Raw genomic sequence first — 72,089 nt, 5'->3', positions numbered from 1 at the left:
GACCAGAAGATGAGGGGTCAGAGACTCTGACATAAGGGAGAAAGTCTCTGTATAGAAAACAGCCACAGATGTAAAGGCCACAGATGTAAAGGCCACAGGTGCAAAGACCACAGGGCGAAGGCCAAAGGTGGTTGCATGCCTTGCAAGCTTTGGGATCAGTGCTGTCAAGAACCATCCTGTGAAAGTAGCTCACTAGGCATGTGGGCTGTGTAGGAGGTGACCCGGTATTTGCAAGGTCTGTACTACGAAGCACCCCCAGAACTGTTTCCAGCCTCTGACATGCTGTCAGGAGCCATTGATTTGGGGAAGTTCAGTAGGCATGAGAGACCTCTGGAAGGGATCCCATATTTTGCAAGGTCTGTACCATGATGCACCCCAGAATTGCTTCCAACCTCTGACTACCCTGTCAATTGTGCATTGCTGCATCTCTCTAAAATCTGGCATTAGAGCAGGGCATGGTGGCGCATGTCTTTAATCCCAGCACCTAGGGAGGCAGAGGTAAGTGGATCACTGTGAGTCTAAGGCTAGCTTGGTCTACAAAGCGAGTCCAGGACAGCCAAGACTACATTCAAGGCCAGCCTGGTCTACAAAGCGAGTCCAGGACAGCCAAGGTTACATAGAGAAACCCTGTCTAAAAAAAAAAAAAAAAAAAAAAATCTGGCGTTGGTGTGAATTGCTACTTTCTGGGTACTAACCAGTTCTGATTGAGCAAACTTCCTATAGGATCTTGTTTGAGGATGTTCTTTTTGTTGTTCAGATGAATTAATCCCTGATTATGGAATTCCTGATTTGATTCAAATAGTTTTAAAAGTTAAATGGTTTTAGATATTCTAAAACAATTTTAGAGAGTTTATGGCTGCAATAAATACCTTTGTGGATCTACAGATGCCTCACTAGGGATAGCCTTGTAGCAGATTTGTGGCTTCAGATAAGCCTCCACTCCAGATGGCACCAGGAATCCTGGTATTCACCATAAATATAGGCAAGTTGGTTTAAACTTCCCATGAACACAAGATATAATGAGACTACCTAGAAATGTCAAAGCTAAGTACAAACCTTAATGTCTACATATGCCAACTGTTCTAATTCCTTATACCTTGTCACTTTGTGGCATCATATGTTGTCATTTTAAATTTACTCTGTTTCTTAGAATGAAAGACAGGTAAAATTATTGTCCTGAACTCATAAGGAACTAAGAGATAGCTGGGTAATGTATAGTTAGATCGGCCCTAATTGATTTTTGCTTTTGTTTTTTTGGTTTTTGAGACAAGGTTTCTCCATTTAGTCTTGGTTGTCCTGGACTTGCTGTGTAGACCAGTCTGGCCTTGAACTCACAACGATCCACCTGCCTCTGCCTCCCAAGTGCTGGGACTATAGGCATGCACCACCATGCCCAGCCAGTCCTAATTGAAAAGTCATTTATTGCCTTTGTCACTCTGAACTCACTGTGAACTTATGTATTGGATACCTAGATAAGAAATGTTTAGTTTTGCGGGGCGGTGGTGGCGCACGCCTTTAATCCCAGCACTCAGGAGGCAGAGGCAGGTGGACTGCTATGAGTTCAAGGCCAGCCTGGTCTACACAGCGAGTCGAGGATAGTCAAGGCTACACAGAGAAGCCCTGTCTCAAAGAAAAAGAAAAAAGAAAGAAAGAAAGAAAGAAATGTTTAACTTTAAAACATATAACCTCTCGGGAGGCAGAGGCAGGCGGATCGCTGTGAGTTCGAGGCCAGCCTGGTCTACAAAGTGAGTCCAGGATGGCCAAGGCTACACAGAGAAACCCTGTCTCGAAAAACCAAAAAAAAAAAAAAAAAAAAAAAAAAAAAAATATATATATATATATATAAATATATATATAAAACCTATTGAATTTTAGAATTCATCTGTTTTCATGATTAATTGCCCTTTTTTGACTATGAGGTAACTCCCTTTTCTCAGAAGTGTAAGTTGGTGACCAACAATAAACACTGTTGAAACTGGGAAGCTTAACTTCAGTTGGCGTTAAGATGCCTAACTTCATCCACCTTTTCTCTTGAATGTGTGTGAATGGTTTATTTTCTCTCTCTCTCTCTTATTTCTTATTTCTCTGTAGATTCACAAATAACTTAGCAGACTCAGGGCTTCACCATCAGCCTTTTAGGATTTAACAGGCTGAGGTTTACATTAGCTTACTGGAGACCCTACCCTGGACCTCCTCAGAGCTGCAGCTGGGCATTGACACAGTGTGACTAAATGGCCAGGGTGACTAAATCAAGAAGCGGACGAGCACTGGGAAGATGAGGTCAGAATAATGCAGGTGGGCCAAGTGTGTCCTGGCACATTTCTGTAGTCCCAACTACCCAGGAAAATGAGATGGGAGGGTCACCTCCAACTAGGTTGAGGGCCCGGCTACATAGCTCAACAAGCAAATGAAAACGTAAATGTGTGGGTGGGTGGACAGGAGGACACAGAAGCCTTTGTTTGGAGTTTGATTGTCTCTAAGTAAGACAGGAGGTACTGCATGGTTTAACCTAAGGAGTGACAGGACCTGTGGTTCCATGCCTTTCCCCGAGTGCCTTCCCCGAGTCCTGGATGCCACTGGGCCAGCGTCACAAGATCTTCAACTGAGCCAGGCAGCCACAAGGGCCAGTCTGACTCAGGCGAGTTGGGTGGCTGTGTCAGGAATAGCTGGTGGCTTGCAGATCCGCACTGCTGTACTGCAGCGGAGGTGAACAGCAGAGATTTGCAATGGCCGCACTATCGGGACAGTTCTGCAGAGATTGCCTGGCTGGCAGTTGAGTCCCAGGGTCCAGCGACGAGCTCTTTCCCTGATGCCACAGCTCAGAATGAACAGTCAGTCTCAGACTTCCTTTTGTGGGCGAGATGGTGCTCACTGCTTTATTTCAGGTTAAACAGGGACTTATAAACCGTGTGCTGTGGGGAGGGGCTTTGATAATCCACGTGTTTGATTGGCTGGCTATGTTCTGTTTGCATGGTGAAAAATAACAGGGGACTAGCTCATGTGACTCACCGCTTGGAACCACCTTAGGGTTGTGTCTCGTGCTCTGGATGCCAGGCACGGAAACAAGGAGAGAGCTTTGTTGCACACCCTTCTGTCCTCACGATGAGATTTTAAATCTCAAGTTTGAGATTCCGGGGTCCGAACATGTTCCATCTCACTAGTCCCATGCTAATTCCCCCGGAGGCGCGGTTTATAAGCTCTACAAGAATCTGCCTCGTTGTTTTTTTTTTAACAGGGTCCTGCTACTCTGCTGAAATTAAGCTGTGAGAGTCAAGGATGAGGCCAGTCAGGATGGCGCCCTGAATAGTACAGGCAGGAGGGGAAGGTACTTAGACCAAGGCAGGGAGTAGAGGTGGGAAGACGCTGGACATAGCGTAATAAAAGATTTTTAGTTTTGTTTTTGGCCTTGGCTGTCCTGGACTCACTTTGTAGACCAGACTGGCCTTGAACCCACAGCGATCCACCTGCCTCTGCCTCCTGAGTGCTGGGACTAAAAACATGAGCCACCACGGCCTGGCTAATAGAAGAGTTAAAAGGATTTGATAATGAATTGTTTGCAGGCTATGAGCAAAAGGAAGGCACCAAATTGAGGTGGTTTTCCCCCCTAAGCAAGTCGGAGGATGAGTTTGCATTGAAGTTTCCTGCTAGAGAACGGATTTTGATGAGGAAGGTTTGGATGTAATATTTGTGTGCAACAGTACATATATGCTCGCAGAAGCATCGTTTGTAATTGTTCACTCTGGGAAGAACACGATGCCGACCCACATGACTGATGATATCCTGTTTTGGGAATGCAGGTATACCTCAGTGTTTCATGTGGTCAGCTCCACCAGCCAGGACCAGGAGCTGCTGGCTGCGGTGGTGAGTTGGGGCAGGGCTTCCTTCTGGAGAGAAGGATGCTGTGGCCCATGCTGGGTAGCAGGGATGGCCCTGGCTTTCACACCTCTGAGGGTAGGAAGGCTTCTCTTCTGGGGCAGTGAGCCAGCAGGGACACCAGCTTTCAGGGACTGTGTGGTGTCTGCTGTCCTTCCTTAAGAAGTAATTCCTAGGAGTAGTCCAAACCATGCAAGTTGGACTCTGGGGTTTTTGTTTGTATGTTTGTTTTTCCTTTAAGAAAGAGAAAGAACATAAACTTGGGTGGGTAGGGAGGGGGAGGAGAGTTTGAAAGAAGTTGGGGAAGAGGAAAAATATCAAAATACATTGCACGATGGGCTGGAGAGATGGCTCAGTGGTTAAAAGCACTGCCTGCTCTTCCAAAGGACCTGGGTTCAATTCCCAGCACCCACATGGCAGCTCATAACTATCTGTAAGTCCAAGATCTGACACCCCCACACCAATGCACATAAATAAAATAAAATATTTAAATATATATATTGCATGAAATTCTTCAAGAATAAATGGAAAACACCGTTTAAAAAGTAATCACTGAGCTTAATGTCACGATTACTAATTAAAGCAGTTGTGAAATCCCACAGAGATCTCTCTTCCTCTGCTTCTGAGTGCTGGGACGAAAGGTGTGCACCTCCATGCCCAGCACCTTCAGGTCTCTTGATCATCGGCCTGGTTTCATAAACATACAGCTGACAGGTTAGCCTGGGTAGCTTGATGGAGACACTCACTTCCAGCCTGTCTTTAGACGCTTTTACCAAGTCAACATGCAGGATTGATTCAACCTCAGAAGTATTTTAAGCTTGAATAGTTAAATAGCTGGTGGTCCAGGCCCACTTGGAACTCATTCTTTAGACCACGCTGTTCATTTCTGGCAGTCCAACTGCCACAGCCCTCCCAGTGCCGACATTAAGGTGTTAGCTGCCATACCCAGCCTTTTCTTCTACCCCCACCACACTCAGCCTTAAATTGGCTATTTTTATTATGTGACATCCAAGGCATTATCAGAAAAATAATTTTTTTTTTACAGTTCTAAACTCAAGGCAACATTCATTGCACAGATTTAATAATAAAGGACTTAAAATTTCATGAATAGTTTTCCAGGTAAAAAAATGTTCTTTATTATTGTAGAAATTATAATAGCTATCTTATAATATATAATAGTTACTGTAATTTTTAAATAAAATATCTACTGTTCAGAAAAGGACATTTACTATAGTGGTCTTTGGATTAGGAATGATTTTAATGTTTTCAGTTGTGCTTTTTTTTTTCTTCAGTTAAAGGAAAATGAGAAAAACCGGAAAACAACAACAACAAAATTACAGCAGCCTGCTCTGTGTACAGCTAAGCTTTTGGTAGTGAAGCAAATAACATGAGGGGCCATGAACGGCAGCTAACTGGGTCCTCAAGGCACCCAGCGGTCTGCCTTCCGTGTGACTCAGCGAGTCCTGGCTGGATAGCTCTTAAGAAGAACAGAGAACAAGAGCGTGGTGGCACACACTTTTAATCCCAGCAATCGGGAGGCAGAGGCAGGCAGATCTGAGTTCAAGGCCAGCCTGGTCTACACAACTAGTTCCAGGACAGCCAGGGCTACACAGAGAAACCCTGTCTTGAACAAAAGAAAGAGAGAGAGAAAGAGAGATAGAGGGGGAGGGAGAGAGAGAGGGAGGGAGGGAGGGAGAGCGAAGAGAAGAGAGGAGAGAGAGGGAGGGAGGGAGAGAGAGAGGGAGGGAAGGAGGGAGGGAGGGAGGGAGAGAAAGAATAGCAGGAAACAAACACAAACTAACAAACCTTTAAAGATCTGTTTTGCTAACTTTGGGTTCTGTCTCCCCTCATGCTGCCCCAGATCAAACCGTGACCAGTTGTACTCAGTCTGCCTGGGGACACATTAGAAGTGCCTCTGTCCAGATGTCTCCGCAGATCATGTTCACTTCTTGCTCAGGCTATGTCCCAGGTGTCCAGGGGCTCTGCTGTGCTCCAGCACTGATAAGCTGCCTCATATGCAGGCTCCTCTGGGGTTGTGACAGGTGACGGTTAGTGCATGCCCTCACATTCACTCGGTTGTTTCCTGCAGGTTCTGTGAGGCAAAACTCTGGTCTCTAGTGACTGTGTGTCCAGATATAAGGGTGTTTCCTGCGAGACGGTTTGCCTTGGCATGCATGCAGGTAGCTCTGCCAACCACAGTGGCCTATAGAAGGCCTGGCACCCCCTCTCAGCATACACACAGAGCTGTTTTCTGCACTACACATCAAACACCAACTCAGTTGCCCAGTAAGATGACAAGAAAGATAATGTGCATTAAACCTTAGTGCAGTGTACGGAGCGAATGTCAGAAACCGTTAGCTGTTCTTATCTTCATCATCGAAAGCAATGGATCTTTTTCATTTAAGCTTACAACTTACCTTTGCAGAAGATCTTCATCTTAGACTCTGTGGCTCCCAGCCTTTCTGCCAAACCCAAGAGAACCACTCACTCATGCTCACGAGGGGTGTTCTAAGCCAGTGTCTCTTCAAATGTGGCTGTGGGGTGGTCAGCAGGCAGAGTGTTGCCTGCGATCTGGTTACTAGGACACTTATGTAAACTCCAAGGGCGTGGGCCTGACCCCTGTGCTTTCACGGGGCCTCTGTATGACTCCCGTGTGTGCTTGGGGAATGGGAGCCATGCTCCGAGCCTTAGTTTCTCAAGAGAAGCTGAGAAGCTCAGTACCCACCCCTGACCTGCTGCATTGTGTAGGCAGGTCACTCAGACAACGTCAATGTTTGGAAAGCATCACTTTTAGCTCTGCTACAACCGAGTTAGTGGAGCGTCTGAAAGTATATCCCTAGATCACAGCATCTCCTCCACAGTTCCAGGAACATAGCTTTACAACCATTCTCGCCTAAAGAGAGATTGGCCTGCCCAGTTTTCTTAGCATTTAGACTGAGCACGTCTATTTATTTATTTATTTTTCCTAGAGAAGATGAAGTTATGGAGTCATTTATAGCTAAAATTGCCATGATATTCACACTTTATCTGAACTCTGGATAATATTTTTACTCTAGATTCTCTCATGTAGCCTTCCCTTTTCCTCGGTGTTTTAATTCTTGGTTTGACAATCTATTTGTGGATGCTTTTTAAAAAATTATAAGTAAACTGGGTGTGGTGGCGCATGCCTTTAATCCCAGCACTTGGGAGGCAGAGGCAGGTGGATCGATGTGAGTTCGAGGCCAGCCTGGTCTACAAAGTGAGTCCAGGACAGTCAAGTCTACACAGAGAAACCCTGTGTTGAAAAAAGAAAAAAAAAAAAAAAGAAAGAAAAAGAAAAAAAGTATGTAAGTAATCTAGAACACAATGTGGGAGTCTAAGGGGTCGTAAGAGAGGAGACAGCTTTTTCTGACTTATTCTAGTTTCACGGTGGATCCCTCTATCAGACCAGACAGATTAGTAGGGAGTCGGGGCGGGGACAGATTATGATGCCCCACTTGTAGGTGAGGAGCTCTTGGAAGCTGAGGAAGATAAAGTCATTCTTCGTCAGTGATGTGGGCACTGACAAGTTACCCATGCTCCAGGAAACTAACTCCTCTCACACAACCATGCAAGTAACACTAAGCAAACTCACAGGTCATTCAAAAAGGCTAAAACTAGACGTCAAAATAGGAGGGCGCTTGCCAGCTAAGAAAAGGGGTGCAGAGGGAGCAGGGCGGAGAGTGATACGGGGAGATGAGGGAGGCGTGGTCAAGGGATACATTACAAAAAGTACTTTCAGCCAACACATACAACAGAAAAGCATGGAGATTTATTTAGTGCATCTTATAGGAACGTTCATGAGAAAACCAATAAAACAGTTGAACTTGTTTAAGATAGGAGTGATGGACAATGGACATCTGTGAATAAATGTAATTGGAAAAATAGTGTATGATCTAGTTGTGGTAAGCACCTCCCCCCAAATAAAGATGTCATGCATTGCAGCCCACCTCAGACCGCACGCATAAAGCACTGTGACCCCAAGGGCTCAGTTCAAGTGCTCTCTGCTCATGAAACCTCGGCTGGCATTGCATATGACCTGTGAGTTCATGCCTGTATATGCCATAATAGTATCCATCCTAAGATTATTACCACTGTCATGATTCTTGTCGTTACTTATGTATGTGGGCGTGTCTTCCCTTCCACAGGAAAAGCCTCCTTGGGAGGAAGGGCAGATCTTATCTTGCATATGTTCTGCTCGCAACACAATCTGACATGTTAATGATGAGAGAGGCTCTGAGAGGGAACCTGACTGGTTAAACCATTGAGTCTTACCTGATCTCGTCATAAAAGGGAAGCTGCCATGCCAAGAGTCACATATCCCTTAGCCTCCGTTCAAAGGCATCAGAAAAGAAAAAAAAAAAAAAAAAAAAAAAAAAAAAAAGAAAAAGGAAGTGAGGGATAAATGTCATTTAATGCTCTCAGTGACACCGAGTTCAGAAGAAACTCTGACCAAAACCAAAATGGAATATGTCAGTGGTCATTTTTAGTAAATCACAAGAACGAGAAGAAAGGCTATAATAAGCACAGCAATTTCATTTTCCAAATGGCCTGAGAAATTAAGATGAGATGGTTTCTTTTACATAGTCTCAGGCCAGATTTTACCTCTTTTTTTTTTTTTTTTTTTTAGAAAGCGGTATGGTTTCATCTTCAACAAACTGTGGGGGAAAAGAAACAGAGGAGCTAGCATCTTAAGGGGCTGCTGACAGAAGACAGCCTCACTGGGCTGGGTGTCATTTGGGGATTATCCAGAAGATGTGTTAGATAGCACCCACCGTAGGATTCCCCCCCCCTCAGCCCCAGTAGTTTTGCATTTATAATTTTGCATTAGGGGTAATCAGAATGGCTTCCCCAGTTTTGTAGATTTTAGGCAACACGAACTTGGAGCCACTCTTGGATGAAGTGCCTGTCTGTCTCTGCAGTCCTGTTTTCCGGATTTCATTCCTCGCAGTCCTTTAGTCTGCCTTACCGGACGAAGTGATGGCAACTGTGGGATTTGATAATGAGGAAGCCGGTCCTTGGAGAACGGATGGGAGGCGAGGATGGGCACAGTTGGGTGATGTGGTGATGAGGAGGTGCAGATACCACTTTGTTTCCCATCACGGGTTACAGGTGTCCTTCCAGGTTAGTTAGTGACTCTCACCATTGTCAGGAGCCACAAGTGGCTCAGAGTGACGGGGCTGCTATTGGCATTTAGTACCCAGAGGTCCGAGATGCTGTTAAACACCCCATCATATACAGGACTGGCCCTTACAGCAAACAGTTATCTGGCCTCCGTACCAAAGCTCTGACGCTGAGTACCCCTGCTCTAAGATTTTCCTTTCCGCCCAGGTGCTCAGGTGAAGAGATGAGCAGATAGGCGTTGTGCAGTCAAGAATCCCATATGCATCATCATTTGTCATATACCGGCTCGTCTTCGTGAGCAACATGCCTCTGTGCTCGGCAGGGGTGTTTAACTCTGGGGGTCTTCAATCAGCATCTCTGGAATTCAAGTAGTCAATCATTTCCTTCAGAGATGTGAGTGCTGATGGGCTGCTGATGAAATGGTGGGTCCTCCTCCTCTCAGGTTTCTGGGATCCCACCTCAGGCTGGTGAACCCTAGTGTGGTCCAGAGTGAGCAACACACTGCCCTACATCCCCGATCTCTGGCCCTTGCTACTTTCCTTCATAGTCCTTTGGTAGCCCCCGTCCTCCGAGCCTCTAAACTGTCTTCTCCCTATTTCCTTTCTGTAGATGCCTTGTTTTGTGCTGTAATTCTCATCGCTGTCAGCGAAGCCGCAGTCACAGGCACCGGACGGACATCTGAAGCTCCACAAAGCCTCAGATGTCCTCCAAGCCACAGGGTGGTCATTTGCCCCAGCATGGCCGTCTCCAGTGGGAACTCGTGACACTTCTCCTCCTGAGATCTGTCTATACTCTTAAAGGAAGAACATTGTTTTATACCCAGAGTTTACCCTCCGTCCTGCTTTTGTTTCTTCTTCTGGCTCCTCGCCCTATCCCTTTGCCTCTTTCTGTCCTACAAATGTATTCTCCCTGCCCTCGCTCTCTGCCTCATTTTTCTTGCCTTCACTGTCCCTGAGTGACTCTACCCACCTCTTCTCTTCTCTTGTTAGCTCCTGGCCTACCCAGGAGTGTGCTCCAGCTCTCATCCGTAACTCTATGCCTCTGGTGATTTTGTCTTTGTGTGCCTTGGGTACCCTGGTCCCTCAGGATGGACAGCGTGACTCTCTTCCACCACACCTTGCAGAGAACAGGTCATTGTGAACATCTCAGACACCAGGCATTAAACACTGCCCGAGGGCTGGGAGATGGCTGAGCCTGGACCTCTCGGGAAGTTCCTCGTGCAGGAGCGATGTTCAGCAGGGTGACGACACACTGTTGACATATTTAGAGCAGCCATCACCTCATGGAAATACCCTATTTCACCAGGGACCGAGACCCGAAGTCACTAACTTCATATCTAAATGTCACTTAGCTCTTCGCTGTAACCAAGGTTCTGTGAAGCAGAAGCACATGACCGTGTGCGAGGGGATTCAATTCCTGTTTTCCCTTCCTGTTTGCTCTTGGCTAAAGACAAAAGAAAAAAGATACCTAAAGAAACTTCTCGGTATTATGATCCTGATACAAGTTACTCCTAAGTATATAGAGATGAAGTTAAATTAAACAAGCAGTTTCTAAGCTGTTGGCATTACATGCCATTATTTTAAAAGGGAAGCGTTGTGGCAGCCGCTTTTAAAAGCACAGATCCTTTAGGGGTGCGGTGAGTATGTTCCCACACCCTCCCTCTTTTCTGGGACGTGAGTACGTTCCCACACCCTCCCCACTGATATGCTACCAGTTGGAATCACTAAGCTCGTGCCTGTCATCCATCAATTTATTCCTTAATCTGACCATTTTTTTTTTTTTTTTTAAATCAAGACTGTGCCCTGTGATCAGGCAAGAGACACACACACTCTGCTCCTTGTGATGGGAGCTGGATACAACGTGGAAGGAACATGGATACAAACCTTTATCTTGGGGCACCTGGGCAGAGATGGATTCTAGAAAAAAATATCTCTTAAGGCAAAATCCAAGTGTATCAGAGGAAGGACGAGGGGTCATGTTTCAGGGAGGGGTGGCTCCACCCTGGAGGAGTCTTGGGTAAGGGCTAGGGAGTCAGAGAGGAAGAGAGTGGAGAGGTCTTATTCTCATAATGAATGCTTTAGTTACGTAAAATTAGTGTCGTTTTCTTCCATGCTGGGAATCAAACCTAAGACTTTGTGCATGCTACACAAATGCTCTACAACTAAGCTACACCCTCATTCACAGATAAGGCAACTGAGGTGCGAGAGGTTAAGTAACATGGATAATGAGTAAAGAATTACCGTAATTGCTGGGTGTGATGGCGCATGCTTTTAATCCCAGCACTTGGAAGGCAGAGGCAGGCGGATCTCTGTGAGTTCGAGGCTATCCTGGCCTACAAAGTGATTTAATATTCCATCAGAAGTCTGAGTGGAAGCGCCACATACGGGTACCTCTAACTGCTTAATGCTGTCTTCTCTATGAATTAGATTTTAGGAAAACTACTGCTCTTTTCAGAGAAATCATCATTCAAATGGAGGAACAGTTAGCAACAAGTTTTGGGGACCATTAACTGGCAAGGTGGCATGGAGGGGGACAATCTATGTCCAGTCTATGTCCCATCAAGGAGAACAAATAACATGGAAGGGACCAACCAGTCATATACCTAGGCACTTCTTTTACCCATAAAGGTTTGTGTGAACCACCACAGTCTTTATTTTCCACCAGGAATGACTTAGCTCGCAAAAGCTACACACTAAAAGGCCCCCCCCCTTTCAATCACAAATGACATATGGGAAATTACTCAGGTTGACTCAGGGAGACTCAGTTATTCAGAGAAGCTCAGTCTGATCTAAGGCAGAGGCTTAGGGGATGTGATGCTGTGAAGTGTGTAAGCAAAGTCTTCAAAGTGGTGGTGTATGGACCAAGCACGGGACATGCTGGTGACCTCATTACCTTCTCTCGGGGGTGATTTCCCCCACTTAAGTGAAACCTTGAGTCAATGAGAAGCAATGGATTCTTTCTAGAACAAAATATTCAAATTTGAGAAGGACCATGTGTTGCTCTTCCTGAATCACACACTCACTTTTCCTTTGTCTTTCAAGTTGGGCAGAATACTACCTTGCTGCTGAGACTGGCTAGAGTTAAAATGCCCATCTCCAAAATCATCCTGCGGAAACACGGATGGAGAGGTGCTTTCCATGTTTATGTTGAGTTGATTGCTAAAAGAACACACACACACACACACACACACACACACACACACACACACACACAGAGAGAGAGAGAGAGAGAGAGAGAGAGAGAGAGAGAGAGAGAGAGAGAGAGAGATTGGATAAATTGGCTCTCCATGTCTATGGATTCAACCCATTGTAGGTCAAAGACATTTGAACAGCTATACCAAACCTGTACAGACATTTTATCATTACCGGCTGAACAGTACACAACTATTCACATTGCACTTACATTATATTATATATCACAAGCCGTTTGAAGGTGTACTGAAGTGCAGTCATCTCTGTTTTCAGGAGGATGAGCCTAGGATCCTGCTGGACACTAGAAGCCCAGGGCATGTGTTTCTTATCTCAATTTAGTAACTGGGAAATTCGGCGCTGCCTGGAAATTGGCTACTGTTTATCAGATAGCTCTTCCTACTTAGTTTTCCTATCCTGCAGAAAAGGCTGGCCAATTCTTCCACCAGTGCTTTCCTTAGTACTTAAAACTCTTTCCACTGTGCTGGATGCGATTCCTCCTGGCAGATGGACAGATAGCTGAGCTGTGTTCTGATCATTAGACTCCTCTGTAGATAATCAGTTGACCCATCACCATGATGACTCAGGAATGCCACTGATAAAATGATTAATCCTTTTCCAACTGGACATAAGCTGTCCCTGCCCTTTGGGCACAAATTGTGGTTGGAAACTGAGCAATTAGCATTGAACCTTTACCTTGTCTGTCTCGCTGTTGCCACTGGTCTCCTTATAACGGCAGCTAAAAAGCCTGGGCCCATTGAGAGTCACTGAATGGAGGCTGAGAAGAAAGGAGGTAAACAGTAAGCAAACCCAACCTGGACAGGCAGGTGACGTCATGAGTGCTGCCTGAATGAGCCTGCAATGGTGGCTTCCAATCTCCGGATTCACTCAGACAATGGAGCCTGTTATGAACCATCCAATAGGAAGACACATTTAGGACTCACTCCAAAGTGGACCCATCAGCTTACCGTAAACATTGATCTAAACACTGGACAATCAGGAGGCGATGGACATGATCCAGTCTCTTACATACAATGATGCAATATGCACACTCTGCATTTCCTCCCACATGTGCTACACCATCCTTTTGGCTTATAGGGCCTAATATAAGTGTCATGTGAATGGTTGTATTATTTAGGAAGTGATGACAAGAAAGAAGCCTGCACATATCTAGTATGGGCGGACTTCTTCAAATGCTTTTGGCCTCAGCTCGGTTGATACGTGGTTGTGAATTGTGTAGCTATGAGTGGATGGCTGTATAGTAAAATTTGAAGGGACTGAGTCAAAATGACTTAGACAGAAATGTCCTTTGCTGGAAGGCTAGTGTACTGAGGATCTCTCCCTAGGATGGTGGTACCCAGCCCCACACATCCCCAGTCCTCTCCCTCCCCTTTCCTGTCTCTACAGTAGGCTCAGGCCCTGACCTGCGAGCCCCCATCCTCAGCCACTGCCTCACCTAGAGATCTTATGTGCATTACAGCTTCGCTCACTGCCTGCTTGGAACTTTTTTTCTTTTTCTTTTCTTTTTTGAAGGGTCTCAGGCCACAGCCAAACTGGCCCAGAACTCACTCTATGTCCCAGGCTGACCTCGAACTTGTGGCTGATCCTCTGTGTCAGCGCATGAGAGCTGGGATTACAGGTGAGAGGCAGCACATCAGGCTATGCTTGAGATGTTCTTCTTTCTTGGTAACGGAATTCCCACTCTAGGTGTGGCAGTAGAAGAGACTACGTTTCCCAGCCTCCCTTGCAGCCATGGATGGACAATGAAATGTTGTAAATAGAGTAATTAAGTTGAGCTTCTGGGGGAGAGTCGGTTAGAAAAAGGCTGACACAGAACTTTCCCATCTTTGTCTCTCTGTTCTTCCTTCTGCCTGGAATGTGGACATGATAAACAATACTACAGTGATCATCCTGAGAGTATGGGAAGAGTCCAGAAGAAGGAAGCTAGTGTGAAAGTAGCAGACTACAGCAGACAGAACCTGGGATAAAGGTACCTTTTCCCTATCTCTAGGTAACTTTTAGGTAAGAACTTAAAATTTATATCTTATTTATTCTTTCTTAATGTAATTATTGGCTGGCCGCTCTTTCTAACAGAGAGAATGGCCTCTCCCAAGCCTTCTGACCATATAGACAGCAGTTGCTGCCCTCATCTCAGTCTCTCTAGTCACTGTTTCTTGTCCTTTCCAAAATGTGAACATGCCCTCTCTTGCCACTTTGTCTTCTCACACACCATTACCAATGCCTCGATCCCAGTCAGCTCTCCCCTGGTCTCCTCCCTGAGTCCGCTCCCCCAGTGTGGGCTCTCAGGGCCTCTCCTCCTTATATCTGCCATTATTGCAAGCTCACGGTTATTTGTATCACATTTGGGTTTGATATGTGTCCCTCTCACCAGCTCTTCCTCTTCTTTCTTCTCCTCCTCCTCCTGCTCCTCCTCATCTTCCCCCTCCTCCTCATCCTCCTCATCTTCCCCTTTCCCCTCCCCCTCCTCTTCCTCCTCCTTTTTCTGACAGGATCTTAACTGTAACTCAAGCTACTCTGGAACTCATGTTGTAGTCCAGGCTATACATTAGTCTCCTATTTCTCACAACCCGAACTCAGTTGTGCCTCAGAGGCCTCGCCCTACTGTTCCCTCTACCTAGGACTCTGTACACAAGGGTGGCTGTAAAGGAAGCCAGCAGGGCTGCTACGGACCACAGGCCTTGAAGAAGAGGCACAGGGGAAGCGAGCGGTGGCCCTGGTGGGGAGCCTCCTCCTCAGAGCTGGAAGGTTTTCTTCTCTGCTGGCTGATGACCCCTGTGGCTATCTCTAGGCAAAGATCAATCAATAGTCAGTTACACACAGTTGACTGAGGTAAAAGGAGAGAACATGTCTTAAAAAACTGATTCTGGTCTTTGTCCTGTTCCAGTATTTTTTAGGTTCAGTTACCTCTTGACACCAAGCACTTCATTGTCCCAGAGCTCAGGGAGTTGACAGCCCAGGAGACACAAAGGAAGTGATCACACCAGCATGAAAAGCCACACTAGGATGGGGCCAGGAAGGAGAGGAGATGGGGTGCTAAGAACTCTGAATACAGTAGGAGTGTGTATGGGAGGGGTGGGGGGGTGGATGTGGGTGGCTGGTGAGTGTGATGTGGTGTGTGTGTGTGTGTGTGTGTGTGTGTGTGTGACCTGTGGGGCAATGGGAGAAGTGGTTCTGGGTGAGCATAACAGGAGGGTATGAGATCAGTGGCGAGAGAAAGGGTGAGACTCAGAGGAAGGTGGCCTCGCTCACACGGTCATAGCGCCCTGGTCTCCAAGTAGGACTAATTTATTTCTATGGGTGTTTCAAACAAGGCTGTTATTTGCCACTGGGGTGACTGCTGTAGAACATTATAGGAAGTTGCATTTCAGGGTGCAAGTAGAACTCAACTCGAGGTGTGCTGAAGCAGGAGCCTTCTTGCTCTCAAGGATTCACTGTGCACATTGCTCTCCACTCCAAAACTCAGTGCTGCCACACTGGCATGGTTCTCCTGGGAGAGCTGGCGTTTAACATTTACCAGCACGCCACTGAGTGTGGGCCACCTCTTCCATTTTCAGAGATGTTCTGTATCCCTACTCAGTGCAGGCATCCCTGAAAAGGGCACCATCGTGACATGATGGCTTTGGGATCCCGCCTGAGACAGCCAGAAAAAAAGAGATTTTGCTGGTCTACCTCCACTCTGTATCATGGGAAATATTCCCTGAAAAGGTTTTCCAGAAATAGGACCCCCCTGAAGTGCCAGATGTTGGGGGTCGGGTGGTGTGGGAGACAAGGTGGTTGGACTTAGTCAGTCATTGCTATTGGCTGGTCCCTTTCATGATCACAGACTATTGCCAGGACAGTGCATAAGCACTGGGTACCCAGGGCCTCATCCCTCTCCTCTGAGAAATGGGATGGCAACAGAGGACAGGTACCAAGAACAGGCACAATTCCCACACCTTGCTTTCATCTCTGGTCCTTGGGAGAGCCAGGGCCTGTTTTAGTCATCTCTGTGTCTTGCACTATGAAGTGTGGCACCTAAGTCACAGCCAGCCTCTCGCTTCAGAATAGGCTGACTTCTGAATGAATCAGCCCCGATGAAAGAGGACCTGATAAGACCACACCTGATAAGACCCCCGCGAAGGGCAGCAGATCGCTAATCCCAAATGTGGCACATTGGTGTGAGAGCAATTTGAGCTACAGGAACTAAGAAGGGACAGACATAAGGCAAGTTCTATATGCCCATCTTTTTTGCCTCAACACGGGCCATCAAAATTTAAAGATGCCCCTTTACTTTCCTAGAAAGGAGCACAGTAGTGAGTCACCAGAGGCAAACTGCTTTGAGCCCAAGGGGAGCCCCAAGAGAAGCAGACAGTGCAAACTTGCTCCTGAGCCCTGCCCTACTCAGTGGCTCCTTTGTCTCCCACCCACACCCTCCCTGCGTTTTGTGTTAGTTAAACTTTTAGTGTTGCTGTGACCAAATATCCTGACACCAGCAACTTCAAGGGGGGGGGGCGGGGTATTTTGGCTCACGGTTTGAGGAAGCACACTTCACTGCGTCTCTGTTAAGATGCCGCGGGAGCCAGGCTCCGGCTTCCACCCGGAGGTGCCCGGCAGGGACAGCTCTTGTTGATCTGTCTTCTTCTAGTCTAATCTGCAGGAAAACGTAAGGGAGCAGAGGGGGAAAGATTCCGTCCTCCTCTAGGCGTTATACGGTCTTTATAACTCCTTTCATTTCTGGCTCGCAGACAGCCCTGTGAAGGTAGACACTAGCATTGCACAGAGGAGAAACCAAAGGCCGGCATCACACAGCTGACAACAGGTGTACGGTCCATGTCGGATTCTCTGCCTTCCATCTTCTAGGGACTTAGGGAAGGCTGGAGTTAGAACACAGCTAATCCCTTGATGGTAACAGTACACCCGAGGTTGGGTACTCTATAGTTTACAGTTTGGGAGGCTGAAAGTGCAAATAGCATGACACCAGCTCTGACAACACCCGGCTCCACCCTGGACACCTCCACCACGTGATAGGGAAGGCAGCCTGTCAGGAACACGTGAGAGAAGGAGCTATCATGTGGCAAGATGGAAGGCAGAGAGCACCTCAATGGTGGGGCTCCCTGTCTTGTGGTCGGCACCCACATGAGAGCTACCAAATACTCCAGGCATAGTGCCCTCAGCAGACCAGCTCCTCCCACCAGGCAATGGGCACCTGCCTACACTGAGCACCAAGCTCAGAATAGTCCATCCGGGTTATAATCAGGCCACCTCCAGCATAGCAGGGGTAAGCTGTGAACAGTAAAAGAGAACCACCAAAGAGGTTAGGAAAAATGAGCCAGCTGTGTCCCAGGGTGGCCTGTGGGTGCTGGGACAGATAGAAAGAGTCTAAAGAGCCCAGCACAGGGACCAAACGGCCTAGGAGAGGAGGAGAGTGTCTTATTGTCACCTTTTGCTGAGGGAGGAAGTGATGACTGTCTCCACCAGCCCCGCCACAGCAGATCAGATGTCCCATGGAGGCGACTCAGGAACCACAAGACAGCCACCACGCTGGAGACTTGCGAGGCACCTCGGGTCCCACCCTGTTCTCTAGCTCGAGTGCGATGTTTCCGCCCCGGCAGACATTCCCTTGTGACAAGTGGAAAGAGAATTAAAAAAAAAAAAAAAAACTGGAAAGAATGAATGCACCAAAGAGAGAGCAGGTACCACGAGCCTAGCCAGAGGGGACACACTGTTGCCCTGGACACAGGCTGGAAGAAATTCTACAGTGCTAACCCGCGTTCTCTGTAGCCTGAGCTTCTGATAGGCCCCTCTCCATGCCTGAGAAGTGAGTCATTGGTAAGCTGTGAGGAGGGCCACAGGGCAGGCACTGCCTTCAGCCCTGAATTACATACATGAGCAGAATAGTATTCTGGTCCAACTTACTTATAAACAGAGTGACCCCAGCAAGTCCCATGGCCCTTCTTAGCTTTCTGTGCCACAGTCTCCTTTGATGAAAAGTGGGAGTGTTAATAATGGTACCGACATTAGTGAGTGGATACACCATAGTGAGAACAAAGCATGGTACAAAGTCTCCCTGGCTTCTGTTTCTGCAGCTGACACCTGCCTTTGAGCTGTTCCTACAGGAGGTGGGGGGGGGGCACCCCCTTGTTACTTAATACTTACGTGAAAGGCTGATATGAAAGTAAGAGTAACCTTGCCTGTCCCTCTCCAAACTTGAGGCCAGAAGCCGCAGGGCTGTCATGTCTTGCTTTGCTCATCTCCTGGTCGGTTTTTTTCCCCTCCTTCGAGCCAAGCTCTCGAAGGGATGAGGAAGTAAACAATATCCATGGGGTGGGGTGGGGTGTGGACTAGAGAGGAAAATTTGATGGAGCCCCTGATGACTCACAAGTTGCTCACGCTTAGACGGAGAGCCTAAACTGCAGTCTTTTGGCCACGAAATGAAGCTGTTTCCACCTGGGGCAGGTGTGATCCCCGAAACTCACACTCTTTTCCTTTTTTTGGATTCCATTCTGCTTCCGGGTCATACAAACACAGGTAGCATTGGTTCAGCTGGTTGCAGGCGTGGCCTCTCGGGGACCTGGCTTGTTTGTCCTGCTTCTAGTCACCTGAAGATCCTTCCATTTTTGCAGAAAGCCACAGGCTGTGCTACTCTGTAACCCTAGGTTGGGCTCCAGAGGCCCATGCACAAAGGTAGCCCCTGCCTGTGGCAAGCACCAGGAGGCCTGGGGTCCATGGCCACTTGGAAAGGGAGCAAAGGACGACTTCTTGTCCCTGCATAGACTGCCAGGTGCTGCTGTCCTGGGACCAAGCGGTGACTCTCAAGTCAGGGCAGACTCTACAGAGGTTGTGGTTGCAAGCTACAGCAGGCAAGCTGTCTGGCAGTGAGGTGTTGCGTACCTGTGCCCTGCAGCAGTCACCACACTGAGCTGAGCTTTGGGCCTTTTCTTCCTCTATCTCCTTTGATATATATATATTTCTCAAAGATCCCACAGTGTAGTGACTAATGGAAGGGTTTTAGCAGTCCATCAGGCGAGTGCTTAAATCCCATCTTTGCTGTTCATGTGAGAATGCTAGCAGTGTGTATATTTCAGGTGCAGCTCAAAGATCAGGGGTATGACTGTAGATTAAGAGGGGGGGAAAAGCCTCAAACTTCAGCCTCTGGAGATGATATTTGGTGAGTAGAAAGGACAGTGGCAAATAAAAACAACATACTGCTAAGAGATGCAGCTTAGTGGTAGAATGCTTGACTGGCTTGCAGGGCGTCCGCGTTCAAGCCTCAACAGCAGGAAAGAAAAGAAAACACAAGGCAAGGTGGTCGGTGTTATCTAATACTCTATTATACTTATGTGACTTCTGTCTGACTTTTAAAGCTTCGGTGCAGTGTTGAGGGAGCAGAACAGCAGGTTGGTGTTGTGTGTGGAACTCGGGCCATATGTAAACATAAACACAAAGGCAGAAGGCGTGGCCACACAGAGCTCTGAGAGGGTTTTAGGTGGAGGAGAGAGTCAGGGCTACAAGTTGAGTTGGGGGGGGGTGTGCTGGGAGGGGTCAAGGCCCACAGGACAGCAGGCTCAGGAGGGGAAATAAAGTCAGAGAACTGTATGTAGAAAATCCAAAGCAGGTAGCTCTGCCGGCTTGAAACAGGTTGCGCTGGGATGGGTAAGTGAGCGAGGTTGAAGTTTCTTCTTCCTAAAAATGAAGAAAATGTTCTACAGTTCCCCGAGATGCTGTACAGCCAGCCCTGTGTATACACCCCAGAGCCACACCATTGTTGCACTCTGACAGGGCGAAAGACCTCTTCACGAAGCTGTTCAAAACCAGAACAGTGACGGCTGGGCAACAGGGCTGTGAGGGGCCTGCAGCCCAGGTGAAGAGGTTTGGGTCTACTCTGAGGTGAGGAGCACCTCTCTGCTCGCTCTGCTGAAGGGGCAGGTGTGGAAGCTGGGAGCCTATGGCAGCAGTCCCTAGGGAAAGGTCATGGTAGCTCCCACTAGCCACTGGAAGCAGGAAGGTGTAAGCGGTTGCTTACGAACATTCTTTAATGAGAGTTCAGCAAGGAATGCTGTGTGTGTGTGGGGGGGGGGCGGATGGGTGTACTAAATGGTACAGTCTCCACTTACCAGCATAACTGTGAGAGTCAGTCATTTGGGGTTGAAACCGAGAGCTTGTTTTGGTATGTCAAGCTTGTGAAGTCTGTAGATACATCTCGTAGCCCAGTGGTATTTGTGTCTAGAAAGCAGTCTGGCTAGAGATGAGATCTAGTGTCGCCAGTGCACTCATGCTGTCTAGTCTTGCGGCTGGATGAGACCTTGAGAGTACAGAGCCATGCCAAGGCCAAGAACCTCAGGTCTCCAAGCCATGGAAGGGCAACCTTGCACAACTGGGCATGGCCAGAGGCTCACGGGGCTCCCCATAGACACTTCTCACCCCCTGAATTTTGATCCCAGACTTCTTTACACATTTTGCCTAGCTCCCTTCGGATCTTAGCATCTTGAGCTTTGTTATGTCCTGAACACTCACTACAAATCAGCTATTTTGCCAGGAATGTCAGGTTCCTACTAAAGTTCCTGGCTTGTGTGTCCTGCTCACCAAAGGAGCACCTTTCCTTGCCTTCAGGACCATGAGATCACACTCACATCCTTTTGAAGGTCACACCCGTGATTCTATCTGTGTCTTTCAGCGTGTCAACTGCTGAGTCTGGAAGCCACAGTCTCTTTATAATCTACACAGAAGTGACATGCCATTGCTTGTGTGATCCTGTTAGAAGTGAGTCAGCAAGTGTAACCGTTCCAGGGGATTGTTACAGTGCTTAGACGCCCCAGGGAGCACTGAGCAAGCCTTGGAAACCATCCACACGTTTTCTCTCTCCTTGCCCATATTTCTGCTCCTGCTCCGACCTGGTCCCCCAACACGTGCATGAGCTCCTAAAGCACCTGCTGTCACCTGTAGGGCATGTCAAGAAATCTCCTACTTTAAAAAGAAATCTGCCTTCATCTATGACCTTTGATCTCTCGTCCTCCTTCCTCCCCAGTCTTCTTGAGAACGTGACCTTTATTCCCTGTGCAGCTTCCACCTCCACATCTGCTCCACCACAGTCACCAGTGACCTCCCAAATGCCAGGCCATGTGTACTGCCTCAGCTGGTCTCTACAGTGTTTCCTTCTTCTTTTTGCAGTACTGAGCATCAAGCCCAGAGCCTCACGCTTCCTAGGCAGGTGCTACCCACCCTCTGTAGCCCCAGCCCTCTCGGCACCATTTAAGTGCTCTTAACTCTTTAGTTTCAGTAGTTTTGTTAGCTTCATCTTGTCAACCTCCCTCTGGAGCTCTGGCAGCTCTCACAGGTGAGGCTTGCTCTCCTGCACTCAATTGGGCCACGTAACAAGTGCTAGTGAAAAGCAGAGAGAAAAGACTCAATGCAGCGTGGCCACACTGGGGCGAGAAGCAGATGGCCAGGGCCAGTGACATTTCCACAGCTCACTTTTCTGGGTCCTGGCATGGTCATTTATGCTTACCTGTAGCACGGGAGATGCAGATGCCTCAGCCTGGTGGAAGTGTGTGCTTGCCCATCGCTGACTGGCCTTCAGGCTCTCCTGCAAGGTGGTAAGTTATTGGAACCCAATGAAGTGTCTTCCAGGAACCAAATCCTCCTCTGGCAGGCAGGCGGCAGCTGCCTTCAGCCTTTTTCTTTTCGAAGCATGAGATTCTTGGGGAGTATGGGGTGGGGGGGTTCCAGCCCTCTGAGGGCCATTGCTTCAGGGATCGGTGGCCACAAGAGAGTCTATAGAGCACAAATGGTTTGCTCACGTCTCTTCATTTGTGCCAGGATGGTTATGTTCTTCTATCTTGTACCCAGGTCTGAGATTGCCCAGGATCTACTGGGTCGCAGGAGCTTGAGATGGGTGGCTGAGCTGCCTCAACAGTTAGCAAGCCTAGAGCTGTCTGCTGATGCTCAGGTAGCTTTGTTCCTGCTCCTCCTTGCCCCAGTGTGGCCACCCTGGATGAGCCTTTTTTCTCTGCTTTTCACTATCACGTGCTACGTGGCCCACCAAGCACAGGGGAGCAAGCCTCGCCTATGAGAGCCGCCAGAGCCCCAGACACCGGGAAGGTTGACAAAATGACGCTAACAAAAGTCCTTGGCTTCACTTCTTCTGACTCTCTGCTGCACCACCCGAGCAAGTATGTTTTGTAGATGTTACTGCAGCTGTGAATTTTAGTTTTCCAACTCTGACGTGAGGGAAACAACATTCTTGATTTTAAGTGAGTTTCAGCCTGACACTGAGCCGGCGGGAATTAGTCTCAGCAATTGCTAAGGGTCCTTCCGTGTTAGCGTCTTTTCTTGTTGCTGAGACATTCTTAGGGTCGGGTTTATTTTGACTTCTGGACAGACCCAGTAGCAGGAGTTTGGGGTGGCTGATGGAGCTGCATCAACAGTTAGGAAGCAGGGAGCTGTCAGTTGACTAAGCTAGCTTTCTCCTTATTCAATCTGGGGTAGTGCTACCCGTATTCAGGGAGGGTGGGTTTTCCCTCCTCAGTTAAAGTTCTAGAAAACACGCTCACAGGCACACCAAATCAATCTGACCATGAAGATTAGCCATTACATCTCCTTTGCTCAGAGGCGTGCCAAGGCCAGCTCCCCTCCCCCCAGCACCTGCTAGGCAAATCCATGGAGCTTTGGTTCTCACTGATGGCTGTTGATGTTCCCTGTCCCAGCTGAGTCCAGGCTCACAGGTCAGTAACCTCATCACAGAATGTGTGTTCCTGACCCTTTAACTGCATCTGTTGCTGTTCCCTGTAAGGCTGCAGTCCCAGCCCCTGGGGACCTGCTAATTCTCTCTCAGCTCAGGGGCCAGTCTTTCTGTCCTCATCCCTACCCCACAAATACCTAGCTTATGCACCTAGGAAAAGGGCAGCACAGGCCTGGCCACCTGCTCAGAATGCAGAAGAGGGGGGAAAAATAAGCAAATGAGCACATGCTAATGGTGTGGGGATGGCGATGTGTGTCAGTACTTTAACTTTTTCTTTTCTGCCTCTCAGTTTGTAGGAGGCCAAAATCCAAATTCAATTACTAATAGGCCTGACTGGAGGAGACTAAGACTTGGGTCGGCATCAAGGACCCTTTGGTTTGCAAATTGCGGTGAGGGTTCAACCAGCTAAGAGTTCTTTCAGCAGATCCCCTTTGCACAGGCTGGAACCCCCTTCCCCAACTGTGAAACGTAGAGGTTGGCACTAACATTTCTCCTGATCTGCTACATATCACCACACGGGAGCGCCAGGTGGCGCTAATTAAACGCTACCAATCTGAAGTTAGGAGCCTCTCTTCCCAGCCTCCTCTGGGGGTCTCAGAGTTGCTTAATGACAGTAATACATGCCTAAGAAAGGTGCATCTCCTCATCCACACTTCCCATCGTGCATTTCGATGGCAGAGCCTATCCTTTTCCCCTCCAGAAGCGCTCACAACAGCGACCTCATCTTCATGGCTGCTCCGGTTTCCCTCCAACATCCGTGGAGAGCGGAGCTCTGATTACTCTTCCACACAAACGCGTCCAGCGCTTTCACCTGGACCTTCCAATACTATCTAGTTTCCAGAACATTTCATGCTAAGCATACAGAGGACAAACAGCTTGGCGACTATTGGATCCCGCTGGTCCCAAGGGCAGAGCTTCTCAAACCTGTAGCGCTCTCTTTTGCTTCCTCCCTTTCTCCACCCCCTCACTGGGTGCAACCGAGTGGCTGCTGAGTTTATAGGGAGTTTAATGGTGCTTTCCCTCGGGGTGCTCAGCTGGAGGCAGGCCATGAGTGGGCCACGCTGGGAGAGCCACTGCTCTGTGCAACCTCAGGGCCTCCTGCAAATCAGACTTGATCACCTTCATTTCCTGTGCTCTGGGAGATTAGATACTGCCTAATCAAGGTCAAATTTTTTTTTCCTTTTCTTAAATTTTGAAACTAGTAAATACCAGTTGCCATCCAAGTGGGTGGCACTCAGAAATCCCCACTTTTCTGATGTTTGACTTGCCGGTGAGTTTCAAGAAACTAACCTATTTGGAAAGAACCAGACCTTAGTTCTTTGAACTGCGACGAAGCTCAAGCTCTCGCAGGAAGTGAATTGGAAACAGGCTTAAGACAGTCTTGCCCCACGGCCAGGAGAACCAGGAGAAGCAGAGAAACACAGGTGCATCTGATATGGGCGTAGCTTTCCACTGGGACACCCTCCTCACACGGAACTGCTTATGGATCTAGCTGATGTCAACATACACATGTTTAGTTGCTGGACTGGCAGAGGTATGCCTGCCACGTACTCTAACTCGCTGTGATAGCTATGTGGACTTCGTAATAATGCGATGATGTCTACACTTTTTTTTTTTTTCTACCAACACAGCAGCTGTTTTGAGAAAGGCTTGGCGAGAAGGTGCTGAGGAGCATCCCCTGGGGCTGAATGCCACCATCTTCCCAAGGTCAGCTGTGCCCACTCTGTAGATCATCATCACAGCTGAGTGTGTTGATTGCTGCTCGAACACAAAAGAACGGGGGTGGGGCGGACATGGGATCTTCACTGAGCAGTTGTTAGCAATTCCCCCCCCCCCCCCCCCCCCGCCACCTCCCTGCCAATTGCACCTGGCCTCTGGGGAAGGGCTGGGAAGGACTAGCGGGAGGGGCCACGGTAGAATATTCTGGCATGCTTCCTGCAGGCATTCCAGTATGGCTACCTCAAAGTCACCTGTCTCCTGCTTGTAACTTCTCATCATTCTGTTAGTGAGCCCAATAAACGCATCAGTTCCCCCAGAGTGAATCTTGGCGGAACTCTACCTTGGTGTGTCAGTGTCATTGGAAACTTGTGAGGTGGGGAGGAAGTAAATGTTGGCTACCTCCTCCCCCACACCGCCCCGACTTTCCAGAGAAAATTCTCACAACACAAGGCAAGAGCATTTCGCGGGAGGTGTCGCTGTCTCCAGTCTGGCTGGGGATAGACGTTGGCTTTGTTTCTTGATTCTTGGGATGGATCCAGGACGGGAGCTCTCCACTGTAGATCAAGTGTCTTGTCATTCCGTGTGGCTCCAGAGTGATGTGTTGAATTCCACTAACGCCAGGAAATTTTGGGTTGCTTGTTTTAATCCATTGAGCTACTTTTTGAAGTAGGGTCTTTTACGACAGCCACCATTTTTAGAGGAAAAAAATGGAGACACGAGAAGCTTGTACAATACTTCACAGTAAACAAGCAAGTGGCACAGCTGGATCTGGCCAAGGCAGAGGGGCTACAAGAACCTCCCACACTCCTCATGTTTTTCTCTTCTCAAAATAGGTGCCGCTGCAGCCCTGTACAGCACCACACCTAGAGCCATTCTCAAACGGGCGCACTGGGATTCCAGGCATGCACTGCTGCAGCTGGTGTTATGTGGCTCTTGGGATTTGAACTCAGGCCCTCACACTAGTGCAGCAAGTGCCCTACCCAGTGAGCCTTTGTACCGGCATCAGAACCTAATTCGTTATGTAAGGCATAAGCAAGCACATCTGTCCCATTAGTACGCAGATTTGCTTTCATCTTTAATAAATAGTAAAACTGTATGTATACCAGGAGTTGTTTAAAACACATTTATGATTATTAGTGAATGTTTTATTTGTATACTTATTTTATAAGCCTATATAATGCTGTGACATAGGATTTTGCTATGTAGTCTAGGCTAGTTTTGAACCCATGATCTTCTTGCCTCTGTCTTCTGAGTGTGAGAATTACAGATGAACCCTCTGCCTTCATCCATGTATGTCTAAATGACATGCTTACACTAGTCTACACTGTCCAGGGTTAGGTATTTTCTACTTTCCTACTTATTATCACAGATGAGGCCTCCACCCACATGCTGTGCTCCCTCATTCTCAATATAGTTATGTTGGGGGGTGGGTAGGAGGCGTTCAGTATATTATTTACATCAAGATTGTCAAGATGTCCCAGCTGGTAAACCCCGAAGACCTGGTTTCTATCCCTGGGACCTCCATGGTAACAGAAGAGAGCTAACTCCTTAAAGTTGTCCTTTGACCTACACCTGAGCGTGCACACACATACACACACGCATACACATGCATGTGCACATATACACGCGAATGTGCACACACATATACACCCACTCACATAAACACACACACAGACACCACACATGCATGCATGCACACACATACTCACAGGCACACACATGCAACACACAAACACATGCATACACACGCATATATGTTTATCTCGTAGGATCTGGGGGTCAGGCATCAAAGTCACACAGCTTTTAGTAGCAGAGCAGGCACAGCAACGCCATCACTGCCCCTGACCAGGTACAGAATTCCAGATTCCGTGGAGTAGCGCAGTGCGAGGGGGACTGGACGCACACCTCCAGCTCCTTTCCTGCCTGAGAGATCTGGCTGAGTACCCAGACTTTGACCCACACTTCTGCAGTGTGCTACCGAACAGGTAGGCATGTGGAGGTGGTCAAGCCGTCTCCCCAGGCCTCAGTTGCCTCGTTTGTAAAGTAATAGCACTGCCTATTAGGATCATAAGGATTGCCAGTGTAGGGCCCACTGTAAATGCCCATCAGTGACACACATTTATAATTAAAGCCTAGAACTAACACTTCCCAAGAACCCTAAAACCCAGTGTCTGGACCACACTGGGGTGTGTGTACGAGACATGGGTATAATAGATTTTATGCCTCTCTCATGAGTAAATATTTGCTTTACAATTTATTTATTTTATATGCATTGGTTTTTGTTTTGTTGTTTTTTACCTGCATGTATGTCTGTGAGGGTGTCTTGGAGTTACAGACACCTGTGAGCTGGCATGTGGGTGCTGGGAGTTGAACCTGGGTCTTCTGGAAGAGCAGCCAGTGGTCTGAACTGCTGAGCCGTCTCTCCAGCCCAACTTGAGCATGGCTCCTCAGTTCAACCTTGGCCCATTTGGAGCACTGATGCTCTCTAACCAATATTAAAATGTCCCATTAATACTTTTTGTTGCACACTCGGGAGGCAGAGGCAGAGGCAGAGGCAGGCAGATCATTGTGAGTTTAAGGCCAGCCTGGTCTACAAAGAGAGTTCCAGGACCGCTAGGGCTGTTAAATAGAAAAACCTTGTCTCGAAAAACAAAAACAAACAAACAAACAAAAAAACAGCATCAAAAAATTGCATTTCATGGTTTGTTTTTTTTTCCCCCCCAAGTTTCTCTGTATAGTCCTGGATGTCCTGGTTTCACTTTGTAGACCAGCCTGGTCTGAAACTCAGAGGTCCACCTACCTTTGCCTCCCAAGTGCTGGCATTAAAGATGTGCAATACCATCACCTGTCACAGCTAAGACTTAAAAAATAACTGACGTCCTTCTGAATGAGTATTAAGGAGCCTCCCTAGGGTCTTCCTTGTTACTTAGCCTCTTTAGGTCTGTGGGTTGTAGTGTGGTTACCCTGTATTATGTGGCTAATATCCACTTATAAGTGAGTACATACCATGCATGTCTTTCTGGGTCTGGGTTACCTCACTCAGGATGATCTTTTCTAGTTCCATCCATTTGCTGCAAATTTCATAACTTCCTTGTTTTAATAGCTGAGTAGTATTCCATTGTATAAATGGACCATAATTTCTTTACCCATTTTTTGATTGAGGGACATATAGGTTGTTTCCAGATTCTGGCTATTATGACTAAAGCGTCTATGAACACAGTTGAGCAAATGTCCTTGTTGTATGGAGAATCTTTCGGGTATATGCCCAGGAGTGGTATAGCCGGGTCTTGAGGTAGCACTATTCCCATTTTTCTGAGAAAGCACCAGATTGATTTCCAAATTGGTTGTACAAGTTTGCACTCCCATCAGCAATGCAGGAGTGTTCCCCTTTCTCCACATCCTCGACAGCATGTGCTGTCACTTGAATTTTTGATCTTAGCCATTCTGATAGGTATAAGATGAAGTCTCAGAGTTATTTTGATTTGCATTTCTTTGATGACTAGGGACATTGAATATTTCTTTAAGTGTTTCTCAGTCATTCAATGTTCCTTTGTTGAGAATTCTGTTTAGCTCTGTACTCCATTTTTTAATTGGGTTATTTGGTTTGGTTGTATTTAATTTCTGGAGTTCTTTATATATATTTTGGATATTAGCCCTCTGCTCGAAGTAGCGTTGGTGAAGATCTTTTCCTAGTCTGTGGGCTGCCGTTTTGTTCTGTTGACAGTGTCCTTTGCCTTACAGAAGAATAGACACCAGGAGCAGTTGAGAGGGAACAGGATGTCAGCCTACATAGAGGTCCTCTGAGAGATGACCCAGCAAGGGATCTATGCAAGCTGAGACTCGCAGCCAAACTTTGGGTGCCGGGAGTCTGATGGCAGAGTGGGGGATAGAAGGACCCGGTGGGGACAGGAGCTTCACAAGGAGACCAATGGAGCCAACAAATCTGGTCCCGGGGGGCCTGCAAAGACTGATGCACCACCTGAGGACCATGCATGGAGAGGACGTAGACCTCCTGCTCAGATGTAGTCGACAGGCAGCTCAGTCTCCATGTGGGTCCTGTAATATGGGGAGCAGGGGTTGTCTCTGACATGGACTCCGTTGCTGGCTTTTTGATCACTTCTCCCTTGTGGGGCAGCCTTGCCAGGCCACAGAGGAAGAGGATGCAGGCATTCCTCAGGAGACTTGATAGGCTGGACTCAGATGATAGGGGAGGAGAGTTCTCTCTTTGTGAGGACTATGGGAGGGGGGGGGGGGGGCAGAGGGAAGGTGGAACAGGGAGGAGACAAGAGAGGGGATCTACAATTGCCATGTAAAGTGAATACATTTTTAAAAAATTAAAAAAAAATTGATGTCACAAGAGTAAGGAAAGCTATTTCCCCAACCTAAGGAATTATATATACATACATACATGCATATATTTTATATACAGATATATTCACATATGCATATACACAGCCATTAACTTACAACATGAAATATACTTCTAAAGGTTACATATTTTAACAGCCGTTATGTTTTGTTTGCTATCTTGCATTAGTCCACTAGATCTCTCTTCAAAGTGAACTTGTATTAAAATTAAACCCTCCAAAACCAAACCAAAGATGCATGTTTTCCTTCTCAGTATCCTCCAGGCTTTCTCTCAGGAAGGGCTGTTGTTTTTCCCATGAGACAAGGATGTAGCCCAGGCTGGGCGGGAACCATATAGCCAAGGATGACCTTAAACTTCAGGTCCTCCAGCCCTAGTGGCAGGATTGCAGGTACATGGCACCAGGCCCGCTTTATGAGGTGCTGAGGTTGAAGCTCAGGGCTTCCTGCATGGGGGGCGTGCACTCTATCAGTGCGGGGTCCATCTCCAGCCAACCTCTATAGAAAGAGGCTTAGATAAAGGCTGTGTGTCAGTCTGCCTTCTGTTGCCATGACAAACACTGTAGCTATGTGTCAGGGTAGACAAATGGGTGCACCGAATGTTACACAAGTCTGAGTCATTTAGGCGTTAAAAGGCACAGTAGAGCTATGTATCCTGTCAGCTCTTACCAAGGGAGGTGTAAGGACATAGGCAGTCCTAATGTAACGTGTGCATCTTGGTCTGGTACCCAAGGCTGATCACTGAGCAGGCTTGTTTTCAACCAGAGGCTTCTGTTTCCCAGGGCTGGCCACAGAGTGACAGCATTGTCCTCTCAGCACTTGACACAGAGGCCTCAAGTACCCCTTTGATGAAGTGTGGACAAAGGCCACCCAGACGGACAGGGAGCTGGAACTCTGTTAGTGATTGTGTGCGAGGCAAACAGAGTCTGAACTGCGCTTTCTTGTTAAGTAGCTACGAGATACCATTTTCTACCATAAACAACTGAGTCAGAAATGACTAAATTGACTGTCAGTCTGAGAAATAACTATACAGTCTTCTGAAATACTCCCAAATAATATCACTCAAATGCCACTGATTTGTCAAAGAAAAGTTTATTTGGTTATTCTAGACAAATGAAGCTAATGCATACAATTATGGGATAGGACAAAATGTAACACAGAGCTACTCAGCAGCTGCAGACGTTTACGGAGCACGGTGACATGACGTGGCACTGTTTACATCAAAGTGTTCTATATGGGCCTTTTCAAAAATTCAGCGAGAGTTTAAGATTGTAAGAAATCTGGAGGCTGGAGAGATGGCTCAGCTGTGTTGAGGACTTGCTGCTCTTCCAGAGGACCTAGGTTTGGTTCCCAGCACCCACGCTGGGCAGCTCACAACAGTCTATTACCTCAGCTTCAGGTGCCCTCTTCTGGCCTCTATTGGCACTGCACTCACATGCATAACACACCCACATGATTAAAAATAAGTCTTTAAAGGTTTTGTTGTTGTTGTTTTTTGGCAAATTTGTGCTCACTTAACTTCAAACACAAAATTATTAAGTTATTTCCAAAATAGAAACTTGGAAAGGCTAGGACCTTATAGAATTCCCTTAGAAAATCCCAAGGAACTAGTTGTCCTTACTGAGACTGATTCCCCGTCAATCATTTGCACAAATTCTAAGATTCGTATGGTTTATTAGGTAGCTTTTGATTTAGACATAAATTTTATACAAAATATGTATGTAAAAGCCCTGAGGCATTTCTATTTATTCATATGTTCAGTGTGTTCTGGCCTGAACAACAACTTACTGGAGTGAGAACTTTAGTGCTATGAACACAAAGGATCGAGATCTTTACCCTGCTTTTCAATCATCTTTAAGGGTCATTCTGAGCGACTGTATTCTGCATGAGCTTGACAGCAGAATCCAATGGACTGTCCAGTCCCGGCGGTTCCCACCCTCAGCCTCCTTCCTGAGGGCATGAACTCTCCAGAAACCGAGGAAAGCTAACTTCCCTTGACTGGGAAAATGCATAACACCCATATTATACACAATTCCAAAGCATTCTTGGGAACTCAGGACCCTCAAGCTAGAAATTCCTATTTTAAAACCAAGAGACAAGCCAGTTATGTTGCTGAGGCAGGGGGACGACCCCAAGTGGGGTTTACAGAGTGAGGGGCTGCTGTGGGAAGAGCTGGCCCATCAGACACTGTCTCCTTTCACTTCGTTGCTTATTAGTAAACATTTTATTAACACTATTGAATGGCTGTCTTCAGACAAAAATAGTTGTATTTTCCACTCCAAATTGGTTAAATTCTCAACGTTGAAACTCCAGGTATATTTTCCTTTGTTAGCCTTCAGAGCTAGTCTCTGAAAACAAGCAGGCTAAAGTCCACCCCTTAGGACAGTGCACACGTGCCCAAGTGCTGCCAGGTACTTGGCAGACAACACTGACCCCTGCTCCTTTTTTCTTACTTTGAACCAATTCAACAGACACTATGGCCATGGAATGTATGCAAAGTCTTCCCTATGCACCAGGGCAGGAAGCACGTCTACTGCTTGTTCTTTTAGGTTTTTTTCGAGACAGGGTTTTCCAGTGTAGCCCTGGCTGTCCTGGACTCACTTGGTAGACCAGGCTGGCCTTGAACTCACAGCCTGCCTCTGCCTCCTGAACAGGAGTACTGGGATTAAAGGCGTGCCCCAGCCCTTCACTTTTGAATGAACCAGCCATATCAAAACCCATCTAATTAGTTCCCAGTTGCCAGAGCAGTTGCTGAAGTTCCTTTTTGTAGATTCTGGTACTGACCCATTGCCCATGCCGGCCGGACCTTAGCCTGAGAGAACAGCTGCGGCAGTGAGCGGCTAGGACCTACGATTTAGTGGGACTCCTGCATCAAATCATGTCTCTAGGTTCAGGGTCAGCCAGCAATGCTCTCATAAGCACCATCTCTGCACTCAAGAGTGTGTGAAGAGCAAACACAGGACATTAAATCCAGGGAAAGGTTCAACTATGAAAACGGTTTTGCCAAGGAAGCTACAACTCCTCCCATCCCTTTGATACAGAACGCCCTTTCTTAAACCCTTGCGTCAACAAGCTTTTTTCATTTTTCCCTTGTATACATTAAACACTAGAACCTGCCTTTCAGGAGCTATGGCTCAGAATGGGAGAGGGAGTATATAGCCCTCTGACAACCTAAACTTAAGAATTTACATTTGGTGGTAAATGTTTTACAAGTGAAAATGCATTGTTATTTCTCCACTGACTATACGGCTTCCCATGTGTCCTACAAAAACCACAGCCAGGCTATTTCCCCCGCACTAGTCAATGTAGCGTCCCACTTCTGGACCTACTATGCACCTAGTGAGAGCTGAAGGAGGTTCTATGTACAGCATTCCTGGCCTTGCTTGTGTTCCATTTAAAATATGTTAGGTATGCTTAAAAAATAGACACACAGTAAAGGTTTTAAAGTTTCTCTTTGAAAAGATGGTATCTTACAGTACATATAAAAATACTCTGAAAATACATACGACTTCATTTACAAAACACGGAGTCAACAGATTACAAGAATTACATGGTTGTGGATTTTTAATAAACCGAGCATGCATTCATGAAACTTAAAAAATATTAAGAAATGCACTGAAAAAAGCAGTGTAAAAAAGACAACTCATATAGTTAAATAAAAACTACAAAGGTCCTGAGCCAATTAATGGTTGGTAACAATGCCATTCGGAGTGCCTTAGGCAGACTTTGACAGAGCCACTGCTTACTCTGCATGCCTGGACCATGGGCACTGCGGGCTCTGGTGAGGGGTTAGCATGCGGAGTTAAGTTTATACTTCAAAGTACAGGTCTGCTGAACTGAAAGGTGTCTATCACTGATGGTGGGATGAATTCTCTCTGTAAAAATACCAATCAGCCAACAAGAATGTCACGAGACAGTAAGACATGAGCAATGTCACCATTCATGTACTGACTTTCAGTCTCCTGGTTGTAGTTTGATTTGCAGTAAAGATGCGTTTTGAAGGCCTCCATGGGAGACAAAACATTATGGTGCCCAACTCCTGTGTGGTCACTGGACTGATCCTCCCTGGTAACTACGCAACATCTGGACAAAAGCACACAACACAGTTTAAATACTTATGTGCCAATCTGGACAAAATAATTTAAGTCAACAAAATAGATATCTACACAAATGAAGGAAGCAGGAAAGATATGTCACAGTCATTAATCTCAGGTTTCACAAAGTGGCTTCAATGCTAAAGTAAACATGTAAACATTAGGAAATTACAAGACAGCTTTTTTTAAAACTTTTTCAGCTCTATACAATGATTACAACATAAGACAAAAAAAAAAAAAAAAAAAAAAAAAAAAAAAAAAGAAAAAAAAAAGAAAGAAAGAAAGAAAAAGAAAAAGAAAAAGAAAGAAAAGAAAAGAAAAGAAAAAAGAAAGCAAAAACAGTTCAGGACTTGTATCAGAGTCCAGGTGGCCAAGAACTGGTTCCCATAACAGAGATACAAACATCAAAAGTTAAGGCAGTAAAACCTCAAATGCAGAGCCATAATATCGTAGGTGACGTTTGCTAGCAGGGGATCCTCAGAGCGTATGTAGCAGTCAGTAAGCAAGTGCTACCGCATCTCAAGGTTCAAGTGTGAGAGTTCAAAAGCCACTCCAACTGTCACCTGTATGTACAGCAGCTACTTCTCTTCTGAAGACTGGCTGCCATCTACACCGCTGTGACTGCAGGTTCACCGAGGTGAACAGGCACTGCTATTACCGATTAAGGGTCAGTCGGATGGAGTTCTTGACGACACGGATGTTGCTTGCTGGAACTGGAGATGATGAATCTGGCAGTTCTTTACTGGGTAGTCTCTATTAGAAAGAAAACAGAACAAAACAAAACAAAAGGTGTGTATCTACGTGCACACAGGCTCATTTGACAGATGAATGCCTCACACCCCTAAGGGTCACACGATGCTCTCCAGCCCTCCCCTTCCCCTTTCAGTCTAAGGACTTGTTCGTTCTTGGGCCTTTTTTTTTTTTTTTTTTTTTTTAAACAGTCAAAATTGAGAAGCAGAGTGGGAAAAACATAGACATGACCGTAATGTGAGGAGGACTCTGAGGAGGGCTTGTTAGCTCACCATGCCTAAGATCTCAGGCCTCCTCACAGCTGGGCCATGATGGTGACGGAGGTGGAAAGCCCTCCATATCTGAAGTAAAGGTGAGCACCATACAGGAAGCTCTGGTACCTAAGAGTCATGGCCCTCAGTGTGTAACACACAGTATAAACCTTGTCAATCGTCAGCTGGCCGGGGATGTGGTTGGGGAGACCACTTGTCTGGCACGCATGAGGTTCTGGGCTTAATCCCCAGCACCATAAACAAGGAAATACCCTGGTAAAAAGTTCAGGCATACAGAAAAACAGAGACCAGGGGAATAAAAATGTATATAGCACAAGCAAACTTCAGACATTGTACATTTTACTCAGTCATCCTTTATCCCTGGATACTTTGTCTGGTTGGAACTCAGATATCTACCTGCCTCTGCCTCCCAAATGCTGGCATTAAAGGTGTGGACTACCACCCTGGCTGTACTTGAAAGATTTTAAAGCATAATCATGTGATTCACTGTTTTATATTTTAATATCCAACCCAATATTTTTCTTGCATTACCACATTTAATATACACTTTGTAACACAGTCTTACAGTGTGAGCTGTGTAGCTGAAAAGGCCTGTGAAGATCTTACTTTGTTTTCAAAGAGTCTGACAGGGTAAAGGTTGACTATAAAGAAAATTTAGATTTAGTTTTAGCTTCTTTCTCTTTGATTCCTTTGGGATCAGGCAAGAGCGGGGAGAAGTATCCAGCTGTCGTGCAGGGCAGTGCTGGCGGCACAGGCAGGAAGGACCTGGAGAAGTGTGCCTACGGGGCTGCCCGTGTGCAGAGCCCCTAGCTAGGAATTCCTGCCAGCTCAGGCTGGAGCGCCCCATCCATTTCCAGATGCATCTCTCTGGTGTACTCAGGCACTGCAGCCTCTGTCAAGTCCACCCGTCACCGGCACCAGCTTGGTTTTCAACGCAGGGACTGTCTCCACAAGATCTGAGATGGTGGTGAATGTGGTAGGATGTGTCATTGCTCAGTCTTTCCTTGTACTGACTTGCTTTGACAGCTTGTCACAAGCTACCCCACGACACTGCCGAGAGCGGAAGCTTGTGGAGTGCACTGGGCTTTTAGCACTTTCAATGTAATGACGGGTGGTGCGAATGTTTGCTTCCTCCTTTTGGGGTGACGTCTCTTCGGCTGCCTGGGGACTGCTGTCTTGTTGGCATCTGACAGAGTGGGTAACGAGGTCAGCACCATCATAGCCGGTCTCCTTCTCCCTCTGAGTTGCCTTCTCTCTTTTCTCTTCTCCTTTAGCGGTTTCTGTGGGGGGCTCTTGGGCATCTTGGTGTTCTTGCTGGTCAAGCTCATCTACAAGGATTTCCAAGGCGCTAATGACAATTTTATTGGACATCATGTATCCTAGTTTTAGGTTTTTCCTTTTCTTTTCTTTGATTTCTTGGTATTTTTATTTTTTTTCAACACAGGGTTTCTCTGTCACCCTGGTTATCCTGGACTTGCTTTGTAGACCAGGCTAATCTCAAACTCACAGAGATCCACCTGCCTCTGTCTCCCCAGTGCTTGGATTAAAGCTGTGAGCCACCACGCCCAGCTTAGATTTAGTTTCTTAATAAGTGTTTGTGCTTGTTTTTACCTACAGAGCTACCCCTACCATCTAGTACCTTTTTGCGTGACGTATCAATAGTTGGAATGGGCATAGATCCTCCACCAGTTGCATCCTAAAAATAGGAGAATTAAAGATATAGGTTTAAATTTTCTTTCAATTTACACTTATTCCTACTTAAAATAAATCATAACTAAAGCCTGATGACTCTGAAGTCTTCTGTGGTACTGTCCACATCTACTGCTCTTTAAGGTCCCATTTGAAGTGCAACATTAACACATTTACCATTGGTTTTCTTTTCCTATCCTCGGCAGCACGGGAGTCCTTAAATGCTGACTCAAGTCGAATAAACTACAATATAAACAATAAAAATGAGTTGCTACTATATATCTTCAAAGACCATACAACACTATATAACCCAAGAAACTAGTCAGTCTATCATCAAATACTACAATAATTTAATTAAAGATTTCAATTAACTACAACTAAAATTAGACTGAATTCAACTGCTACCTTTAATTTTTGCAGTGTAAGTGATCTTTTCAGTTAGGTCAATTCAGATTCTAACAAGACATATTTTGCCACCATCTGCTGGAAGCAGAGGAGACCCACAACACAGAGGAAAGGGCACAGTCACCGCTGTGTGCCTTAGCTTTTGTGTATGTCAGGAAACAGAGCAGCCACGCAAACTCTCAGACTTCGCTAATTTAAGATGAACAACAATTATTGTTCCTTAGGGGTTTGGAATCTTCCAAATGGAAGAATTCCCAGTGGAAAACTTAGATATAGTTAAGGAGAACGGTCAGCTTCTTTACTATTATTTTAATAAAAACAAAACAAAACAAAAAGAGTGATCACTACTAAAGTCCTAACGTTACCTTTTCTATATCTTTCAACCTCTTAGAAGTCCCATCTGTAGGTGGTGAATGGGATCTTTTGGGTGTAACATTCTTACTAATACTCGATATTCCGTTTAGATGTGGTTGACTCTGGACAGGGTTGTGGGGTGTTGTCATTCTAGGAATAACATTCCGCCCTACTACAGTAGGAATGGTGCATACAGCTGGGGAAGGTACAGTTTTTACTGAAGGGTCAACCTCTGAAAAGACAAAAACAATTTTAGTAATCAAATATATCTGTAGCAGGACTGTTAATGACAGAAGTTCAGACACCTACTTGCACCGATGACTGGAATAGACAGCCCCTGAGCTGGGGGGACACTTGGCAGCTTCTCCACAAGCACAGTGGCGGGCTCAGCACTACTCCTAGTTAAAGTGTAAAATTATCAGTATTAATTCATTTCACTATATGCATCTTAAGGCTCTCATTTTTAACATTTTAACATTACTACTTTCCAGTATTCTAACCTTACTCACTAGAAGAACAGAGAAAGCCAGGTAACACAATGAAAGTCAAGAGAAAGGTCTAGGTAGGAAGTCTGCACCTTCATCTGTTCTGCAGGGTTCCACAAGCCCTAGCCTGGAGCAGCTCGTGCAGCACCGCCCCAGGTGCTGATGGTCCTAAACAAGACACTAGGAGCTAGCAAGAGAAAAGCCTGTAAACAACGAAAACAGCTCTTCTAGGAAAGGCACAGAAGGTTCCATCACCCTCCAGTGAGCAGACGGAAAGGACAGTTCTGACCCACACCTCTCTGCGGCTCCTGTGGGGCTGTCTGGGCTGGACGGCTTATTCGCAGACACCGGAGAACTGAAGGGTGTTCCACTGTCAGTGTCTCTGGAGCTATCCAGACAATTGCTATCTAGTGATGACCGTTTGGACTGAAGGCCACCTGAGCTCCGAGTTACATCAGGAAGACTCTGCCAAAAGAGAAAAAAAAAAAAAACAAAACCAAAAAAACCTCTCAGGATTTCAAAAGCAAATGGAAATGCAGACTACCTTCAATTCTGCAGCACACAAAAGCCAGCTGTCTCCGTGATGAGGTGAGACATCAGACGGACTGTCTACACCATGTTCACATGTGGTCTCAAGACAGACTGTCTCCAGGGAACCACGCTGCAGTTGGGTTCCACCCACCTTTTTCTTCTTCTGCAGAATCTCTGCTGGTAGGTAATGATGAAGTTGTTTTTTCTTTACATGTGTGGCTTCAATTTTCATTCCATCCTTTAGCATATTTATGTTGTTTGCCTGCCTGTACACTGTAACAATGTTAATATGTTAGATGGGAAATTTCTATCGGAACCACAAGCTGTTCTTTTCTGAAATGTATAAACCACCCATGCCCCACTAAACACATGCCCTTTATGGAACAAATATTTCTAAAATTCTTCCACCATGTCACAAGACTATTTAAGAATCTACTGGTTCTATATGTGTATCTTCTGAAAGCTTTCTTATAATCAACCTCACTAATCTCATTAAGAAACAAATATACACCAAAAATTTTCCCCAAATCTCTGATCATAATTATTTGTCTGAATCTATAATTCTTTTTCTTTGTGTGTGTGTGTGTGTGTGTGTGTGTGTGTGTGTGTGTGTGTGTGTGTGTTGCCGGCACATGTGTCTGTATGCTATGTCATTCCCTGCAGAGGTCAGAAGAGAGTACTGGATTCTCTGAGACTGTAGGGACAGACAGTAGTTGTGAGCCTCCATGCGGGTGCTGGGGAAGCAAGCCTTAGGCCCTCAGGGGAGTAGATGGAACTATGAACATCTAAGTTGTCGCTACAGCTACCTAAGATAATCTTATATTAACTATCCACAATGCAGTTCAGGGTCTCCTCCTATGCTGAGACTTTTATTATTGCAGCCTGCATTAGACGTGAGAGGTCAGAGGCCATCCGCAGTCTATCTTCAGTGTATAGGCGGAAAAATTTGTCTCAGAAAGCCTGGGACACCTTGTCTACATCAGAAGACATATGGCTCTAGATTTCTGTTTTAGTGCTTTTCATACTTTGTGAAGACCAGTTGTACTATCATAAAAATTAAGGTATTTTGTGTCTAGCCAATTAGATTTTAAGTCTCCTGAAGACAGGGACAGGAAGGTTGTTTTGCACTGCAAATACTATGAATGTAGCATATTATTTAATACTGTGGGACCTAGAGTATCTACATGCAGAAAAAATACTTTAAAAATCTAAAAAACAGAGTATCTCAGCTTTCTCTTTTTGAGACATCTAATCCCTAATGATATTCATAATTTCATTCTAGATTGTTCAAATCGCAGACTTTCTGGTTCCTTCCTCAGAATGTGATTAAGTGGTTTTAGGGTGAAGCATAGGAATCTACATTACCGTGACAAACATGAGGGCTAGCTCAAAAGAATTTTATACATTTTACAAACGCTTGTGTGCCACTAATAACAATATGAATGTGTATGCTATTTCAAAACAATACTAGCCCAACTTATAACAGACACTCCAGAGAGCTGTGGCTAGGGCTAGTTATGAAGGACAATTTTTTCTATTGGTCTTAAAACATATTCAGCAAATCTGTATCTACTGATAATTATTTAACACGAAAAACATTAAAAAACTCATTTTTATGGACTGCAATTATAAACCCTGAGTGAATACATAAGAAAGTCATCTGTAGAATTTAGCTGTATTTTAAAACAGAAAATATATTAAGATGGTACAAAATTTAAATGATTTGGGAGTATCTAGGGAGTCTTCTCACTCCTGTCCCCTGGGTGCACTGGGTTGTTCCTAGACTAAGAAGCAAGCAGCAGTGCCTTAAAAAAAATAAATAAATAAAAGCACCCGCCTGCCAGGGACAGCCTCTCCATTTGTAAGTATAACTCCTTTTTTCATAAATGGCAGCACCTTGGTCCATTATTCTGCCCTATAATGTCTTGGGAAATTCTTTTTCCTTTTTCTAAACAGTAGCACCAATTTCTACAACAGGAGTACCATTTAATTTAAGCAAATCGGGAACCAAAAAATACCTCCAGCTAGCCTTTAAACAGATGATACTGAGCTACAGCCATGGTTGAGAATCACAGCCCCATGATTGCAAAGTCTTACCTGTATCAGTAAATGACTGTATATCATATGTCAAGTCTATGTTAACACTCTCTGCATTTTCTACTCTCCGAAAAATTATCCCGAGGAACCACATTGATACGTAATTGTTGCTATAAAGTAAAATTTAAAAATTTCCATTAATTTTTTCCAATCTAACAAAGGCTAATGGGTAATTAAACTTAGTTTTTATTTCTCAACCTACTAATAGATTTTGTGACCAAATTCTTAAACTATATGCAGACCTTTGGTGTAGCTGCTTAGTACTATTTTTAAAAAAGATTAAAATGTACCGAAGAATGACTTGTTGAACATTTCAAAGATGTCCTAAAACTGCTACGGAGACTTTGCTCGGGTTAGTGACTACCACAGTGTGTACTTATATGACACACACAGACACTCACAGTCAAAACATACGTCATCCCTCCATCAATGGCTGCTAAGGACAGTCTTAAAACTCCTCTGAAACAATGTATATGTCAAGTAACATTAGTTAAGAAATTTATTTAGGGACAACTTACGCTTTATGGTGTTCCTTATTCCCTGGGAATGACTGGGGATTCACATGGGCAAGAGTAATAAATTCGTTCCGTTCCAAGTTTCCAACGAGCACACGGATTTTAGATTCAACTAATCCAACCCTGAGATACACAACAAGATTTCTATCAAGTCATATACAATCTGACAACTGTACTAGGTAAACCAAGTAATACATCAACTATGAAGCTTCTTGGGTTCACGTAAAAAGACAGTCCAATTACAGTGGGGATTAGATGGGGCAGCAGTGTGGCTCGCCAGGTCGAAGCGTTGCCACACAAGCCTGAGCACCTCAGTTTGAGCCCTGGCAGCCAGGGGAAGGAGCGCGCTGAAGGCTGTCTCGTGATATCCACGCTGCTGCAGCAGGAGCATGCTCACACGGTAATAACAAAGTAAGACATCCATCAGGCAAATACCAAATGTAAGTGACTTTCTGCTTACAGAAGAACTGATATAAATTTAACGTGTTTCTGACTATAGAAATACCCAGTCTTAGCCAGGCACAGTGGCGCACGCCTTTAATCCCAGCACTCGGGAGGCGGAGGCAGGCAGGCCTTTGTGAGGTCGAGGCCAGCCTGGTCTACAAAGAGAGTCCAGGACAGCCAGGGCTACACAGAGAAACCCTGACTCAAAAAACCAAAACCAAACCAAAAGTCAAACCAACCAACAAACAAAACCCCAGCCTTGGTTAAGGCTGTATTAGTCAGGACTTGCACATAAGCACAAGTTGTTGGTGTGGTTTTCAATCTTTTCTACCTTCCTAACCTAGGTATACACCCTAAGGCTAAGCTACCTTTAAATAATATGAACAGGAAAAGCTAATATAGGCACATAATTCCTGCAATAAATATACTCTAATTTTGACAAAAGACTGGACTTTCTATTTCAAAATGTCACTAAATTTAAATCAGATATTAGAAAAACATACAGGTTTTGCCAGATTTCTACAACTTAATTTCCTCTCATTTAAGATATATGACTGTCAGCTATGTATTTATCAACTATGTATTTATTAGTGACTATAAGTCATAATAATTTCAAGAATACTTTTAAATATTTTCACTTATAAAAGAGGAAACTGTGTTTCAATGGTAGGTGCAAGAAAATCTGAGTGACTGCAGTGTTGTCCTCAAATGAGAAGTAAACTTTTCCTATTAAGTACAAACAGCACATTTTTTGGGCGTTTGAGCTGTACAGTCTCTGGGCAGCTATTTACTTTGCTATGCAGCAAAGAGAAACATCCAGTCACATATTGGTGGATTGTTGTTGACCAGTAAGATCTCATTACAAGGAGCAGACTGAACTTGCTATAGGCTGCAGTTTCTGGAATCCTCATCTAGACAAGTTAAATACTGCATCAGTAAGAACTAAATTTCCAGAGAAATAAAAATCCTTGAAGCATCAGGTCAGATTGGAAGAAACCACAGGTGAGACACCTTCTGCCCACAGGGATGTGAACATACCAACTGCGGAGAGGATGAATTTATATGCACTACAAAGATAGCTGCTGTCTGTGGTCAGAGGCTGTGCACTGCCAGCTACCATGAAAAGATATATAGCGTGTCTTCCCCTTCAGTTTTGGTGGGGGAAATAATAGTAAGCTGCAGCTGGGTGTCAGGGACATCTAGACTACTTCAAAACTTCACTTAAATTTGACTCTGAAATAAAGCAAGTAAGATCTGATGCCACGGCCTTCTATCATTGCTAATGCTGAATTCTATGGCATTTCTTTTTTGTTTTCCGGTTTGTTTGGTTTTTTGGTGTTTTGAGACAGGGTTTTCTCTGTGTCACCCTGGCTGTCCTAGACTCACTCTGTAGGCCAGGCTGGTCTTGAACTGACACAGATCCGCCTGTCTCTGCCTATGCTCCATCATGTACATCAGTCACCAATAAAATATACTACATTAAAAAGAAAGTTTTACTTACTTATTTTATGTACATGACTACTTTATACCTGCAGGCCAGAAGAGGGCACCAGATCTCATCATAGATGGCTCTGAGCCACCATGTGGGTGCTGGGAATTGAACTCAGGTCCTCTGGAAGAGCAGGTGGTGCTCTTAACCTCTGAGCCATCTCTCCAGGCCCAAAAATACTACTTTTGAAAGCTAAGCAAGACACTATTTTATAAATGGAAAGCGCCATGTAACTATTGCTATCAGTAGATAAGAGCTAACAGTAGACAGAGAGCTTGAGAGAGAAGCCTTACCATTCTAGATGATTCTCTTCTGTCGATGCACTGGCAGTCAATACTATATAGTGTCTTTAAAGGATGTGCAGCAATAATCAAGAAAAGGCAGAAACATCGTTAGTCTGAATTTTTAAAATCTGTTTTTATTCTTCTTCCCAATGAGCAAAACTGTACAAGTACACAGTTTCTGAAAGCTACAGATTACTCTATTTCACAAAACTGTAGACCCTACAACTAAGAAATATAAGTGACGCCAGACGAGCTATTTCTAGAATGAGGGAGCCCTTACCCCACAGGATTTCCATTAGCCTATTCTCTACCTTGCTTAAGAAACCTGAGTAACACCTGTCCTCTATCACAATTAGCTTCTCATGTAAATTCTTACTAGACATGTACTGGCTCACACCTGTAAGTCTACTACTCATGAGACTGGCCAGGGATAGTCAGGCCAACCCAGGTGACTCTGAGACCAGGCTCTGTCTCAAAAAACAAAGCAAGGGTCCAGCAAATGGTTTAGTAGGTAAAGGCACTTGTCACCATACAGTCTACAGAAGGCAGTTCTAACACCTGCCTCTGTCCTCTGTCCTCCACATGAGGACTATGGCATGCATGCCCACAGTCATACATAATCTAGCCCCCTTAAAGATAAAACATGTAAAACCCACCAACAAAAACCTAAAAACAAGACAAAAATTGACATTTTTTCCTTGATAAAAGTTTAAATACCTGTATTTTTGAAAAAAATTTGGTGGCTCTAATAGTTTGGACCAATCTGATTTCCCTTGAAGAATTTCATCTGTAACTGCAAGCCCTAAACAAAAACAAAAACAAAGGGTTTTTAGAAGCTAAGTCTAATTTTGAAAAGTGACCAGTTTTTTAAAATCATTCTACCCAAACCATTTAACCAAGCAAATGCTTGACTTAGAAAATATAAGCATTATATTGGACTGGTTCAAATTTTGGCTTTAACATTACGTATTTTTTAAAGCATTTTAAGTTTTAAAAAGAACTGAGGGTTACAGAATTCTAACTGGCAATCAATAGCTACAATATAGAATAGAACTGTCAACCAACAGCTTGGTAAGGGACTATGGAAGGGACAGAGGGCCAGACACATTTACCTTGTTTAAACTCTTCTACCATTACTGTCCGAGTGGACGTAGACACATTGTACGTGGAGTTCTGCTGGGGGTAGGCAGGGGTGATTATGGGCATAAGATGGTACCTGTCTGATGGATTCACCTGTGAAATCAGAGCAGAGTAGTTACCTCTTCTCCTACACAGCAGTCCTCACCTTAGCTCCCCAGAGTCTGCAGAAGGTGAAATAGGAATTGAACGCTAAATCCCTCAATTCTAGGAAGTGTACTTCTGCTCTTCCGAACTGCATTTCTTCCTGAGGTCAGGCATGTTCGTCAGTCTCTGCAGAAGTTAACTTCTCCTCAGTAAAGCTATCAAATGATGCATCTTGTAAGCAAGTCTTTCAGAATTATCAAAACTACAGAGACATTATCTTCAATTTTATATAGAAATGAATCTCTACTGTTATTAAATTGGAATTTAAAAATTAAGATGGAAGCTATGTGAGAATTATGAATATGCTTTAAATTGTACTTCAAAGTATTTTTAAAAATTTATTTCAGTACTTTATTATAAGCAACTACTTGCGAGACAGTTTTTTTTTTGTTTTGTTTTGTTGAAACAGAGTTTCTCTGTGTAACTGCCCTGGCTGTCCTAGATCTTACTCACAGACACCTGTCTGCCTCTGCCTCCCAAGTGCTGGGATTGAGGGCATGTGCCACCACTGCCCAGCTGTGAGACAGTCTTTTACAATGGGTTAGGATACTGTTTTTGAATACCCACTTATCTGATCATATATGGGCAGTGTTTAATGCTATAACATTTGGATCAGCATTAGAATTCACACCACCTGCAACAAAACACACAACAATGGGAAGAAGAGAGCTGCTGCTGCAATAGAAAGGCATGCACGAAGATGAGCGGTCCTTAGTGAGAGTGAGATTTAGAGAAAGGCCTACTCCCAAATGGTTGGATAAAATTCCACAATAAATTCTCATACCCGAGGATCCCAGACAGGCAAATTCAAGTTGCTTTCTTCTGGTTGTTTCAACAGCACAGGATTTGGCCATTCCCTAACATGAATAAAGTAAATTAATTCACATACACTCTCATTTCAGATGCTATATAAAATATTATAAGTATTAAACTGTTTAATCTTCACATGGCAACGTACAAAGCACAAGAGGAAGACTCCATTTATTTGCTCTTCCTCAGAAACGGCAACTAGTCCTTTGTTAGTTAGAAGTCATCTGTTCCTTCCTTCTCACGTGCTTTCAGATTGGATTCTGAGGCTACAGTAACGGCAATAACTAATGCTTGCTAACATACTCACACACGAATGAAGCAGCTCTGATTACCATCTAAACTCTCCTAGGTGAGCTTAATGTACAAAGCCAAAGCCTATGAGGACGTTACTCTCTTAAGATAAGGCTCAGATTCACAGACTCAAGTGCCGCCCTACTGAGTTATTTAAAAGGGGACAGCAGTTAAAACACTGATTGCCACAGAGCACGCATGGGACAGACCTAGGCGCTCTGCACATATGTAACAGATGTGCAGCTTGGTCACCATGGGGACTCCTAACACTGGAGGAGGCGCTGTCTCTGACTCTGCTGCCTGCCTCTGGATCCCTCTCCAATAACTGGCCTGCCTCAACAGGACAAGTGGTGCCTAGTTTTACTGTAACTAAGGCTGGCTGATATCCGTGAGAGGCACCCGCCCTCTCTGAGGAGAGAGAGAAGAGGATGTGGGGGGAAGAGACATGAGTAGAAGGGATTAACAAGAAGGAGAGGAAATAGGGGAAGCTGTCACTGGGATGTAAAGGAAATAAAAAGTTAACAACAACAACAACAGCACTGATTGCTTATATAGAAGACCCAGGCTCAATTCCCAGCATCCACGTGGAAGGCTCACAATCGTCTGTAACTCCTGTTCCAGGGGATGTAATGTCCTCTTTGGGCCTCAAAAGACACACACGTTGTAAAGAAAACAGCCATATACATAAAATAAAATTAAAAAAGGAGACAAAACTAGGTGTGGTGACACACATCTGTGATCCCAATACTTGGAAGAATGAAACAAGAGGAATTCAAGTTGTTTAGAAGCCTGGGCTACAGAGTGAAGCCCTTTTTCCAAAAACATGACGTGGGCACCCCACAACCAAATTGTGTCACTTGTAATAACATTGACAGTATTGGAGGTCATTACATTAACTGAAATAGGCAAGGCACAGGAAAACCCTTCAGGATCTCACTCATAGGAGGAATCTAAAACATTGACCTCTAGAACGCGGAAGTAGAATAACAGCAGAGACTAGGAGAGCAGGGTAGAGAAAAGAAAACGCCGGCCAGTGGATGTTACGTTGGATACGTTTTGGTGCTCTGTTGCACAGTAGGGTGACTACAAGTAATGTCAATTGTACTATGGACTTTAAGAGCTAGAAGACTGTTCACCATAAAGAAATGATAGGGCTTTGAGAAGACATACATGCTAACCTTGATCTGATTGTATAATGTACATTATCTACCAAATATCATGGGCGCCTCATAAATACATACAACTTTTTTTTTTTAAAGATTTATTTATTTATACATATGTATACAATGTTTTGCCTGAATGTACACCTGCAAGCCAGAAGAGAGCACCAGATTTTATTATAGATAGTTATGAGCCACTATGTGGTTGCTGGGAATTGAACTCAGGACCTTTGGAAGAGCAGGCAGTGTTCTTAACCTCTGAGCCACCTCTCCAGCCCCATACATACAACTTTTATGTGTCAATTAGAAAAACTCATGCACTACTCCTGCCTAAAGCTCTCAAGCGCTAGGAGGATATAGGCATAAGCCACTGACTGTGCCTGGCTATAGTTCTTAAATTATCAAAAAATTTACATATTCATAGAAGTTAACAATTAAAGTATATATACTTACCATTTTGAAAACACTAAAAAAAACTTGTGAACTAAAGTTGAAGCGGCTGCATTTGGATACAGTTGGCAAGTTCTGGCAACTAGCATTGCCCAGGAGACTCCACCAAGGAATCCCAGCATATTGGAATAAATACCACGACCTAGGAAAACAAACATCTGTTAATTATTATTCAGATCTATTATGCTTGAAATAAAACAGGATAACTTCATTCAGTCATAAGATCAAACTCAAAATTGAAACGATAAACAAAGTTTTGCATTAAGCTCAGAAGAACGTTCCTGCTTTTGGCTCTCCACTCTGTCCCCTAATATACAATGGCCTCAGTTCTCTGCTTTAGTGCTGACTATCCTGGATAATTCTACTGAAATTATTCCTAAGTTCGTCACTGTCATCCCACCTCCCCCATTTTTGAAATATCTGGAGTTAAAAAAGAGAAATAAAGAGAAGGAAAGACACCTGGAGGTAAGTTTGTAAGAAAGAACATTTCACTAATAATCATATATATGGGTAGTATTTTAAAACCAAGCATCAAGTTGGTAACAAACATCATTATTTCATAGAATTTGGATACCTCTCTATTGTGAAGAATATACCAACAACATTAGTCACTTTTGAAATGATGTTTTTATAGAAATCTGAGAAACTGTCACCATACCTCATTAAATTTAATATGCCCTTATTAGCCAAGGTGACATTTACTTTATGTCATATAGAGAGGAGGGAAGTTCTTCAAAATATCAGCTTAGACAGGTTAAATGTAAAAACTATGCATGTAAAAATTGATAAAACACAGTTTAGTTTATAAGGAGAGACAATTTGTTCATGTTATCCTTTCAATACAAATCTCATTACCCTGACTATTCAAGGCCATATGCAAATAACACTTCCTTAAAGTCATTTTAGGCCTCCATTGTTCAATCTGATGGCCACAAGCAATATGTGGCTCTTTTTTGGTAAAATTCACACACCATAAGACTGATTCATTTAAACCTTTCCCGGTCATACCACTCCTTTCTCTGAATTCGGAGACCTATGCAACCACTCACCTGCTTTCTGCCTTTTATACATCTGTCCTAACTATGGACATTTCCATATGAATCAAGGCAGCCATATGTTGCTTTTTTTGGGTAACTTTTCACACTTAAGAAAGTGGTGTCAGCATTCATAGACGTTTTATCATTTGCCACTACTGCATTCCTTTTTATTGCAAAATAGTATTTGACAGTATAGACATGCCATGTCTGTTTATTCATTCTTCAGTGTATGAATATGTAACTGTGTTTACTCTTTGGCTATTATGGCTGGAGAGATGGCTCAGAGGTTAAGAGCACTGGCTGTTCTTCCAAAGGTCCTGAGTTCAATTCCCAGCAACCACATGGTGGCTCACAACCATCTGTATTGAGATCTGGTGCCCTCTTCTGGCCTGCTGGTTCACATGCAGGCAGAATAATAAATAAATAAAATAAAATAAATAAATAACTCAAAAAAAAAAAAAAAAAAAAAAAAAGGAATGACAACACTACATATGTACAAGATTTTAAAATAAACATTATCTTACCTTTCTTGGCATCATTTAATTATAATGAAATAAAACATAAATTTAAAGATTCAATTCCTTAGTTGGCTATTTCAAGTATCCAACAGCCACAGAGTTCGTTGGATTCGATACCACCACATAAAACCTTTCCATAATCAAAGTTTTATGGAGAGATCTGCTTAGACTGTGTGAGGCCTGGTGCTGGAGAGACAGTGCTGCTTCAGTGCAGTCACGCATGAGCACTAAGGTCAGCCAAGGGCGCTCCGTACACATAATGGCAGTCCTCACTGTTACAGTGCAGATGAGAAACGCATAGTGAAGAGGAGGAAAGAGAAAAGCAAACACCGGGGGGAAAAAAAAAGAGCCATCAAGAAAATTCACATCCCCGCTGGGCTGGAAAGGAGGCTGTCTGACCCATGAGCTGCTGCAGTGGGCACCCTCAGCACCCTGAGTACTGGAACAGCAGCAGGAGCCACCAGTCCTGTCTGTAGCTGTGGGGTTCCTTTGTTAAGACAAAGTTTTGCTGGCCTTAAATATGTGACCCTCCAACCTCAGCCTCCTGGACACACTGGAATTATTGGCATGTACCACCATACCCAAGCTGTGTTTGTTATTACAAAGGAATTAAATAGCATTAAAAAATTAAGTTTACAATGAAAAAGTTACAAGCTATAATTAATTTATAATTGAAGAAAGAAAAGACTTTTCTAACCCAGTGAGTCATAAAGCCTATAGAAGTGGTACTAATGTCCAGGCATTTACAATTACTCCCTACTCACCCCCTGAAAACAGCGTAAGTCCCGTGTTTTCCATTTGTCCTATGTGTCTCCCACAGATCACACGCTGTATTTTGCTGTGCCTTATTGAGTCTAGGTTTCATTTATACGAAAGCACTTAGCACTGTGTTTACAAAGGTCTACACTATCCACACAGTGTAAAGGCTACATAGGTTTTTAGGTGAGGAACAACAGCTTTCCAGAGCCCAGGTAAACAGCAGGCCGTACCAACTAGGTTTATGTGAGCACATTCTATTTACATAGCCACAAAAATCACCTAATGATTCATTTCTCAGATCATATCATCATTCTTTTTTGCTTTTAAAATTGTGTGTGTGTGTGTGTGTGTGTGTGTGTGTGTGTGTAGTGTTCATGAACACGTGTGTACAGGTACCTGCATATGCAGGCCAGAGGAGACCCTGGGTGTCTTGTTCTATCTGTCCCTGGCTGATTCCCTTGAGTGTTACCTCGATGAACTTGAAGCGAGGGCAAAGGCCACAAGCCTCGGAGAGCCTCCTACAGTGCTGAGGAGCCGTTCGCATGTGTGCTGGGGACTCAAGCTCAGCCCATGCATCAAGTGCTCTTAACCACCGAGGCCCTCTTCAGCCCTCATGTCTCCATCCTGAGGCAGTGTCTGACTGTAGTTACAAATAATACAGACCATGCTATGTCAGAGCAGAACTAAGCAAAGGGCCTTTTATGAGTCACACACAAACACACTCCCTCATATATATGTGTGTATGTGTCTGTGTGTATACATGCATACACACAGACCCACATACACACACCATTACACTTGGGAGCCATCTTTTCCCAATTTACAGGCCACCAGCCTTCAACAACATCAATAAGGGCAGAGTTTTCATGTGTTTCAATTACCACAGCATAAAATTAGAATTTTATAAACGACTTGGGATACTTACGTTTTGCCCACAATTTGACTGCTCTTAGGGTGAGTCTAAAAGTTTCTTTATTTGGCACTAAGTGCAAAATTTCATCAGTAACTCTACATCCTGAAAAAGACAAAACATTGATTTTTTACTAATGAGAAAATGCAGTTAATTCAACAGTCTCTTAAACTTCAGGCTCTGAAATGCTACAAATATGAATGACAGTAAGTCATTCTGACAGTAAGTCAGAATACATTTAAAGTTTGGAAACACACATGAAAAGGTCCTTTACTTTAGAGGGATTTAATCAGTAATAAAGGCCACTGTTGAAGAACAGACGGGTCTGAGTTCCTTTTCAGTTAATGCCTTCAAGTTTCAAACTTATTTAATACAAACCTTTCCACAAAGAAGTGTAATTCACTACCATATAAGTTGAGCATGGTGGTGCTGGACTTAAATCTCAGCACCCAGGAAGCAGAGATAGGTAGATTCTGAGTTCAAAGCCAGCCTGGTCTAAAAGCAAGTCCAGGACAGCCAGGGCTACACAGGGAGACCCTGTCTCAAAACCAACCAACCAAACAAACAAAATGTAGAAGAACAGACGGTGGGTCAGTGGCTTCAGACTTGAGGAAGTCTGAGGTCAGTCAGACTTATTTCTCTAAGAAGCCTGCTGTTACCTGAGAGGTCACACAGGCAGTGGCAACAGAGTACACAGTGTACAGCACATCTTCACCACCATCACAGGCTCACAGATCAGACAGAGCAAACAGGAGGAGAGAGGTCTGCCATCATGCCAGCTGTACACTAATGCATCTGTTATTTTCAAGGATACTAGGTTACTTTGAGATAATGACTGAAGATAAACAGGGTTACACAACTGGTTATTTAGTAGGTAATCTCCGATCTTGCCTCAAGGAAAACCTGACACTGCTTACTATGGACTTAGGCTTTCAGGTTAAATTAGTTATAAATCACTTGTCTGTGCTATTGGGAGCCTTCTGATACTTTCAAGACTTGTGACAGAATTGGTACTAATATTAATCAATATAATTTAAAACCTACCTTATAATGAGATCTGCTAACATTTGGAAGGTAAAAATAACTTTGTGAATTAACACTTTCCCAAAAGCCAGAGTATGATAGTAAAAGAACAAAACAAACAAACAAAAAACAAGCAAAGGCAAAAGGTACATTCAAAAGACAAGACAGATCACTAGATCAACGGATATTAATTTGATAGACTATATTATTAATTTATAATTGGTTTTTTAGTTCTAGTGAACTATAAATATTCTAAACATTTTTTACTTATAATATGGTAAATACTGACATATAATCCAAATGAACAAAAGTATTTTGGGGTTTTCAATAACTATTAAATATTTACAAGGCTTTTGAGACCAATATGTTTATGAACCACAATTCTAAACATAATCTTTCAAATAAATTGTGCTTTTTAGAATGTTTAAATGAAATTATACCATTTTCATACCGTAAATTAGGCTTTATAATTTCTGGTGTTGGTGATAGAATGCAAGATCTCTCATACACTAAACTATTCTCAGTTTTGTAGTTTGGCCAAGCCTTGAACTAGTCCATTAATAATTCTGCAAAAGGGCTTTATTTACTAAATTGTTTGCAAGGAGGTATCTGAGCTTTCTTTATAGAAACTTACCATTTAAACTCCGAATACACCGTATATCAAGGCTCCTCAGGCGAGAGTCGTCTCTTAGATCTAAATTATCTGATATGGTTTGTATTGCCAGTCTTGCAAAGACTAGATCAATCTTTGGGAAGAGGTTTAAAAAAAAAAAAAAAAAAAGACCAATATTACTTCTCCTTGCCCATTCTCCTCAGCCTCAACTCATAACACAAGAAGCTTTAATGATCAGTTGGGATGTCCCACTAAACTTCAAAAGGCCCAAGGTGACCTAACGTGGGACAGTAGCCACAAGTCTTGAAATAAAGATGGAAGATCCAACAAACATTTACATTAACTCCCTCTTGAAACTCAACTAATGTACTGAAAAGTTTTGTTTTGGTTTAGTTTAGTTTTGATTTTGTGACATAACCCACTAGAAAAATGAGACAAAAGAAAGAGCAGCAAAAGGCATGAGAGCTGGAAGGCAGGCAGACAGAAGGCAACAGACCCAGTCCACCTAAGACCTAAGAAAACAGATTTAAATGTTTTTTTTTGTTTTGATTTGTTTTGTTTTTTTTAGGGAAATAAGGATAGGTAGCTATGAATAAATACATAAATAAATTTATAAAAACATTTAGAAAATATATTTTTAGAAATTAAAAATAAGGCAGTGGAAATTATTACAACGCTTGAAAGACAAGAAAACACTAAGAGGCAGAATAAAAATATTAAGATGTGGTTAATTAACTAAGAAAGGAGAATTTTGTGCTTGTGTTTTTATTTACTTTCAAAGAAGGCTGTTCTCTGGAGACTCAACACGGAAATGTTAGGATTCCACCAAAAAAAAAAAAAAAAAAAAAAAAGGCTTGTGTGCAAACAAAGGCAGGAAATCTAAAAGAACTCAATTAAAGTTCCAAGAACTGAAGGACTTACGTTCTAAAAGACTATTGCGTGCCAAGCACATCAGTTAAAAACACACCAAAGCATATTATCATCATGAATTCTACCAGTATGAAGACAAAATAAAAACAAAACAACTAAATAAAACAAGAGACAAAATTGGTCATATATACAAAGAAAAACTCAAAATGGTAATATACTTTTCTACAGCCCAGAAGCTACAAGACAATGAAGGCCTTAAAGTATGTAAAAAATAATTTCCTACCTAGAATGACGCACTCAGCAAAATTATGAATTCAGTGTTTTAAGCATGCAAGATAAAAAGAAAACAGATTCGTATTCAGGAATCCATTGGCTGAGCTCCAGTGAGATGGCAGTACATCTAGAGAGAAGGCAATCCTACAGTAGGCCTAGAGCGTTAGGAAGCTGGGAGAGACCCACAGGGTGGCAGCTGTGCAAACGATGGCCGCAATCAGCCGAGACCAGACGTCTCAGTGGACTTTTTCTTAAGATGCTGATGACTTAAAGGAGATTCAGACAACCGTAGAGGATGGGTTTAAATTAGACATAGGTGTAACAACTCAACAAACAGAACTAAATAGTCACTAGCTCCCCAGGGGGAGAATGTTATAGAGCAAAGGAATGTTAATTCACTACACTCAGTACCAAGCTTTGAAAACTGTTAAGATAATAGATAATAAGGTCAATAGAGCACTGCTTCAAACAAAATTAAAATAGTGCAACTATTTTAGATGATATGGGAATGAGAAAGGTTGTGAACAAACAGCATGAGGGGAGATGGATGCCTGTTCATTTTCAATGGTGAGTGGTCAAGAGAAACGTAAAGAGGTGAAAAGACTGCTTCTTAGTTCTTTAAACCATGTGCTTAGTGCCAGGCAAGCTGGTACACAGCTGCGCTTGCACAGCCAGGAAGCCAGCTAGAGTTAGAGTGACACTGTCCCCAAACCCAAGCCCCAAGCCAAACATCAATGTGCCCATGCCAAGTCTGATGTTGAAACAAAACTTAAAGGTTAAATATTTAAATTGTAAAATTAAAAGCAAAAACACTTACTTCAATACCATCAAATTCAAATTTTATAACAGGTACAAAAGCATCTTCTACAGCCTATAAAAGAGGAAGACAAAAAAAAAAAAAAAAAACAAAAAAAAAAACAAAAGCAAACACATGGGTTAGCCCTTTATTCTTCTTAACTGCTATCGTCATGTGTTTTCTTATAATCTGTATTTTATTCAGTAAAAAGAATAAAGACGTTCCTGCCCTGGTATGCAGGCTAAGGCCTTCTACTTCACAACTTGTCTTGTTCAGAATGCCAGAAACTGGAAAGGAGAACTACTGTCAACTGTGTATTATTTCTGGAGTCTAAATTGAAAAGTGATTATTTACAGAAAGCATTAAATGTAAACTGTATGGTGACCCACTCCTCTGGTCCCGGTACTCAGGAAATGTTCAAGGTGATTGCTGGCTATAAAATGAGTTTGAGCCTAGGATACATGAAAAAAAAATTATAAAAAACATTAATGTTAAAAAGATTAATTATTCAGAGCTTTTATATAATCTATCCAAAAAGTACGCTAAGGGCTGGCTGAGTGCTTGACCTGCAAACATGGACACAGCGGTGCAGCAGGGAGGAAGCAGGAGGGCTCCAGGCTGACTGGCCAGTAGGTTTACCCTTACTGATGGTTGTAGGGCAGTGACAGACTCTGTCAACAGGAGGTAGACGATGCTCTTGAGGCTGACACTCAGAGTTGTCCTGGTGTCCATAAGCACAGCCCAAGCATCTGATCATCTCCACACACTTGTCACTACATACAGAGCCAATCACCTGAGAACGGAGACCAGTGCTTTATGGACTGCTAGTATGGAAATGCTACTTGCTAAATGAAGGACTAGCTACACCCAGTCATCCAGTGCGCCTTCCGCATTACCTCCTACAACTAGATATATGTCAACCATTTATCAGATACGACAGTCGGTGCTGTAACCCTCAGAACTATCTTCTGAAAGTCATCTTTGAGTCTCTGCTTTTCCAGATGAGAACGCCGAGGCTCAGGCAAGCGGCTGCTTGACAGATCTCAGCTACAAGTGTAAAGTCTGGGTATAAATAGTCTACAGAGCTACAAAACCCATGTTCCTGATCTCTATGCGTGACAACAAGATACAGCCACTTAGGAGACACGTCAGTAATCCTAAGTCCTTGCTTTTACAGTGGTTTCTAAGTTCAAAAACAGCAGACACCAAAGGTACTTACTCTTAAGTTTCTAATGCCGTCCTGATGCTTCAATTTTTCAAAAAAGGACTGAAAAAAATCTGATCTCTCTACATGTCTTGGGGCTACACAAAGTGCATCTATATCAGCACCTACAAAATAAAATTATTAAGAAGGTTATATTTTCATTAGAGCTCACATAAACATAAATGCAGGACTAATATGGAGTGTACAATAATGTTACCAATGTTAAATAACAGAAGTAAGATACTGGGAACTGTGTTCAGTACTTGCTAACTGGGAACAAGTAACACAGTTTACTAAAAGTTCTTGCCACTAGAATTTAAGTAAAAAGCAGTTACCTTTGGTGTGTACTCCAAGCCTGTAAGATCCAAATGTGAAAATTTTACCACCAACAGTAGCCACAACGGAAGGTGGGAGATTCTAAAATAAAGCAAAAGGCATTCAACAGTTTAGGTTATTTTGCTTAAAGAGCACCTAAATGTTTGCAGTCTTTTATTGCACAATTGATATACTGTACATTTGTCAATCCTGGTTAAGAGATGTGTAAAAAATACTTTAAGGCTCCTTTAAGGAACTGAACTATAAAATTAATAAATTGCAGCTTTTTCCAATAAAAAAATCTTAGCCAATCCCATCTTCCCTTCAGTTTTTGCTACCTGTATGTTTAATTGTTTCATCTTAGCTTTTGAGCCTTCATTAAGAATGAGGTCATTCTCCAGGGGGGAGCACGAGTGCCAATGGAAAGACTTCAATTTAATTTTTTTGATTGTATCGGAATTTAAAAAAAAAAAACTACTTTTTAACCTCTTTCTGGGGCCAATTCCAAGTACTTCTCAGATATTTCTAATTGTATTCTGATCTACTTAAACCATACCTTACACATTCTTCCTATGATAAAAGCCAGATAGCCCTTCTAACTCATTATTTCTGGCCCTCAATATTTTCACTGTCCAAATGTATCATTATTTTTCTTTTGTTTGTTTTTGTCTTCTGTTTTTGAGACAGGGTTTCTCTGTGTAGCCTTGGCTGTCCTGGAACTCGCTCTGTAGACCAGGTTGGAATCGAACTCAGAGATCTGCCTGCCTCTGCCTTCTGAATGCTGGGATTAAAGGTGTGCGCCACCACTGCTTGGCCCACATTATTACTCTTTATGGCTGAGTTTTCTGTGTTTGTTTGAGACAGAGTTCTCCAGACTGGCATCAAGTGAGCCCCTAATCTTCCAGTCTCTATCTCTCAAGTACTGGATTATAGGCCAACGCTGCCATATCCAGTTTTGACTTCCTAATTTTTAGTTCACATTCCTCACATATGTTGCTTCCTTTCCCAATTCCCACTCCCTTATTCTAGGGTTTGTAATAGTTATCTTATTCAGCTGTAAAAGCTCGTCTATTCAATCTCATGAGCAATCTTTATAAAGCTAACCACCAATGCACTCTTCCTGAACTACTGAAGTAATAATTTCTTGGGCCTGCTCCTGGAGATCTCCATAATATGCCCCTATGGCCTTTCTTTCCTCAAGTTTAAATTGCCAAGGTATCTTATGACTTAAACTCCTTCCCCTCGCGTCTGTCACTGTCCCTGCTGTGAATGCTTGTTTGCTCATCCTATCAGTACCTTAGTACTATCCATCTTTCACATTTCATGTTAAGTTCCATTTCCTTCTATAAAGCACTCCCTGATTATCTTCAACTCTGCAATCCACTTCTTCTGTGTTCCTCTACCATTACAATCTCAAGTTGTTTTACGTGTGTGTGTGTGTGTGTGTGTGTGTGTGTGTGTGTGTATGTGTGTGTTCTTGTGTGAGTATACAGGGGTCAGAGGTCAAGCCAAGTGTCTTTGTTGATCACTCTTGACCTTTTTTTTTTTTGGACAGGGTTTCTCGGCAGCCAATGGCTGAGAGGATCCTTGGGTCTCCACCTCACCAGCACTGGGGTTAAGGTGTGTGGTGCCATACTCATTTATTTCTTTACCTATGCATTTTTAATCAGGTTCTGGGGATCTGAATTCAGGTCTTCGTGCTAGTGTGGCAAATACTCTTATCAACTGAGCTCTCTTTCTAGAGACATCTATGTGTGTCTCCATTCTGCTATGTAACTGTCAGCTCTCCAACGGTAATGAAGCTCGTCAGAGGTGACAACTGGGCTGACACTGCTCTGTATTTCCCCACACTAGTTCCAGATTACTGGTGACCAACCTGAATAAAATTATCTGTACAACAAGGCACAGTTACTTCCTGTTTAATGTACATTAGTGTTTCAAGAATCACAACCTTAGTTAGAAAGGAGTCAATAAATTTATTAATGAGTCAAATTAATAAAAAGGATAAATAAGCCAGGCCGCTTAAAAATTTTCATTTTACTTTTCTGTGTTGAAAAAAAGGATAAACCTTGCTGGGTATGGTGGTGCACACCTTTAATCCTACTTGGAAGGCAGAGGCAGGCAGATCTCTGTGAGCTGATGGCCAGCATGTTCTACAGTACACAGTCCCATAACAGTCATAGTGAGGTCCTGCCTTAAAAACAAAACAAAACAAAACAAAACAAAAAAAACCCTGCATTTTTATGAGAAAGTGTTACACTGAATTATATGATAAAATATTTTTATACAGCCGCAGAATTTAACTAAAAGTATTTTAGCTGTGTTTTTGACTACAGTATCTCAACAATAGTCAAACAATCTTTGATTTAGCTTAAATCCCTGATATTTTTCCCAAATTAGAATATACACAAATATTGATACAATGATTACTTTATCTACTCGATAGATGTTGTAATGGACTTTTTGATTATTCATGACTAGCATTTCACCTCCAGAATCTAACTTATCCAGCAGCCTTAGCTACTAATAGAATGTTCCTAACAGATCAGAAATGAGCCAGATAGTCTGCTGACCACAAAAGTAAATAACATAAAGATTAGATTAAATTTAATGACTAAAGTTGTAAGTCTTTAGAGGCTCATTACCTTATTCTTAGTCAACAGAACCAAGCTTAAAAATTCATCTTAAGCATAAAATAAATGAAAGCTATAAAAGAGAATTCTAAATCCATAACCCAGGAAGTTTCTACATGCATCTAGATCACAGGGCAGGAGGATTACGTGAGTAGACAGACTGAGACATCTACTTGAAACTGAGCACTGTTGAGGAAGAGACGAGAGCACTGTAGGAACAGACCAACAACACCACTTCAACTGCAAGACTCAGGGCCATTTGGTGAAGGGACAAATGGTTTAACGTGAGTAGTGAGTGTTTCTTCAAAGGTCCCCATGGTGTCAGGCTTGGTTGCTAGGATGGCGGGGTACTGGGAGGCAGTATGGACCTTAAGAGGCTGGGTGACTGGGTGGTAGGGGTGTGCCTTCAGTGGGGATTATGGAGGACACCACTGGTTATTTCCTAGGTGGAGGTTAAGCCTTGCTCTGACATTGACTCCACTCCCATCACTGTATCTACTGCCCCTGCCTCCCACTACCACTCAAAACAACAGGGTCATCTGAAGCTGGACTTGACCTCCTGGTGCTGTGTGCTAGCCCAGCCTTTTCTTCCTAAGCAGTCTTATCTTTAAGACACCCTTTGACCACCTAGGTGGACATGCCCTATCCCATCCTAGTACAGTCAGTAAGTAAACTAGTCATGCAACAAATCAGAAAACTTGCACTCTAAAACCCTCTAAGAAGGCAGAAAAACTAGGTAAGTTCCAGGAGGAAAATACTGCGTTATTATAAACCAGCAAACTTTTATGTCTGAAGATCCAAGCAAGTGCATAAGAGAATTCCACGTGAGAAACACAGAGCAGTCACCATGCCAGAGAAAACAGGGATACTGGGGGCTATGAGGTGCTGGACAGCAGGAAGCCAGTCTCCTTTAAGCCTCTTTGTGCTGTGCTCAAAAGCAAGGCCAGTGTTGCCAGATGGGCTACTTTGTAAGAAGTCTAAAGTTAAGATCTCCTGAAACTGAAAATTCTGGCCCAGTACATGGGAGTCAAACTAGACCATTTAAAATGAAATACTTATATAAAGATTTTGACATAGTTGCAAGTTCTGAAAGTCAAAACTATTGAATTGACTTGTGTCTCATTTGCTCACAACCTGGCACATACTGCTATTCTGCAAACAAGACAACCATAGTAAAATAAAGCTGCCCTGTGCAAGCAAGGCAAAAGGCAGCCTTCCAAAGATACAAAAGTAGACATTCACATAATATATAGTTACTATGAAGCACAAATGCAGAGTCTATTTTAAAGTATTTCAGATAATTTGACTCTTACACATCATTGTTAGAATGAATTCTATGCAGTTTCAATCTTACCTTACTTTCACTGATGTCAGAAATCCATTCTTTTACTAAATTGTTCAATTTACCAAGAACAACCAGCCTATAACAAAGGACGAGAACTGTAGATTTAAACTTTAAGACAAAACCAAAAACTAAACAATATTAAAGAAATACACAGGTAGAAACTTTGTATCAGTATTACATTAAATTCATCTTATATATGTACTTATGTTCTCACATCTGTTGATACGCAGCACATCTGGGAGATCTAAGAATGCCAGACATGATCATTGTGATGATGTTTTGGTCTTTGAGTTGTCTTCAAAAACTAAAAACACTACTACAAACTCCCAAGTTACCTTCAGTTAGGCTAACTGAACTGTCAACTCTGCTTTATCATAGAATTCTATCAATTCAGTGTGGCACTGGAGACTAGCATTTTCTCTCACTGGTACTCAGGGATTTCTGTATAATTACAGTAGGTAATTTTTATGAATTAGTACTTAGCTAATGCAGTTTGATATTATTAAACTTAAAACCAATGGCATAAACACTCACATTAAAAAAAAAAAAAAAAAAAGATGCGCTTAGGCATCCTATAATTGCACAGAAAACTCTCTCTTGATTCATCTAAACTTGCTTCCTTCCCAGTCTTCCTCAGAAAACGAAGTCCATCAAGTAAGATGCAGAGACTGAAACTTATGGAATCATCTTTGGAAACTGTCTCTACTTGTCATTAAACAATTCTACTTTTAGTACTTCTGGACTATACTGCTTATTCCCACTGCCAGCCTGAGTTTTTGGCATCATTATTTCCAATCTGGGCTGTTATACGGACCTATTAACTAGTCCCTCTGCTTTTGCGCTTGTCCTAAGCCCACCACCCTTACAGACTATTCCCAATACAGTGGCCAGAGCGACTGCTATACCACAAGATGGATCACGCCAATCTTCTTCTCAAAACCCTACTGGGTTTCAATTTCCAAAAGTCTTACAGTGCCTTACAAGGTGCCCTTGTCCTCCAAGCTCCTTCCTGTTTCTCAAATAGACACACTACACACTTACCTTAGGCTCTCTGCCCAGAACACTCTTCCTCCACACATCCACATGGCCCCCTTCCTTTTAATGACGTCTTCTCTAAAGACTTCTACCCTCAAATTAATTTTTCCCACCAGCACTTAATCATGTTTAGAACTATTTATCTGACTAGTTGTTAAGTCTCCTTTTCTAATCCATATTAAAAATTTAAGTCCCAAGAGAGCCAAAACTGTTCTTCTGGGGGGCATTTTTATACACTTAGGCAGGAATTGCTAGGCAGTCAGTATGTGTGAGTTAATGACTAAATTATATGCTGTAAGAATATTTTATAGTTTCAATGACATACCTGTGGTTCAATTCTTCCTCATCTTCAAATACTCCAAATGGTTTCATAGCATCAATTAATTTCTGTGTATAAATATGATCAATTTCTTTAGGACATGCCAAACTAATTGGAGAGGTAATTCCATAATGCTTTTGTTGACGCTGGCTGTCCAGCATGGTGTTTCTGTTCAAGAAAAAAGAAACAGTGGAAAAAATTTAACACATTGTTTCATGTGGACACACTGACCCTCTTAATCCACTCAAGTTATTTAAGCTGCCTTAAAAGTTTGTGGAACATTACCAAAGAAATCACTTAAAAAATAAAAATAAAAAGGAAAGGTGGCTATTTTGTCTTTATCAAGGGCTTTTTGCACAGCTTCCATGGTTAAGATGTCTTTTCAGGCCCAAAGCAGAATGTGTTGGCATCAAGACAACTATATCAACACTATTCAGTTCAAACGCAAAGAGCCGAGTGGGATCTGTGCCAGTGCTGCTCCACTCCTCCCTGCAGACTGAGTCAAGTGCCATCTAGATTATGGAATCTTTGAAAGCAGTCAAACACTTGAAAGACACTCTTAGTAAAAAAACAATGGTCTTCCTACAAGTAAAGTAACAAAACAAGCCATCATAAGGCCCTTAGGATATAATTTAGCTTTACAAAGAAATCACAACTAGGCTAGTCCTTGGGAAAGCTACATTTACAAACACCTTTTCCTTGAATCTAACATTTTGTAACTGTACTTAATACTCTCCTCATTTTAGACTAGAACTCATACCATTTCCACACTGAATAATTGTCAAATTCTTTACATTAAATAGCTATCTTTTAAAGGATACAAGTGACCCATAATAGACCTTAGCCAGTAAAAAAAAAAATTACAATCTCAGATAAAGCCACCATAGAACTTCTGACTACATCTATGACTAAAAGATATGGGGTCAAGTTTGTTACAAAAGTAAAAATGAGCATGTACTCTAACTGCTAGCCATCTTTCTTCATATTTGCATAAGGAGCTTTCATAGCAGTAAGAATGTAATCTCAAAGTAAAAGACAGTCTTTTAATGAGCAAATTAGCCCTTTAAAAAATAAAAGAGGGAAAAAAAGAGTTTAATAAATGGAATAGGTATAGTAGCCCATGCCTCTAATGCCCTCATTCAGAAGGCAGAAGGTAGAAAAATCTGAATTCAAAGCCTAGGCTACATAGTAACACCTTCTCACCAAAGAAAGGTGTCATTGGACACTAGGATTTCTTTTGTTTTGAGACAGGGTCTCACTTTGTAGCTCTAACTGCCCTGGAATTCACTGTGTAGACTAGCCTCTGTCTCCTGGGGCTAGGATTAAAGGTGTGTGCTCCTATGCCTGGCTCTAGGATTAATTCTGACATTCTATAGCACAGTAGGGCAACTGGTATTATGGATAATAATCAACAAATGTGATAGACATGCCAATTACTTTAAACTGATCACTATATAAATTATGTACAACTGTGTCAGTTTATAATTTTAAACACCATAAAAATACAGCAGGGGTTAGTTCTTAACTGCTTAAAGCATTGGCTTTGGGTTGGAGACATAGCTCAGTGACACAGTGTTTATCTAGCATGTGGGGGCCCTGGGTTCAACCTCTGCACCAAAAACTCACAAAACAACAGTGGCTTATTACTAGTAAGTCCACAAACTAAAGCATGTTCTTCAGCTGGAAGTTTTCTGAGACGGGGAGAAAGAATACTACAGAAGACAGGATAGCTTAGCCAGGTTTGTAGGCACAAGGCCTAATCCTAGCAGTCTGGAGGTACAGGCAGCAGCGAGCTCCTGGCCAGTCTGGGCCATGTGGAACTTCATCTCAACAAACCAGCCTGTACGCCTTTGAAATGACAAGGAAAGGAGTGCCAAAGCCAACCTTAATCTATCTCCCATTTTTATCTTACTGTAGAACAAACAAAACTTTAATTGTTTCAAGTTGTATTTCTCCTTAAAGATGTGTTTGTTTTCTATCTAAGAGTTAAGGTTGTCTGGGCAGGCTTAGGCGTGATAAATACATGACACAGATGGATTTTCACATAATCAATCCCAACGGCAATTCTGAGAGGGAGGGCTCAAAAAGTGCTATTTGACTGACATACAGGGCCCGAGGTTCAACAAACCTCTTACCTCACCCTTCTCCCCTCCGTAAGTACTTCAGCTCTGACAATCTAATTCCTTCTTTCGCTTTACTTGTATCCTCAAAAAGCTGGCTATTGAGGACTCTACTGAGCTCCAAATTCAAACACTGGGAAAGTAAATGCCATACCCTTCAACCTATGAATTTCACTTACAAGTAAAGACCTTACAGAAATTTTTTTGCAGGTACACGAGATAGGTAAATAGAAGGTTTGTTGACATTCTGTAAAAACTTTTAAATAACCCACAATAGTCACTAAAAGGACTACACTGGGGTGGGTTTACAAATGGAATATATTAGTTAATAAAAATTAATTAGGAATGAAAATATTAACATAAAGGTCAGAGAGAACATGTTCTAAAGAGCCAGTGTGCAAGGTAGTAACTGTGATACCTAGAAACAATTTAAAGCAAGTACAATGTGTCACAGGCACACGGATATGTAGTATCAACATTAAAAAGGCAGCCACAATAAACACCAAATTCAGTACTTTGGGGCCTCAGAAGGGCAACGTGAATGGAGCCAGAGAAGGGATAGGCGAGTCCTTCAGACGTACTGGAATGTTTGACTTCTTTTAAAGAAAGATGAAAGATTAAAGAGGTAAGATCACACCCCAAGTTATTCTTTGGAAGAAATGGGTGGTGGCTACACAAGCGGTGTTTTTGTTTTTCTGTATGTTTAAATTACTTCCGGATAAAAGTGAACGGTAAGAAGCTCTAATAAATTCTAGGCAAGTACAGAAACTGCTTGACTTCTTTCTCAGTGTGTGAGCAAGAGATGCAGCCCGGTAGATACCGCGGGCCGGTGGGAAGGAGTGGGGTACATAGGGGGTTTAGTCTTTCTCCCAGAGCAACCCCAAACCTACGGGCTGGGCTAGGTCGTTCCCTCCTGAAGCCCTCAAGACAGCAGCGGGTCCGGCCGGGAGGTGGGGGAGGCAGGGGGGATGGTATTTGCGCCAATGCAGACAGGAGCAGACGGGCTCAGACAGGGCTGGGGGCAGGAGAGTGACCGACCGTTTTTCTCCTAAGCCACACGCGCCTTTCCCCCTCATCCTGGTCTGGGGGAGTCCTTAAGAGGCGGGCGGCGGGGAACGGGGGTGGGGGTGCTGACGACGACTCCCGGGTCCCCCGCAGGGCGGCCAGGTGAGCCGCGGGGTAGGGGAGGTGCCCTTGCGGAGTGGCGGGCAGCGGAAAGCGGAGGTCCTGGCCGGCCGGCCGGCTGCGCAGGGGCTGGAAGCCGCGGGGCTGCCCACCTCGGCGCACCTCTCTCCACCTCGCCCTCAACCGCCGCCCCCCAACTTACGCAGACATCTCTTTCATCGCTTCCTGCGTCTCTCTCCAGCGAGTGTCTTTTCGCTCTGGAGTCCTGGTCTTGCCCTCTCTTCCTTCCTTCCTGTCCACTTCCCTTCGCTCGCTTGCAGCTCGCTCGCTCGCTCACTTCCCGACTCACTACGGCCGAGGCATTCAACCGAGTAGTGGAAACACCACAAAACCGGCTCTATTTATGACAATACAGCGCGGCCGCGGCCAATATGGCGCAGCTTCCCAGGCTGCCTCTCGCCCTCTGCGGCCCCGCCCCTGGAGTCCCGGGCCCGCCCACGGCCACGCCCACAGCCTGGAGCAGCTCCTGGGTCCCGCCCACCTCAAGTGTGTCCGGCTCGTGGTGGAGCGAACACATCTGTCAGTGTCGGGTCGATCCTTTCTTTCTTTCTTTCTTTCTTTCTTTCTTTCTTTCTTTCTTTCTTTCTTTCTTTCTTTCTTTCTTTCTTTCTTTCTTTCTTTCTTTCTTTCTTTCTTTTCTTTTTGTTTGTTTGTTGTTGTTTTTGTTTTTTGAGACAGGGTTTCTCTGTGTAGCCTTGGCTGTCCTGGAACTCACTTTGTAGACCAGGCTGGCCTCGAACTCACAGAGATCCACCTGCTTCTGCCTCCCGAGTGCTGGGATTAAAGGCATGCACCACCACGCCTGGCGACCCTTTCTGTGAGACTGTCAATCCAGCCAAACCTTTGGGAAAGTTATTTGTCAGGTTTTCCTTATTTCTGCAAAAATGCATCTAGAAAAGACCGCTGCTTTCCCCAATACCGTTTCTTTTTTTGTTGTTGTTTTGTTTTTGTTTTTGTTTTTTTCCAGACAGGGTTTCTCTGTGTAGCCCTCGCTGCCCTGGACTCGCTTTGTAGACCAGGCTGGCCTCGAACTCACAGCGATCCACCTGCCTCTGCCTCCCGAGTGCTGGGATTAAAGGCGTAAGCCACCACACCCGGCTCTAATACCGTTTTAACTCTTCCATTATCCCACATCGTAATCAGTACACGTTGAGAAGATTTTTGTTGCCATAGCGTCACATCCAAGGACCTGAGACTTTAACACAATCATTCCAGGGAAGAAAGCTTATAAATAAATTAGTCTTGTATCCTTCCCCTCGCAATGCCTCTTCCAAGCTCCGATGTATGACTTACTTTGTGGCATTTAGCTGAGAGGCTGAACATAATTGCTACCAGTTAGCTAGCCATAGGATAAATTCAAGACCACTCCCCCCACTCCTAAAACCTCACAGTTTCAAAGAGTGAAAAATCATATTCTGTGTGATTATGAAGGTGAAAATGAGGGAGAAAGTGACCAATTTTAAAAATGTTAAAGGCTAAAAGAAAATTCTAACCATGTTCTTTTTCCCTCTGGGAGTCAAGCACGCTTGTTTGAGGAATGTGACTCAGTCACAAGAAAGGAGGTGACCTTCTGAATTATTCATTCTAAGTATTTATTGAAAATCTGGCCTGTCAGTTTGTCATAGAACTGAGGCATAGAAACAGACGTGTTGTTTGACCTCATCAAGTTCAGAATTTCCCTGTCAGAGGGTGGAGCAATACTTCACATCTGAGTGATACTCTGCTGCTGTTGCAGAAGTGTCACACACTGTGGAAACTAGATTTGTACCCTCAAGTTTACTGTCCAGTGGCTGAGGATTACATACATACATACATACATATACACACACACACACACACACACACACACACATATATATATATATATTCTATTTAAATACAGGTGGGATCCCCTAAACATGGATGGAAAACTCACTGGTAGCTTCCTAAAAGAGGGGATCCTGTATAAGTTAGCAGGAGTTGAGAGCAAAGAGCTTCGTAGGTGGTGAGAAGACAAAATCTATTCCAGGAGGTATAGAGTAGTAGCTAGGGTGGGAATTGTGAAAAGTAGACCAGTGTTTGTTATTTGCTACCTTCATGACTTCCATCGTTACCTCCTGAGCCTTATTCATTCTCCCATTTTTAAACTTAAAAAAATGTTTTTGATATGCATGTCTAATAAGACCACTTTGCTACACAAGCATCATGTCCCCACGCTCAGCCACCGTTGATAAGTATCAGAAAGGGGAGTGCCCCTCAAGCCTTGCAACTCACGAAAGCCTCTCAGCTCACTTTTCCTTCAATGTTTTTTCTTCGTTGTGAATGTTGGGGGTGCCTTCCGGCAGGCCCTGCTTTCACCCACAGTTTATTGGCTCCTCTGAGAAGAGATATCACCTTCTGTGGCTTAGTTCTATTGTAATGCTCAGTTTGTTCAGCAATGAATTTTAGCGTAAGTCCCTGGGCTTCTTATGTAAAGTCCCCATCGGCTGGTAGAGTTGTGGACAGTCCTCCTGATCCACAAACTCCGTATTTTCAGATTCAACCAACCTCAACCTCATTTAAGTTGTCCAGGATGAAGTCCTATCCACTCTGAAGATGTGAAGATGTACATTTTTTTTCTCTCATTCCATAAACTTTTTTTTTTTTTTTTTTTTTTTTTTTTTTAAAGATCCAACTGCCTCTGCCCTTTTTGAGTGCTGGGATTAAAGGCGATTGCCACCACACCTGGGCTAGGGGCACACATTTTAAATCCCAGCACTTGAAGGGCAGAGGCAGGCGGATGGATCTCTGTGAGTTCAAGCCTGGACTACAAACCAAGTCCAGATCAGTCAATGCCACAGAGAAACCCTGTCTTGAAAAAACCAAGAAGAAGAAAAAGAGAAGGAGGAGGAGGAGGGGGAGGAGGGGGAGGAAGAAGAGGAGGAGGAAGAGGAGAATATATGTGCTATATCCTACTCCCTCAAACTATTTATGCTGTTTGAAGTAATATAAACAATCTAGAGATTATTTTGACTGTACAGGTAGCTACCCATAGATTATATGCAATATAGTAGATATTTTTGTCATTACTTTTTATTTATATATTTTTTACATTGCATTAAGCATTATAATTAATCTATAGATAGTTTAAAGTAATGGGATGATATTTGTAGTTTATAATATGGCAAATGTGGTACCATATTATACAGAGGGACATGAACAGCTATGGGTTCCAGGAGTAGAACTGAGGTTACCAGGCAAACACTTTTCCCTGCTATGTTATCCAGACAGCCCTCAAAAGCCTCTTGTTTAAAAGAGTTAATGAGGTATTTAAAAGATTTCCCATGTCAAATCTCTGGCTTTTCCTGGTCTATGCTTGTGACGTAAGGCTCCAGAGGTCTCTGAGTGGATTAAAAAAAAAAAAAAAAAAAAAAAAAAAAGCCTTGCTAGAATCAGGAATAATGGTGCATGCCTTTAATTCGAGCGCTTAGGAGGTAGAGGCAGGAGGATCAAGAGTCTCAAGTCTTCCTTATTTCCATAGTGTTTAAGGTTAAAGAAGAATACATGAAACCGTTTAAAGGCCACTACCGCCCCTTGCTTTGAGAGCAGAGGCTTTGCTCTGTATGTTGCGATGTGAAATGCAGCAAAGCAAGTGAGGTAGCAATCAACAGCTTTCCAGGGAGGTGTCTTAAGAGCCTTCAGTTCGGAATGTGGACCCGTTCCCAGCTGTTTGGTTTCCCCTCCACGTTTTTGGATGAACAGAAAAAGTCTTTACGCCAATTAAAAACCTCCCCACTCCCCGCCCCCCACCTCCAGAACTCGAGGAAACAACACATAAACACAGAAGACCAGGAGGTAGATTTCTTGCTTCTCTCCAAATGGAAGCCAAGATTAATTATGGGACTCACCTGTTCCTGACGCAGGTAGGCTAACAGACAGTGGCTGTGCGCTCCCCGAGGCAGCCTTGGCAAACTCACTTGCTTTGATTAACTCACTCTTTCTCAGCAGGTCCGAAAGGCAAGCACAGGACGCAGCGCTCAATTTGCAATCGTGTTGGTTTTGCTCTTTGTCTTTTTGTTGTTGTTGTTGTTTTTAAGACAGGGTTTCTCTGTGTAGCCTTGGCTGTCCTGGACTCACTTTGTAGACCAGGCTGGCCCTGAAATCACAGCAATCTGCCTGCTTCTGCCTCCCAAGTCCTGGGATTAAAGGCGTGGCTACATGCCCGGCCTGCCTTTTGTCTTTAGCAGTTGGAGATTAATGGGTAAAGAAGGATTTAAAATTTCAACCAGCCTTCTTCTAAGCACTTGGCTGCTTAGTTGTCACTGGCAGTTTCAGCACATTGATTTCCTGAGTCAATCAGGTATCTGGTTGCTTTTTCTAACATAGGTTATACTGCAGAGAAAGACAAGCCTTCTAAAAACTTGAGCTGTCACTCTGGATCTGACAAAAAGCTATTGTGAGAATACACCTTTGTCAGACTTTTCATATTATTTAAGCTGGCATTTTAAAACAAATCAGACATTTCTGAAGTGTTTTACAAAGACTGCTGCTACACCCATTTTTTTCACAACCAGGGAATTGAATCAGCTTGTGTATGTTGGCATGGTGAAATTTCATTCAGCGTTTAGAAGTATGAGCTTGCTGCTCTTCCAACTTGTGATACAGGTTTCTGAAATGAAGGAAAGAGAGAGGGAGAGAGAGAGAGAGAGAGAGAGAGAGAGAGAGAGAGAGAGAGAGAGAGAGAGCAAAAATTACGGTTAATATCCCTGATGAACATAGAAGCAAATATCCTTAGCAAAGTACTTGCAAGGTGAACACACACCTATTTTTAAAAGTTCATTTGCTATGATCAAGTTGGCTTTATCCCTGAGCTGAGGGGCGGTTCAACATATGGGAACTATTGCAGAAATCCACAACTGGCCAAAATTCAGAGAACAGCTGATTGTGGGGTGCCCAACATTTATAGCACAACCCCTACACCTAAGGCCCAGGGAACATTGCAGAAAGATGTAAGAGTTGGCCGCCCAAACAAGACCTGTATAGTGACACCAGTTGACATGACGTTGTGAAGAAAATCGCACAGGGCCCCACCTAGATGAGGAGCTACAGGAACGTCTTTTGATTTTATTAGTTTGGGTCTTCTTTCTCTTTCTTTTAGCTACTTTGATAAAAGGTTTGTTTGTTTGAGATTTGGACTGTGCACTACCACGCCTGGTAAGCTACAGGAGATTAATAGTTGCTGAAAGAAAGAAATGTTTTCTCCAGGAGCCAGACCCTTGAAACATTATCCAACCCTAACTAGGCAGCTTTACACACATGTGCATATGAGCAGCATTAAATGGACTTGGTGGCTTTATAGGTGCTAATGCTTCAAGAAGGGATTGAGCTGGATGTTTGGGGCCAGCCTGCTCTACATAGTGAGTTCTGGGACAGCCAGGGCCACATAAAGAAACCGTGCCTCAAAAACCAAAACCCCAAAACAACAACAACAACAACAAAGAAGAGACTGACTTTGAGACATGGAAGGAATTAGAGGGGAAGAGGGAGGGATGGAAATGATCAAAATCCAAATTATTAAAATTAGCATTATTAGCCTAATATAGTGTGGCATACACCTAATAATCCTGCCACTCTAGAGACTGAAACAGGGGCATTGAGGGTTGGAGGCTAAGCTGGGTGGCATAGTAAGAACCTGTCTGAAAAGAAAAATAGTTGGCACCAACTGAAAAGGGGAAACTTGATATTATCTGTTTTCTGGTATCACGCACCAAAAAACACATGATGTCGCTTCTGTGGGTTTCCTTCATTCTGGAAATGCACAACCCAGGTGTGTGTGTGTGTGTGTGTGTGTGTGTGTGTGTGTGTGTGTAGGGGGGTGTTTAGAATGATTTACAGGGTGTGGTCCACCTAATCTAACAATGGCTGGCTATGAACACAAAGGCCAAGAATCCAGAAATCACTCAGTCGATGAGGCTGGATGTCTTAGCCTGGTCTTCAATGTGCTGGAATTCCAAAGAAACAGGCTCTAATGCCAGCGAAGGGATGGGTGTGCTAGCAAGGCAAGGGCAAGAAGGGGGAGGAGGAGGAGGAGGAGGAGGAGGAGGAGGAGGAGGAGAAGAAGAAGAAGAAGAAGAAGAAGAAGAAGAAGAAGAAGAAGAAGAAGAAGAAGAAGAAAAGCTGGGTGTGGTGGCACATACCTTTAATCCCAGCACTCTGGAGGAAGAGGCAGGTGGATCTCTGTGAGTTTGAGGACAGAGTAAGTTCCGAAACAGCCAGGGATACATGTAGAGAAATCCTGTCTTGAAAATAAATAAGTAAGTAAGCAAAAATTTAAATTATTTATTTATTTTTACATGTACTCATGTTTTGCTTGCATGTATGCCTATGCACTATTTGAATACTCTGGTGCCCTCTGCAGACAGAAAAGGCTACCAGATACCTGGGAACTGGAATTACGGGTGATGGTGAGCCATCATGTGGGTGCTAAGAATCAATCCCGGGTCTTCTGCAAGAGCTTCCAGTGTTCTTAGCTGCTGAGCCATTGCTCCAGTCCCTAAAAGTGTTTTTACACAGGGTTTCTCTGTGTTGCTTTGGCTGTCCTGGACTCACTTTGTAGACCAGGCTGACCTCAAACTTACAGAGATCCATCTGCCTCTGCCTCTCGAGTGCTGCGATTAAAGGCATGTGCCACCATGCCTGACCCTAAAAATGTTTTTAATTGATTCATGGTACATAGAACAAAAGGCAGAATGTTGAGAGTTTTACTTATGGACATCTCCTTCTTAGGTAAAATGTGGAATATTTGATCATCCCAACAGGTTTATTCCTCTCAGATTATAATTTAAATTCTATGGTGGTTTAAATAAAAGTGGCCCACATAGGCTCATATATTTGAATGCTTAGTTATTAGGGAATGGCACTGCTTGAGAAGGATTAAGAAGTGTGTCCTTGTTGGAGTAGGTGTGGCTTTGTTGGAGGAAGTGTGTCATTAGGGGTGGGCTTAGAAGCCAGGCCCATCGTCTCTCTTTTCCAGCTGCCTGTGGATCTGGATGTCAGACTCTCAGCTACCTCTCCAGCACCATATCTGACTGTGTGCCCCCACAGACTTGTGGAACCCAAGTGGTTACACCTACAAAACACTCCCATACCGAAGGCTCAGGGAACACTATGGAAGAGAGCGCAGAAAGACCTTAAGAGTCAGAGGATCAGGGAGTTTGATGTAAGATTGTGTTTTCTAGTAATGTCCGACCTGTAAGGTCTCATAAACACAGGTTGAGTAAGGACAGCTGCAGTAAACATGCCAAAGTGGTTGGAGGAAGCTCAAGACACCTCAGCCCACACTACAAGCAACCGAGGAATGCTGGGAGTGGGAGACATAGTCTTCCTCAAGAAAGAGCACACCAATAGAGTATCCAATATCACATGGTCAGCCCTCAAAACATACATGCAAGTAACATTATGCAGACCAAGTAGGTTATATTTAGAAATATATATGTGTGTACATATTCATGTATGGGCGCATGCATTACATACATACTTACACACACACACACATACACACACACACACACACACACCAACAGTTGTCGAAGAAAGAGGCCATGAATTTGTATGTGGGCAAGGAGCAATATGGGAAGGTTTAGGGGAAGAAGATTTTTTTTAACAATACGGAAGAAGGGAAGGGAGGTTTTTTTTGTTTTGTTTTGTTTTTGCCTGCTGGCCCTTACTCTTGGTGGCAGGTTCATCTATTCTGTTGCTGGAACATTCTTTTGCTGTATTAGAACCTACTTCATTGAGATTCCAATGTAGACTAAAGACCAAGCATTTTTTAGTATTTCCTGAGACTCTGACACCAAAAATTGGGGCTGCTGAGACGGCCAGTGTCATGGACTGAACAACTGCAAATTCTTGGTTTAATAAATTATATATAATATGTGTGTGTACACACACACACACACACACACCCCTATTCCATTCTGCTGCTGTAGAGAATCCTGACTAGAACACCCTGAAAGACATTCTAAGAGGAGGGAAGGAAACTTTCCAGAGGTAAACAACAAAGACACCTTGTCTGAACCCTGTGTCTACCCAAATACTCTCTCCTGTCAATCCCACGTAGAGTACAATATGGCCCAAGTTTTGTCTTAGGTATTAAATACCCTGGTGCAGAAGCTCTTCTTCTATCTGGTAGTATTTTTTTGTGGATTGTTTGGTTTTCTGCTGGACTATATATGCCAGCTGCTTTCTGAGGAAACTCACCGAAGGAATGAACACCAATAATTATTTAAATTGTACTTTTGTGTAGGAATTGACTTTTCAGTGTTTTAGTGCCCTCGCTCTCCTACTTCCTCATGATGTGTAATGTTAATTATGATGATGTTAAGGGGCTAGTAAAATGATTCATCAAGCCCGATGACCTGAGTTTGAGCCGTGTGACCCACATGATGGAAGGAGAAAATTGATTTCTACAAGTTGTCCACAGGTCTCTACACATGTGCCATGGCATATTCACACACACACACACACACACACACACACTTGTGTAATACAAAATTTGACAATAATTTAATAATTATTAAAGTATATGCAAATTTAATAATAATAATAATAATAATAATAATAATAATAATAATAATAATAATAATAAACCATTATGAAGACTAGTGTCAGGCCATCAGGCTTGGCAGCAACACCTTTACCAGTTGAGCCATCCTGAGAGCCCCGAGGGCTATTATTTTTATCTGAGT

At 43.6% G+C, this 72,089-nt stretch overlaps 1 protein-coding gene across 1 annotated transcript; it reads right to left on the bottom strand.

Moving 5' to 3' along the window:
- Positions 1–32,114: 32,114 nt before the first annotated feature.
- Papolg (poly(A) polymerase gamma) lies at positions 32,115–63,776 on the bottom strand. The gene is made up of 23 exons (XM_051164759.1): positions 63,527–63,776; positions 60,086–60,247; positions 58,735–58,801; positions 54,768–54,849; positions 54,448–54,557; positions 53,250–53,303; positions 51,311–51,422; positions 49,669–49,758; positions 46,433–46,571; positions 44,503–44,575; positions 43,547–43,667; positions 43,152–43,236; positions 42,444–42,497; positions 40,221–40,340; positions 39,703–39,812; positions 37,757–37,878; positions 37,370–37,539; positions 36,899–36,987; positions 36,601–36,821; positions 36,008–36,073; positions 35,781–35,837; positions 33,683–33,872; positions 32,115–33,108 (listed from the first exon to the last, which is right to left on the bottom strand). Exons 1-22 carry the CDS (start codon positions 63,541–63,543, stop codon positions 33,774–33,776), a joined length of 2,220 nt encoding a protein of 739 aa, XP_051020716.1. The 5' UTR covers positions 63,544–63,776; the 3' UTR covers positions 32,115–33,108; positions 33,683–33,773.
- Between the last annotated feature and the right edge of the window lie 8,313 nt (positions 63,777–72,089).

The sequence above is a fragment of the Acomys russatus genome, chromosome 22 (assembly GCF_903995435.1).
Source record: "Acomys russatus chromosome 22, mAcoRus1.1, whole genome shotgun sequence".
Lineage (NCBI taxonomy): Eukaryota > Metazoa > Chordata > Mammalia > Rodentia > Muridae > Acomys > Acomys russatus.
Note: the sequence above shows the minus strand (reverse complement) of the source record. Positions and strands in the feature narration are given on the sequence as shown.

Coding starts and splice junctions, on each gene's coding strand:
- Papolg (XM_051164759.1), bottom strand. Junction 54,558..54,767: donor GCTTGGAGTACACACCAAAG/GTAACTGCTTTT, acceptor TTTATTTTGTAG/GTGCTGATATAGATGCACTT. Junction 43,237..43,546: donor GGTAGAAGAGTTTAAACAAG/GTAAATGTGTCT, acceptor GTTTTTGTTTAG/GGCTTGCAGTTACAGATGAA.